Here is a 60,948-nt window from a genome sequence, read left to right as displayed (position 1 = left end):
TATCTGTATTCAGAATTCTAATACAAAACATTTATAGTTCTTACAATAAATGGAATATTTTGTTATAAGTCTCCCTGCAGAAGAAATCTGAAGCGACATTTTCCACTGCAAAAGTGTTTTCAGAATTTCCATGCTTAATTAGGTTCAGAAAGATACAGAATTCTGCAATAGGTAGTGTCTCTTTTCGAAGACATGTTGAAATTTACAAACTTTTGGAACAATATAAATAGCCTAGTATGTAAAACAACCATGTTCCACTTTCTAGCGAAAACAAAAAGTAGAAGGTCGAAGACTTCACTCCCATCTTTACTGCTCACATATTAGAAATCATTATTGTAGCCTATACGTATGATATCCATCATACATGTTAAAATCATTATCAAATAAGGATAGTAAAGGGATTATGTACTAAACAAAAATACTGAATGCACTGTTTTGCCTGAAAAGGTCACTCACATGCAATGAAACAAATTTATAAATGTTTTAAGCTACTGAGTACATATCATAAAGTCTGTTAATAAGATGCAACGTTTATTTAAGAGATTCTTTTGTTTTAAGGAACAGATGAAACTTTTACTTAGAAATATCCAATTAATTTATCGAAATAGGAGGAGAGAAATTTTCAGAAACTGTCTGAGAAGCCTTTCTGTTTATCCCCTACCGCCGCCACCACCACCACCACGTCCTCCAGCAAATCCACCTCCAAATCCTCCACCTCTTCCTCCACCGAAACCTCCAATTCCTCCGCCTCTGCCGCCCCCAAAGCCTCCTCTTCCACCACCGAACCCACCCCTCCCACCACCAAAACCACCTCTTCCACCGCCAAAGCCGCCCCTCCCACCACCAAAGCCTCCTCTGCCACCACCAAAACCACCTCTCCCCCGACCAAATCCACCCCTGCCCCTACCCAAACCTAAGCCACTCCAAAATCCACCACCGCCACCAAAGACTGGCACAGGACGGAAGCAGCCCCAAGGCGAGGAGCGGCAGTCCCACCACTGTGCATCGACGACTGCGGCGACGGAAACCAGCAACACGAGCGCCACCTGGAACATCCAGTTTAACAACAGGTACCATAAGACGGTTTATTTCTCTATGGTGTGCTTGCCGTGCATGATTTATGAACTGCAGAAGGATCGATGTAGCGTACAATTCATTACTAACGGCATCAAGACATCTAAAAGCTTCCTTTCTTTGGTATAACAATATTCCATCTGTGGAGAAAACTGGATGGGAAGTATGACTCACTTCCTTCGTTTGCTGTAGACACAATCACAGGATATACACTTATGCACGTCGGGGTTTGTGCATATACACTACTGGCCATTAAAATTGCTACACCACGAACATGAAGTGCTACAGACGCGAGTTTTAACCGATAGGAAGAGATATGCAAATGATTAGCTTTTGAGAGCATTCACACAAGGTTGGCGCCGGTGGTGACACCTACAACATGCTGACGTGAGGAAAGTTTCCAACCGATTTCTCTTACGCAAACAGCAGTTGACCGGCGTTGCCTGGTGAAACGTTGTTGTGATGCCTCGTCTAAGGAGGACAAATGCGTACCATCACTATTCCGACTTTGATAAAGGTCGGATTGTAGCCTATCGTGATTGCGATTTATCGTATCGCGACATTGCTGCTCGCCTTGGTCGAGATCCAATGACTGTTAGCAGAATATGGAATCGGTGGGTTCACGAGGGTAATACGGAACGCCGTGCTGGATCCGAAGGGCCTCGTATCACTAACAGTCGAGATGTCAGGCATGTTATCCACATGGCTGTAACGGATCGTGCAGCCACGTCTCGATCCGTACGTCAACAGATGGGGACGTTTGCAAAACAACAACAACCTGCACGAACAGTTCGATGACGTTTGCAGAAGCATGGACTTTCAGCTCAGAGACCATGACTGCGGCTACCCTCGACGCTGCATCACAGACAGGAGCGCCTGCGATGGTGTACTCAACGACGAACCTGGGTGCACGAATGGCAAAACGTAATTTTTTCGGATGACTCCAGGTTCTGTTTACAGTATTATGATGGTCGTATCCGTGTTTGGCGACATCGCAGTGAACGCACATTGGAAGCGTGTATTCGTCATCGCTAACTGGCGTATCACACGGCGTGATGGTATGGGGTGCCATTGGCTACACGTCTCGGTCACCTCTTGTTCGCATTGACAGCACTCTGAACAGCGGACGTTACATTTCAGATGTGTTACGACCCGCGTCTCCACCCTTCATTCGATTCCTGTGAAACCCTACATTTCAGCAGGATAATGCACGACCGCATGTTGCAGGTCCTGTACGGGCCTTTCTAGATATAGAAAATGTTCGACTGCTTCCCTGGCCAGCACATTCTCCAGATCTTTCACCAATTGAAAACGTCTGGTCAATGGTGGCCGAGCAACTGGCTCGTCACAATACGCCAGTCACTACTCTTGATGAGCTGTGGTATCGTGTTGAAACTGCATGGGCAGCTGTACCTGTACACACTATCCAAGCTTTGTTTGACTCAATCCCCAGGCGTATCAAGGCGTTATTACGGCCAGAGATGGTTGTTCTGGGTACTGATTTCTCAGGATCTATGCAACCAAATTGCGTGAAAATATAATCACATGTCAGTTCTAGTATAATATATTCGTCCAATGAATACCCGTTTATCATCTGCATTTCTTCTTGGTGTAGCAATTTTAATGGCCAGTAGTGTATTAACACTCTCCAGAATCCATATTACAGCAAATGCTTATATTTAATGTATCCGCAGTTGTGAATATCGACAACAGTTAGCTGTAGAATGGAAAGACGACAGTGAAAATTTGTGCCGGACTGAGGTTCCCACTAATCGTGTGTGGCAACCTTACCTTTTGCCTATCCGCTCATGATTCACAGCTACCCCCAAAGTTCCATATATTGTCAACCATGCAACCACAACCTGTACTCGTACATCCATTACGTCTATTACCGTACAGGTGAGACATTTTACTTTAAAGTCGCTTGCCCGGTGTCGCCGGATAAATAAGATACTGTTGTGCCTGCGTCATTCTGAATTACCAACCAAAGGAAGTTTGCATCGAAATTCAAAATAATACAGGCACTGCAGTATCGTACAAATACTTAACGTTCACTAAATACGACCAGTACAATGCTGATACCAGTAACGACAAATGTGTGTTCTATGATTGTGTCTGGAAGAAATGTGAAACTGCCCCACTTCGTTTTCTCTACTATAAAACGGTACTGGTGGTAAAGGACTCATTATTATAGTGTGACACTTTTTCGCATACATACACTGAAGCGTCAAAGAAACAGGTATAGACATGCGTATTCGAATACAGAGATATATAAACAGACAGGATACGGTGCTGCGGTGGGCAACGCCTACATAAGACCAGTGTCTGGCGTAGTTGTTAGATCGGTTACTGCTTCCGCAATGGCAGATTATCAAGATTTAAGTGAGGTTGAACGTGGTGCTACAGTCGGTGCACGAGCGATAGGACACAGCGTCTCCGAGATAGCGATGAAGTGGTAATTTTCCTGTGCGACCATTTCACGTGCGTACTGTGAATAGGCAGGAATCCTGTAAAACATGAAATCCCAGACATCGCTGCGGCCGGAAAAAGGTCCTGCAAGAACGGGGCCAGCGACGACTCAAGAGAATCGTTCAACGTTACGGCAATGCAACTCTTTCGCACATTGCAGCATATTTCAATACTGGGCCATCAACAAGTGTCACAGTCCGAACCATTCAAAGAAACATCATCGATATTGGCTCTCCTTTGTGTACCCTTGATCACTGTACGACGCAAAGCTTTACGGCTCACCTCGGCCCGTCAGCATCGACATGGGACTGTTGACGACTGGAAACATATTGCCCGGTCGGACGAGTCTCGTTCCAAATTGTGTCGAACGGATGGACGTGTACAGGTATGGAGACAACGTCGTAAATCAATGGACCCCGAATGTCAACGGAGGACCGTTCAAGTTGGTGGAGGCTTTGTAATGGTCTGAGGCGTGTGCAGTTGGAGTGACATGGGACCCTGATACGATTAGATACGATTCTGGCAGGTGACACGTACGTAAGCGTACTGTCTGATCACGTGCTTCCATTTATGTCCGTTGTGTATTCCGACGGACTTGGGCAATTGCAGCAGGACAATGCGACACCCCACACGCTCAGAATTGCTATAGAGTGTCTCCAGGAACACTCTTCTGAGTTTAAGCACTTCCGCTGACCACCAAACTCTCCCGACACGAACATCATTGAGCGTATCTGGGCTGCCTTGCAACGTGCTGTACTCTTATGGATTTATGTATAGCCTTGCAGAATTCCTGGTGTCAACTGCTTCAGATATTAGTCGAGTCGGTGCCACGGCGTGTTGCGGCACTTCTGGGTGTTCGCGGTGGCCCTATACGATATGAGGCAGCTGTACCAGTTTCTTTGGCTCTTCAGTGTACTTTCACGCGAGTTTCATTCACAAGCAGTGTATTTTTACACCCCTTAAATAATTTATCGCAGCACAAAAACGGAATGTAATTTAAGTAAAATGTTTTAAACTAGACAGCTAAAGAGAAAGTAGTAGTTAAAACGGATTTTATTTCAGTTTTCATACTGCAAACGATGGAGATAGCAAGAGAGACAATCTGAGACAGAAGATAGTATAGCCATGTGTTGGCAGTGTAAAGAGGGCGGGAAATGTCGACTACAGTGATGTCTGTGCTAGAATGAAAAACTAAACAGCGGCAGCGAGGTTTTTTAGAATGAGCCATAAAGATGGAACTGTTAAAAAAAATAAAAAAAACAATGGTTATTTTTTGATGTGGGGATGTTTGTAAAGTTATAAGAAAGAAGGAGCATTAAGCATCGAAGAGAGAATGTAAGCCGGCCGAAGTGGCCGTGCGGTTAAAGGCACTGCAGTCTGGAACTGCAAGACCGCTACGGTCGCAGGTTCGAATCCTGCCTCGGGCATGGATGTTTGAGATGTCCTTAGGTTAGTTAGGTTTAACTAGTTCTAAGTTCTAGGGGACTAATGACCTCAGAAGTTGAGTCCCATAGTGCTCAGAGCCATTTTTTTTAAGAGAATCTAAATAACGATTCTATGCTAACCAATCGTATGTTAAAATACAGTGTCAGTAAGTATTGCTTTCCTTTCATTAATCAGATTGCAGGCGCTTTATTTTCTTATAAAAACTTACTTACAGCATCTTACCTTAAAGAATAAAAATCGGTACAGGAGTGTTTTGCTGGTGACATACGTAAGCTGTTGTGAACCGGATCCCATTGCAGTCACAAAACTCTGCCTAAACTCCGCCCAAACAGGCGACCGGCCGCCGTGCCATCCTCAACCCACAGGCATCACTGGATACGGATATGAAGGGGTATGTGGTCAGCACACCGCACCCCTAGCTGTTGTCTGTCCTCAGCACAGTAGCTCCTCAGTTCGCCGCTTACAGGGTGCATCCATCCCTCGTGCCTATAGCGCTCGGCAGAGCGGACGGGTCCGCAGCTCGTGGTCGTGCGGTAGCGCTCTCGCTTCCCACGCCCGGGTTCCCGGGTTCGATTCCCAGCGGGGTCAGGGATTTTCCCTGCCTCGTGATGACTGGGTGTTGTGTGACGTCCTTAGGTTAGTTAGGTTTAAGTAGTTCTAAGTTCTAGGGGACTGATGACAGTAGATGTTAAGTCGCATAGTGCTCAGAGCCATTTGAACCATTTGAGAGCGGACGGTCACTCATCCTAGTCCTAGCCGTGCGTGGGAACGCTTAACTTCGGTGATCGGCAGGAACCGGTGTTACCACTACAGCACGGCCGTTGGCTTTGCACTCCTGAGGGGCCGATTACACGCTCATTTTCAGAAAGAAGGTCAGCACGACATCTGTTCACCGAGTAGGTTCAAATGGTTCAAATGGCTCTGAGCACTATGCGACTTAACTTCTGAGGTCATCAGTCGCCTAGAACTTAGAACTATTTAAACCTAACTAACCTAAGGACATCACACACACCCATGCCCGAGGCAGGATTCGAACCTGCGACCGTAGCGGTCGCTCGGTTCCAGACTGCAGCGCCTAGAACCGCACGGCCACTCTAGCCGGCACCGAGTAGGTGAACTGAAAAGCCGTTACCCAAGAGTAGTTCACATTGTAGCAATTGGCGTAATATTTCCTATATGGTTACAACAGCGAGAGGGTGTACTGGTTGGATAAGTTTGATTAGAAACAGTCACTCACTTTTTCGTATATAGCTAGTAACTTTAGTCTTCCAGCCGATAACTCGGTAAGTGCAACGACATATATTCAAAGAACTGGGATACATATTTTGATTTGCAATACAAAACCAACGCAAATGTGAAACTGAAATACCATATCCGAGTCTCATCTATCTTATATTATATTACTGCAGCAAACCCTCTTTATTTGCTTTGGATGCAGGTTTTGGCACAGTGTCTTGGCGATGGAATTTAAATACCGGGTGATCAAAAAGTCAGTATAAATTGGAAAACTGAATAAATCACGGAATAATGTAGATAGAGAGATAAAAATTGACACACATGTTTGGAATGACATGGGGTTTTATTAGAACCAAAAAAATACAAAAGTTCAAAAAATGTCCGACAGATGGCGCTTCATCTGATCAGAATAGCAATAATTAGCATAACATACTAGACAAAGCAAAGATGCTCAAGATATCCACCGTCATTCCTCAACAATAGCTGTAGTCGAGGAATAATGTTGTGAACAGCACTGTAAAGCATGTCCGGAGTTATGGTGAGGCATTGGCGTCGGATGTTGTCTTTCAGTATCCCTAGAGATGTCGGTCGATCAGGATACACTTGCGACTTCAAGTAACCCCAAAGCCAATAATCGCATGGACTGAGTTCTGGGGACCTGGGAGGCCAAGCATGACGAAAGTGGTGGCTTAGCACACGATTATCACCAAACGACGCGCGCAAGAGATCTTTCACTCGTCTAGCAATATGGTTGGTTCTAATAAAACCTCATGTCATTCGAAGCAGGCGTGTCAATTTCTACCTCTCTATCTACATTATTCCGTGGTTTATTAAGTTTTCAAATGTATACAGACTTTTTGATCACCCGGTATATTGCACTCTAAATACTGTGTTCGCATTACGAATGAAGACCGATGCTCGCGGACATTCTGTGCATTGGCATTATTTGGTGCAAGTTTTCCTCCTTAATGGCATTAGGGTCTGGCATGTTCGTGTCAGTAATATGTCAGACAAGTAGCCAATAAAGACAGGGTCCTCCACCACAAGTTGCTGGGTTTTACGTTAGCAACGAAAGTGGATAAGGAAAAACCACTTGGCAGGCTGTCCTTCTCAGAATTAATATTGGCTGAGTGGGTTAAGTCCGAAGGCCATACTAAAAGCAAAAAAAAAAAAATGTAATACAGAGACGAATTGCAATTAACACCCCTCACGATTCTGCTATCACATTTGCAACTTGACAGCATGGTCCAAATTATTTGATTAACAGCGTCACTCAGGCAGCAGTTCTGTTGCTGCTACCAACATGCTCTAACCGATCATGCATGCCAAAAGCCGCCGTGTCATCGTCTACTATTGGCGTTATTAGGATGTGGAACATGTAGTGGGCACATCGTTCTCCCGGCCGTTGGCACCTCCCGGAACCTGGAGCCGAAATTTCTCCTTCAAGTGTCTCCCCATTTGGCACCCCAATCCTCCCACCAAGGAAAAAATGCCAGGCAGTACCGGGAATAGAATCGGGACCGTGATAGGTACAGAAGCAGACAGTAAAAACATATACACTTAGGTTCATTTAATTCCGGCGATACGAAGCTGAGTGTGTGCAGGACACGCATTTTGCTCACGTGCACTTAGAAGCGGTTTATCGTTTCGCAATAATCACTAAAAGTCATTTAGTGGCTATAGGGTACTCATCCGTCCTATTTCAGTGTGTATATGGTCAGCTGAGATACGTTCAACAAAACACAGAGCACAATAGCTGTAAAGCGATGTTTCTAACGTAATTGGATACGAATGTTTCTAAATTTGCTGAGGGAGAACAAGTAATGGTAGTGCGTGTGGCCCTATGCAGGTCTTTTTAGTTGACACCACTTCGGCGACTTGCTTGTGAATGAAGGTGATACGATAAAGGAGACAACACAACACGCAGTCCCCAAGCGGAGAAAAATCTCCGACGCGGCCGGGAATCGAACTCAGGATCTTCGCACGGCATTCTGTCATGATGACCATTTTATTTATTTATATAGTAAGCGAGTGGGTGATGGGTGCTCTGAGAGTAGAGAGGGCGGGTTCCAACCCAGCTCTTAACTATGGAAGCGTATAAGCAGAACACGGAAACTGTGTATTAGAGCTAACATGCTCCAATCGACAGGGACACATGTAAATCGTGTCGATACTTGCTCGATTCATGCTGGCAAAGAACAGACACAACGAAATGAAACAACTCATTACGTATCAGTCATGAGGATAATCACTTACTCTCTTCCATTTATACGAGGGCAGTTCAATAAGTAATGTAACACATTTTTTTCTGAAACAGGGGCTGTTTTATTCAGCATTGAAATACACCAGGTTATTCCCCAATCTTTTAGCTACGCAACACTATTTTTCAACGTAATCTCCATTCAATGCTACGGCCTTACGCCACCTTGAAATGAGGGCCTGTATGCCTGCACGGTACCATTCCACTGGTCGATGTCGGAGCCAACGTCGTACTACATCAATAACTTCTTCAGCATCCGCGTAGTGCCTCCCACGGATTGCGTCCTTCATTGGGCCAAACATATGGAAATCCGACGGTGCGAGATCGGGGCTGTAGGGTGCATGAGGAAGAACAGTCCACTGAAGTTTTGTGAGCTCCTCTCGGGTGCGAAGACTTGTGTGAGGTCTTGCGTTGTCATGAAGAAGGAGAAGTTCGTTCAGATTTTTGTGCCTACGAACACGCTGAAGTCGTTTCTTCAATTTCTGAAGAGTAGCACAATACACTTCAGAGTTGATCGTTTGACCATGGGGAAGGACATCGAACAGAATAACCCCTTCAGCGTCCCAGAAGACTGTAACCATGACTTTACCAGCTGAGGGTATGGCTTTAAACTTTTTCTTGGTAGGGGAGTGGGTGTGGCGCCAATCCATTGATTGCCGTTTTGTTTCAGGTTCGAAGTGATGAACCCATGTTTCATCGCCTGTAACAATCTTTGACAAGAAATTGTCACCCTCAGCCACATGACGAGCAAGCAATTCCGCACAGATGGTTCTCCTTTGCTCTTTATGGTGTTCGGTTAGACAACGAGGGACCCAGCGGGAACAAACCTTTGAATATCCCAACTGGTGAACAATTGTGACAGCACTACCAACAGAGATGTCAAGTTGAGCACTGAGTTGTTTGATGGTGATCCGTCGATCATCTTAAACGAGTGTGTTCGCACGCTCCGCCATTGCAGGAGTCACAGCTGTGCACGGCCGGCCCGCACGCGGGAGATTAGACAGTCTTGCTTGACCTTGAGGCGATGATGACACACGCTTTGCCCAACGACTCACCGTGCTTTTGTCCACTGCCAGATCACCGTAGACATTCTGCAAGCGCCTATGAATATCTGAGATGCCCTGGTTTTGCGCCAAAAGAAACTCGATCACTGCCCGTTGTTTGCAACGCACATCCGTTACAGACGCCATTTTAACAGCTCCGTACAGCGCTGCCACCTGTCGGAAGTCAATGAAACTATACGAGACGAAGCGGGAATGTTTGAAAATATTCCACAAGAAATTTCCGGTTTTTTGAACCAAAATTGGCCCTGAAAAAAAAGTGTTGCATTACTTATTGAACTGCCCTCGTACTTCTGAAAACGTCTGCGCCTGCATCTCATGAAAAAAGCGTACAATACTGCTGATTAATCTGTTAACGGCTACAATATACAGTGAGGTGAGAAAAGTCATGCAATACCTCCTAATTTCGTGTCGGACCTCCTTTTGACCGGCCTAGAGCAACAATTCGACGAGCGATCTACTCAGCATGTCGTTGTAAATCCCCTGCAGAAGTACAGAGTCATGCTGCCTCCACAGCTGTGAGTAATTGCGAAAGAGTTACCAGTGTAGGATTTCTTGCACGAACTGACATCTCAATTATATCCCACATAAGTTCGTTCAGATCGACGTCAGGAGATCTGGTCGACAATATCATTCGGTTGAATTGTCCAGAATGTTGTTCCAACCATTCGAGAACAACTATGGCCCGTTGAAATGGCGGTTTGTGATCTTTAAAATTCCATGTTGTTTCGGTACGCGAAGTCCATGAATGGCCAAACATAAACATTTCCAATCGATGGTCGATTTAATTAGAGCAGAGGACTCAGACAATTTCATGTAAACAGATCACACCATTATAGAGCCACTACCAGTTTGCACAGTGCCTTATTGACAACTTGGGTCCATGGCTTCGTGGGATCTTCACCACGCTCGAACGCTATCACCAATTCTTATCAACTGAAATCGTTCCCCATCTGACCAAGAAACGGCTTTCCGGTAGACTAGCGTCCGACTAGTATGGTCACGAGACCAGGAGAGGCGCTGCAGGCTGTGTCATGCTGTTAGCAAAGTCACTTGCGTCAGTCGCCTACTGACGTAGGCCATTAACGCCAAATTTCGCTGCACTGTCCTACGTTCATCGAACGTCCCACATGGATTTCTGCTGTTATTTCACGCAGTGTTGCTTGTCTGTTAGCACTGATAACTCTTACTCAAACGCCGCCGATCTCGGTCGTTAAGTGCTTGTCGTCTGCCACTGCGTTGGCCTTGGTGAGAGGTGATGCCTGAAATTTTGTGTTCTCGACACTGTTGACACTGTGGGTCTCGGGATAGTGAGTTCTCTAACGATTTCATAAACGGAATGTACCATGCGTCTAGCTCCAACTACCTTTCCACGTTCAAAGTCTGTTAATTGCCGTCGTGCGGCATTAAACACGTCGGAAACATTTTCACATGAATTACCTAAGTTCAAATGGCAGCTCCACAAATGCAATGCTCTTTTGTACTTTGTGTGTATGATAGTACCGCCATCTGAATACGCTCATATCGCTATCCCATGGATTTTGCCACTTCAGTGTATTGAAACAATTATACGCAAACTTAATCCATTTTTGCGCCCGTGACTGGTAATAGATAGCTCACGATACTGTAAATCTAGTTAATATTACAAAACAGGCAAAAAATCTGGTTCACCACAGACTGACACTCAGTTTACGTAATGCTATAAATCTACATGAGATTAGAAAGCAGGCACAGAATCAGGTTTGTTACAGTTTTACTTTCAGCTCAGGAGAGTTTGCATTATTGGATAACGTCGTACAGTTGCTAATATTTGGTGTCAGTGATAGTTTTATACTGAAATAATAACATAATGACAGTGGTTTCTAGCTACAGCATGTATGCGGAAAAAATATTTCAGAAATTTCTAACAGTTTAAAAACATTTGGAAGAATAGAGTGAGATCTTGCTGGTTAATAGACAGGAGGGAATTTCACACTTAATCCTAAGAACTGAGATAAAACGATATTAATTGTTCCTTAATACTGCTACTCTCCTGGCAGTTATATGAGTGACAAAAGTGATGGCTGATTCTGTACAATATTGATCAGTGGCGCTCACCAGGTATCTGACCATGACGATCTTGTAGACGTTATAAGCAGGACCGACGTCGAATGACATTGCTCGCTTTATATACGACGTCCTCGTCCTTGTCAGCGTTTAGCAGCTGTTACCTGCGCTAAATGTGTACTCATTGATCTGCTCCAGCACAAACATGTATGACGAACAAGTTTCGATGTGGATGATTTGAAAATGCCTGAAATCATTCACAACATCCGCAACTACGTATTTTTTTACAACATGCTTACTTCCAGATAGATTCTCTTCAACGAATGTAAGACTAAGACATACATCACTGCTAAATGCGCGAATAGCTTTTGCAAAATTGTCAATCCCAGAAAATTTCAGTGGGGATGTAGCTGCTGTCTTTCACAATCAACGTCACTGATTATCACAAAATTCCGTACAGGTAGAAACTTTTAGCAACTACGCTCTAGAATAAAGGACACAAATGAACAAAGTCAGTACCATGCTGAACGTGTAGGATGTGGTCCTCTTTCATGTTGGATTAGAATATTCCATCGACAGAGCAATGCTGTATCAATTGTAGATATACTGTCAATGGTGACTGAGCATCAATGTCGGCGCAAATGCAGAAAGTGAAGGTTTCGGCGTACCCGTCTGTAACATATTGCTTTGCTCGTGAGCCAAAGGCGAATAGCAGCGAAGTAATAGTTGACCACTACATAAGAAATAACGGTACAGAGTAATAATATTCACTCTAAGAAAAAGAAGGATACCTCTACCGTGTAGATGTAATGTATACGTACAGAAAAATAAACACTACAATTTCAGAAAAATTGGATGATTTATTCAAGAGAAAAAACTTCGAATGTGGGGCAAGTCAGTAACGCGTTGGTCCACCTCTGCACTTTACATAAGCCGTTATTCGGCTTGGCGTTTACTGGCAGAGTTTCGGATGTCCAATTGGCTCGTTGGGTCGCCAAAATTCCCAGGTGGTTGATGAGCCCTTATGCACCAAACCTCAAACGGGATTTGTTGGCCAAGATAGTGTTTGGCAGGTACAAAGACTAGCAGTAGAAAGTCTAACACTGTTCGGGTGGGCGTTATCTTGCTGAAATCTAACCCCAGGATGGCATGTCATGAATGGCACAAAACGGGGCGTAGAATATCGTCGACGTATCGCTGTGCTGTAAGGGTGCTGAGTTGACTACAAAAGAGGTCCTGTTATGAAGAGCAGTCACTCTCCAGACCATCACTGCTGTTTGTCGGGTCGTATGGCGCGTGACAGTCAGGTTGCTGTTCCACCGAAGATATTCTATGCCCCGTCTTTCTGCCCTTCACGACAAGCCATCCTGGGGTCACATTTCAACAAGATAATGTCCCCCTGCACACGCGAAAGTTTTTACTGCTTGTCGTCGTGTTTGACAAACACTATCGTGGCCAGCTAGGTTGTCGTATCTCTCCCTAACTGCGGAAGCTTGGACCATTATGAACAGATGCCTCCAACCGTCCCGAGATTTTACTTTCCGACACGCTAGTTGGGGATAACCCTCAGGAGGACATCCAACAACTGTTTCAATCAATGTCAAGCCAAATAACAGCTTATAGAATGGCCAGAGGTGGATCAATGCTTTCGTGCTGTACCTTCTTTTTGTTATTTCTTAGAGTGTATTAGTGTGAGGAAAATATAATCTGTAACTTTTTAAACAGTCAGGCGCACTTATTGCTTGAAAAACAGTTGTTAAATAGAATTCACTAAACGTTTTATGTACGAGACAAAATTTGTTAAAATCCAACAGGAAGCATCTCTTAAGTGCAAGACAAAACTTGTAGTTAAGAGATGCTTCCTATTTGATTTTAAGACGTTGCCCACGTCATGTCTGCCTTCACTAATAAGTTCAGTTAACAATCGTTCACAGACAATCGTTCCATCAATAATGTAGGTAATATTTTTCCATCCACACACTTATCATAAAGGCTAATATCTTGTCGGTGCCACCACACTCTTCTGTCATTGACTGTTCGTTTCATTTCTCGTGTAATTGTCATACCCACTCCTTTTCTCAATGTCTTCCAAATACATCTTTCTAGACCATCCTCTCTCTTTCTTCCGCGGCACTTTCCCTTCAAGAATATTTAAGTGTTGTGTATAATGTGAAACGTCCCCTTTTGAACAATTATACATGACTGTGCTTAAACTGACACACAATATTTTTTTTAGCGCAACGCAATCTGACTTTCAAAAATCCCTACAAAAAAAAAATGGCCCTGACTAACATTAACCTATGCGTTTCACAAATCGTTTACCTCACAAAAATCTTGGTTACTCCCACTACTGCAATACAGCAAGCGCCACTACTGCCAGCTAAATAAAAGATTCAAACTATGGAAGGCACTAACTACTGATAGGGATAGTTAGCAAATGAAAGATATTAATAGAGAACAAACAATGTATTTACCTTGATATCATCATATATAAATATAGCAGTTCATGACAAATTTCAAAACTCCGCCATCTCTCTCCCCACATCCACCACTGCTGGCGGCTCACCTCCAACTGCCCAACGCTACGCGCTGTTCACATCCAGCTGCCGCTGCCCAACACTACAATGGCGAATATTACAACAATGCAAAGCAGCCACAGACTGCACACAGCACAGCCAGTGATTTTCATACAGAGGTGGCGTTACAAATAAAAAACCTAAACAGCCTACTTACAAATGACATGGCCCACAAACTTTTCATTTCTTTTAATTTTTTCCATTTTCTTTCACAATTTTCTCTCTTCTTTATTTCCCTTAAGACTTTCAGGTCGGCTTTTCTTTCTGTCCAGCTTGTTTTACTCATTTTCCGTGATGTCTATATTTCAGCAGTTTCAGGTCATTTCCAATTTCCAACATTCACGTCCATGGAGCAGTGTACTCCACACAATTGATTTTGCAAAGGAATTTCTTGTACCTGAGCTCGTATGTTTGTTGGTTACAATGTCTTTCTTAGTCTTAAGTGTGTGAAAACAACTGTATGTTTGAAACTAAGATGTTATTAGTATAGTATGTAAAGAGACATATGATTTACATGAACTCGCATTTTCACTTGTTAGTTATTAACTGACTGCAGATACAATAACTGTCAGTCACTGAAGCTTTCCTGTTACCTTTTGACTTACACAATTGTTCCTGTAAGTACTAACAGTTTTACACCTGTCTGATAATATTATATACAATTCCCCAATTACTCAATTTTGATGCGTTAGCTTAGCAACCGAAGATTTGGCTGAAAATATATGTTTCTAGCGCACAATGTATACTTCACCTCTAGCACTACTTTACTTTCAGGTCTGAAGAAAACGGCGACCTATCACTTCTGAAAGGACTCTGAGTAGCAAAGAATTATGGTATTCAAACTATTTGAATTTGGAGTGATAAGATTCATAGCAGTGCTAATTACATTAAAAGCAAATACCTTTTACTGCGAGCCTTTACGAGAAAACTCGTGAATGCTGTAGAAGCAGTTGTACCACAGGGTGTTCAGGTTACTGCTGAATTCTACTCTGTTTCCCACAAGACATTTAATGTGATGTGATTTGTTGATGAATACATGTTTATCCATATATCTGATTCCTTCATTTACTAATGTTTGATCCTTTTTGGTCTTTTTTCTAGGTGTTGATTTCAGTCCTAGAATTACATTTATGTTTGCACGATATTGGAGACATGAGAAATATTTGTAGCATCGAAGCACAGTAACGTATAAATTGCGACGCCGAAACCGCAATCAAAGCCAAAACAGAAGCCAGGGTTGTCAGTGAAACACAATAGTCAGCACTAGTAGCACGTTTATTACTGACGCAAACGAACAGCCGGGAACAGAACTGACCTGGACGTGAGATGCATCTATAAATCCAGACATCGAAGCGGTAACAAAAGCATACAAGCGGAGCAGACACGGACGGGGGATCACCCAAGCGAAGAAATGGACTGCAAACAAGGAAATCCGTTGAGATAAACGGCTTTGACAAAGGGCAGATTATTATTACGCAAAGCTTGTGAACGCATATCTCGTAAATGGCGAAGCTGGTCGAATGTTCACGAACTACTGTCTTGAGCATCTAAGGAAAGAGGTAGAATAATAGTGAAACTACCACTAGACGCTAAATGGTTGGACGTCCACGGCACGCAGAACGTGGGTTTCGGGGGGTTTTCTGCTCTGCCGAAAGAGCACAATGCTGATAATCGCAAAAGTGTTTCAAAGAACACTGTTCGTCGTACATTGTTGAACATAGACCTCCGCGGCCGACTACCACAACGTGTTCACATTTTACCCAACAGCATCGTCTTACGATTGCAGTGGGCACGGGATCATCGAGATTCGACCGTAGATCTACGGAAATGTGTTGGCTCTTCGAATGAATCACCTCTTTGCTACAACAGGTCGATGGTCGTCTCCACTAACGGCATCATCAAGGTGAACGACGGATCGAAACGGGCAACTCACCATGAACGAAGGCTGGTGCGAGCAGAACTATGCTACGGGAGACATTCGCTTGCGATTGCGTGAGACCTGTGGTAGTAATCGAAGACGGGCTGACAGCTGGAAACCACCAGCATCCCTTCATGCTTGGCGTCTTCCCCGACGGCGATGTCATCTTTCAGCAGTATAACTGTCCGTGTCTCAGAACCAGAACTGTGCCACAGTGGTTTGAGGACCATTATAGTGAACTCAGTTTTATGTCTCGGGGACCAAATTCGCCTGATGAAAATCCTATGGAACCAATCTGGGTCGCTATCGGGTGCCATCACAGCGTACGCAAATCAGCGGCCAATTATTTACGCGAATTTCATGCCCTTTTAGTAGGCATCCAACGCCGCATGCCTCCACAAATCTAAAAACAAACTATCAGATCCGTGATATGCAGAATCAGTGATGCGATTCGTTCCAGAGTCGGACAAACAAGCTATTAAGCAGGTAATAATAATGTTTTGGCTCATCAGTGTATATTTTTAATACCTATTTTAGGCACATGATGTTTCTCTAAGCAAAGGTGAAACATTTCGACTTGGAGTAAACATTTTTCACCCTCTCTTTTTTCTGAGACCGTTTCTGGAGACTCTCGGTGACCAATGTAAACACAGTCCACATCATCATGGAACCACCACCAGGTAGCACCAGGTCAAAGGAAACGTGTCGGCGCTTCGAGTGAACCACGTTTTTGCTACAATAGGCCGATGATCGTCTCCATAAACGCCGTTCCGACGTGGTCACGAGCATCTAGCTTCCAACTACCATTCCGCGTTCAAAGTCTGTTGTACTTGCCGTCTTGCGGCCATAATCACATCGGAAACCTTTTCACATGAATCAAATGAGGGCAAATGACAGCTCTGCCCTTTTATACTGTGTGTACGCTATACTGCCGCCATGTATATACGTGCACGTAGCTATGACTTTTGTCCACTCATTGAATGTAATGAAATGTAACAAGGAAGGAGACATCGTTAAAAATGATACTGACAGCGCTACAAAATCACACAGTATCATTGTACAACTCAACAGATCATTAACACGAAGTGTGCAGCTCGTTCGTGCAACAACAAAAAATCTTTCTTTCAAGGATATACACCGCGCCGGCGCTATCTATCTATCATACATTATCTCTCTGTCTTGCTAGCCCCTACGTTTCATCAGTTGTTAAACCAAACACTACGTGGACTGTAGCAAAGCATTAAATATAACTTAACATTGGTTTTTCTCCCCCAGTTCTGAGTACAGTGTTAATGTTTTTTCCCCGTTTGCTCCTTTTATATTTGTACATCGGTAATTTTTTTACTTTTTAAGATACAGTATCACCACACTATCAATGATGGTATTTACTGTATGTTCCCTCACACTTCTCCATTTCCCTACATTTATTCCTTTCTGTTTACGTTACTGATATTGCTTAACTTCCTCATAGATTCTGTAGTTACATGATAATTCTTTCTTTTAATCGGTTTGTGTATCACTCTCCGTGTTCTTATACCTCCTGAAGTAGCCCTTTCAAGTACTGATTTTATTTTGTTTTGTTGGTTTTATTTATTAATATAAACTGTTATGTAGGTTTGCTTTTCCAGTTTTGTGTTGAAGTATTTTCCTCGTTAATCGCTTTATATTTACTTATTGTTCAACATTTTACTTTTTACATTGTATTACCACCACACTATCGAAGATGTTGTTTGCTGTGCATTTGTGCTTCAATCTAGATTATAACTTCTTTTCCAGTTTAGTTTACAAACATTGTAACTCCTTTGGCGACAATGGCCAGTAAGCGTCTGAAGATGACTTTGTAAGCCAGAAAGTGGCTAGCACAATAAAAGTAATCCTGTAGAATAAAGGAAAACTAGAGCTTTCCATTTATTGTAATGTTGTTCTGCCAAGAACCGACACAAAATTCGTTATCAAAACTTATAATATTTAGCAATCTTGGCTTCAGAAGAAATTTCGTTCAAGTAAACCGACAGAGTACTCTCATGACACAAACATATGTAAGCCATCTGTCCATAGTCTTCGCGAGTCCTGGGTTACTACTTGCTAGAGTGTCGTGGAATTATGATAGCCAACTTGAATGGCGAGCAACCATTTCCTCCCCACTTTATCACAGTTGCTCTTACACATATGTAGATGCCGATGGTGTGACCTCTACTGTGGCAGAGGAAACAGCTATACACAGATCAGGAAGTAACACCGTCTCCTTCAAAAATGTGGGACGAGATTGGTAACGGTAGTGACTGGAAGCGAGTGGTCAATCGCTAGTATGGCAGCTCTGACAGAATTAAACGTTTATTCATGTTAGTCACAGAAGAGTGTTCGCCACTGGAGCAGAGGCTGTCGATACCGCGATGACATAGTGAGCTGCAGAGAGGTGTCGTCATCAGTTGCTCCTGGGAAGGAGTCAAAAGGACAGCCATAGCTGGCACAGCCCACGAGCCATTCAGACTGCTGGTCCATCTCAGGCCATGAAATACAGCTCTGGGTAAGATGGTGCTCAAATCATCGACATCGAAGGTATATGGCCACACTGGTCAGTGATCAACGTCAATAAAAGCCTTCAGAATTCCGTGCACAGTGACAGAAGGACTGGACTGCCCCCAGTCCGCGCTTGAACCGATGTCTCACTACAAAAGATGCCACCAGTACGAAGCAGTCACTCAGAGAGAGACCCAGCAGGGCTAAGGTGTTAAGTCGTCTGCATGTGTTCCCCAGCGTAGGTGGTTGCCTGCTGCTACAAGACGACAAAGGTTTTGATAGACGACTTAGTACTTCATCTGGCTCTGCAGTAGTCACTGTCTTGAAGTCAGCAGCTGTTTGTGATAGTCCTTGGCATCACAATTATGGTCACGTGCAGAGAATGTCAGTGATCATTTGAGAACACATTGAGAGTCTGATTTGCAGTACATGGGAGTCTGTGGACCAGTAGTTCTCCAACTGCAGCATCCCCACCCCAGAAGAGACAATAAGCCATATAGATGAATTAATTTGTTCTGCTCTTGTCGCTACCCAGGTCTTGGAGGAGTTTAGCTGGAGCTGTAGTATTAGTATTTCCCAGCTTCACTTTTCTGAGGTGATGGCTAGCTTTTGTTGTTTCAACAGCTTCCCGGTCTTGCACTCTGAATACTTCTTATGTCATAGTGCATGGTCACCACAGTGACATCACCCCTCTCCCTATGAGGCCGTTTTGCTGAATTGGTGCAACACAGTTCAATGCTCTACTAGGACATTCCGTTTTGCCAGCTGCATTCTTCTTCGACGCTACTATAATTTTCAGTAGTGCTGGATATTTTCTCTTTTCAGCAGCAATGTCATTAACGCAGTGCTGACCGAAATTTCATACGTGCTGCTGTATTCCACCAAAGAATTTCTTGTAAGGCAGTCAGCTTTATTTTGTTTGCAAAGCACTCTTTCTCTGTTGCAGAGCAGTTCATCTCGGACTTCGGGAGACTTTTCAATACCTTTCTGCACCTATCCCATAGCTGCTAGTGTCAGAGTGGAGCTCTGTCTCTCCGTTCCCACCATACTGTCCTAGGGCTGGACAGGATGTTGGCGAATTCTTAAGGACAAGGAAAGATCTTTTGCTCTCCTCGACCCAGGAAAAACTGTCGTCACACTGTAGTGAGCAACGTGCTTCGGTACAGAAGTCCTTTATGAATCTCCAGTAATATACACTCCTGGAAATTGAAATAAGAACACCGTGAATTCATTGTCCCAGGAAGGGGAAACTTTATTGACACATTCCTGGGGTCAGATACATCACATGATCACACTGACAGACCCACAGGCACATAGACACAGGCAACAGAGCATGCACAATGTCGGCACTAGTACAGTGTATATCCACCTTTCGCAGCAATGCAGGCTGCTATTCTCCCATGGAGACGATCGTATAGATGCTGGATGTAGTCCTGTGGAACGGCTTGCCATGCCATTTCCACCTGGCGCCTCAGTTGGACCAGCGTTCGTGCTGGGCGTGCAGACCGCGTGACACGACGCTTCATCCAGTCCCAAACATGCTCAATGGGGGACAGATCCGGAGATCTTGCTGGCCAGGGTAGTTAACTTACACCTTCTAGAGCACGTTGGGTGGCACGGGATACATGCGGACGTGCATTGTCCTGTTGGAACAGCAAGTTCCCTTGCCGGTCTAGGAATGGTAGAACGATGGGTTCGATGACGGTTTGGATGTACCGTGCACTATTCAGTGTCCCCTCGACGATCACCAGTGGTGTACGGCCAGTGTAGGAGATCGCTCCCCACACCATGATGCCGGGTGTTGGCCCTGTGTGCCTCGGTCGTATGCAGTCCTGATTGTGGCGCTCACCTGCACGGCGCCAAACACGCATACGACCATCATTGGCACCAAGGCAGAAGCGACTCTCATCGCTGAAGACGACACGTCTCCATTCGTCCCTCCATTCACGCCTGTCGCGACACCACTGGAGGCGGGCTGCACGATGTTGGGGTGTGAGCGGAAGACGGCCTAACGGTGTGCGGGACCGTAGCCCAGTTTCATGGAGACGGTTGCGAATGGTCCTCGCCGATACCCCAGGAGCAACAGTGTCCCTAATTTGCTGGGAAGTGGCGGTGCGGTCCCCTACGGCACTGCGTAGGATCCTACGGTCTTGGCGTGCATCCGTGCGTCGCTGCGGTCCGGTCCCAGGTCGACGGGCACGTGCACCTTCCCCCGACCACTGGCGACAACATCGATGTACTGTGGAGACCTCACGCCCCACGTGTTGAGCAATTCGGCGGTACGTCCACCCGGCCTCCCGCATGCCCACTATACGCCCTCGCTCAAAGTCCGTCAACTGCACATACGGTTCACGTCCACGCTGTCGCGGCATGCTACCAGTGTTAAAGACTGCGATGGAGCTCCGTATGCCACGGCAAACTGGCTGACACTGACGGCGGCGGTGCACAAATGCTGCGCAGCTAGCGCCATTCGACGGCCAACACCGCGGTTCCTGGTGTGTCCGCTGTGCCGTGCGTGTGATCATTGCTTGTACAGCCCTCTCGCAGTGTCCGGAGCAAGTATGGTAGGTCTGACACACCGGTGTCAATGTGTTCTTTTTTCCATTTCCAGGAGTGTAGTACATTATGAGAAAGCTTATCACATCAAGAGTGCGCCAGGAAGTCAGAAAATCTGTGATTGTTCTTATTTTATCTGGAACCTCTGCACTTGGATGGCCCCTGTTATAGCCGCGAGCGACCGACGAGCGGTGCACGGCGGAGAGTGGAATCTCGAAGCCGCCAGGCGGGGAAGCCACTGGAGGTATCGCTAACAACGAACAGACAAGACAGACGAACAAATAGCGGATGGTAGGCACTACGACCGACCAGGACACCACACGAGGCAAGAAAGCAAGAGCCGGCCGAAGTGGCCGTGCGGTTAAAGGCGCTGCAGTCTGGAACCGCAAGGCCGCTACGGTCGCAGGTTCGAATCCTGCCTCGGGCATAGATGTTTGTGATGTCCTTAGGTTAGTTAGGTTTAACTAGTTCTAAGTTCTAGGGGACTAATGACCTCAGCAGTTGAGTCCCATAGTACTCAGAGCCATTTTTTGAAGAAAGCAAGAACTGGGGACAAACACGGCGAGACAATAACAACGCAGCAACACTCCAAACAACGACAGTATGTACGCGGACCTGGAACGCAGTACGGCCGAGATGCGCAAGCGAACTACGGCGAGTACCAGACTGTCCCGGTGGCGCCGCGCGTCCGCCCAAGTACATGACCGCAGGAAACGCGATTGTCCGCGGACTTCACGAGGTACGGAGAGTGGCGAACTCGCATGGCGAGGCTCGCGGCACAGTCGCACCGGCTGACAGAAACCCCTAGTGTGTATCCAGGTCCATACCGTCTGGCGCGCATGCAACTTCCGAGCCTTGCGACACCAGAGACTTCACTGCCATTTACTAGATTCGCCAAAATTTTTAGTTCTTGGATGGCAAAGAGGCACTTTTTCGAATTCAGGCAGAGGCTTTCTTCCTGAACACACTACAGCACGATTGTCAGGCCACAAATGTCCTGCAAAAAACGACATTTGTCATCCAGATAACCAGGACCCACTGGTCATTTACGATCTCGAAGCAGGTTGTCCACTGTACATTCCAAGGTGGCTGAAGCATTATACTATCCAAACAACGTAATCTTAAACCAATAGAGGCCATCAGGAGTTATGAAGGCAGTCGTTTCCTGGTCAGCCTCATTAACCTGCATGTCTATAGCTGAAAAATACTCACCTTTCGCCGGCCGCGGTGGCCGTGCGGTTCTAGGCGCTCCAGTCCGGAACCGCGCTGCTGCTACGGTCGCAGGTTCGAATCCTGCCTCGGGCATGGGTGTGATGTCCTTAGGTTAGTTAGGTTTAAGTAGTTCTAAGTTCTAGGGGACTAATGACCACAGCAGTTGAGTCCCATAGTGCTCAGACCCATTTTTACTCACCTTTCAAGCATCAGTGCTCATAAATGGATTGATATTTTTCTTCATGATTTTGTACAGTTATCGGTAGTCGATGCAGACATGAGCTGTCTTTCTTCTTCTCAAGGACCACAGCAGAGGACAAAGGACTCTCTGAAGGTTCTTACAGCATCTTCTGCACTTCTTCCTGGTTTATCCGTCATTCAGTCAGCAGCACTGTTTATGAGCAATGGAGAATTGGTGGGTGATCCAGTGCTGATACAGTGTTTTATCATGAACCACTTGACCTGCCTTTCCCCGATTACAGATTTCAAACCATCCAAAAATTGGCTTAAAATGGATACTTCTCTCTGAAATTGTTCCTCCGTCTGACCAGATTCTATTGGGATTCTGATAGTAGTTTCTTCCCCTGCAATGGCTTCTGTGTCAGTGGAGGTCGGCTCTTCATTGATAACGCTAACATGCCCTTCGCAGCCTAGTTCGGTCGTCCCTAACACTTACCTTTTGGGATGAGTTGTGGCTGCTCTGACAATTCGTGATCCAAAGTGGTCTTTGACCACCTAAGTTTCCTATGATCTTCGCTGGCATCTAGATTTATTTTGTGAGTCTGAGTTGGTTTTTGCAGTCGACAGTACCTTCCCAGTTTAACTGAGCATGTCAAATGGGACCTGGAAATCGTTTCACTGATAATGGCGTGATAACATTCAATGGCAAAGAGCCACCCAGACCATCTTTGTTACGTGTGCTTGTTGGAATAGCTTCGTCAGTCTGGAGCTCTGATCTTCAACATTTATGAATGCTTGTGGTGTGCAGGAAGTCCAATCCAAGAATAGCATGAAGACAACACTCCGTTAAAACAAGATACTTGTATGGCTGCATTTCGCCGTTAATAGTTATTTTTGGAGTGCATGTTCCTCTTAGCAGGACATATTTTCCATTTGCGATCTTCTGCACAGCGCTTTCGTATCATGAATCATCCTCTTTCAATGACTATGATAAGCATTCTACATCCCAGGAAAGGAAGTCCCTGAGTCAAATTGCATCCAGACAGGTTTGCTATTGATAATGACGTCAATGAGATTTCCTGACATTTTGGTGAATGTCGTGCATGTAGGACTTTCGTCTGTGCTGGCCTCATCTCGATAAATCGTCGCCTATCTTAGTTTTCCTGTATTCAGCAGCTAGGAGACAGCTGATACCTCTGTACAGCGAAGGGGAATGGCAACGGCATGTTGGGGGGGGGGGGGGATATTATCCAGGGTATGGCGGCTATAATAGTTTGCAGTAGATTGGTGTGATGGTTGACATCTGTCATGAACAATACTGCTGTGCTGGTAGACAAGCTGGAGCATAATGGGCACCGAACAATCGCCTTCTCATTATGCAGTAGCATGCAAGGTGTGCAGGGCACTCACATGGAAAACGTACCAGCGTGCTATTCTCTGTCCTCCGAATGTCTATTTTTATGTAGGGCATTGTACTTGACAGAGTAGTTGGTTGTACTTGCATTGGTCGGATGCTGAACGTCGTTCGACGGTTGCAGTATACCTCCGCAGTGGCTGAGCTAATCCTTCACGGCACGTTCGACTAGCGGCGGAGATTGGTGTCAAAAATCGGTACACGTTCTATTCATAGAAACATCTAATATTCCAGAATGCCGTTATTTATACAAAAATCGAATGTTCCAGATTATGCGAGCATAAAATGTTTCAAGAACCTTGCAGAACTGATAATTGGTAGGCAACAAATGTTTTGCTGATGATGAGGTGTGAAATGGCGGCCGGCAGCACGTGAATCAGGGACGCTAACCGCTATACCACACTGGATGCAACCCAGCCCATGGCAATGTGTTTTGTGAAACAGATCAACAAACTTCTGCACAAACATGCTTCTCATCATATTTTGTTGTTTGGTCGTCCTTACGTCAGTCAGTATTAGAACTGGAAGTTTCTACTGTTATGTAGCGGATTGTATTGTATTGTATGTTAACCGTTTCTAAAACGACGGAGAGGCTCCGTCACCGCTGCAGCCGCAGTGATCCACAACCCCACGACGACTACAGCAGTCCACTTCACTCCTCCGCCACCCCACATCGACCCACTCTTTCAGTGTTATTGTGCGGTTCTGCCCCCGGTGGACCCCACCATGGAAAGTCTCACACCAGACGAGTATAACCTCTATGTTTGCGTGGTAGAGCAATGGTGATATACGCGTATGTGGAGAACTTGTTTGCGCACCAATCTCCGACGTAGTGTAACTGAGGCGGAATAAGGGGAACCAGCCCGCATTTGCCGAGGCAGATGGAAAACCCCCTAAAAACCATCCACAGACTGGCCGGCTCACCGGACCTCGATGCAAATCCGCCAGGCGGATTCGTGCCGGGGACCAGGTGCTCCTTCCCGCCCGGAAAGCCGTGCGTTAGAACGCACGGCCAACCGGGCGGCCCTATGTATGGTATACTTATACGTAATATTCTGTATTTAGGGCTACAGAGCGAGATGCCACAATGATAATACACTGGGCTCGGCACACATTCAGGTGGATGGCGCTTGAAATCCCGGTCTGGTGTTTCTATTTTAGGATTTTTAAATCGCTTAAAGAAAATATCCGTACTGCTCTTCGAAAACAAAACAGCCAATTTCCTCTCCCATGCTTCCCCAGTACAAGCTCCTGTTACATCTGTAATAACCTTGAGGTCGATGGGACGTTACATCTTAATCTCCCGTCCTTCCTCGTTCTCAGTGTATAGTGAGATGATTTGTTCTTCGTCGGTCCAGTTTTTCTGAACCACTTGGTGGTATATAATCTCAGCTATTATTAAAATCACGTACCAGTTGCTTACTTCTTGCTGTTCAGCGACTATTATTTGTTAAGATGTGTGATATTTGGAGTACAGAAGCTTTAAAGTATTGTATGTATTTACGACCGGTAAAAACGATATACTGCTGTTGGTTATTAGACGTAATATCATCAAATCATCACTTACCACGGTTGTTACCTGGTGAATGTCTCTTATTGCGAATCGGAATGTTTTACACATAAATCAGATATTCTGACAATATTAAGTTAACAAAACTTCGTATTCATTCGTCACTCTCTGTTTCACAGAGGAGAGGTAACGAACAAGATGAAGATGACATACTTTACATTTACACTCGATAGTGCGTGATAATTTCTTAATAATTATATGAGTTGGTCGTTTAAAATAAGCAGAACACTGAAAGATAACAATAGCTTTTTGTACAAAAAGATTTATTTGATAAATGAAGGTGATGCAAGTGTTTATTTGAAGCAAGTGTAAAAATCTTCCCAAATTGGTGCTGTTGTATTTGTGACACACAGAAATGATTCATGAAATACCAGTTGCACAGTAATGATTTTAATATAGTTTACACTACAGATGCTTATGACATTTTGCCTCTGTCGTCTTCCAACAAGCATAACACCCAGTACAATGCCAGACACAGCGCTGTCGCTATGGCGACGAGATGAGATATAAGTTTCTCACTTTAGGCCTGCCTTGTTCGTTGAAAGAAGCAATACAGGTCTTAGACAGACTACTCAGTTCTATTAATATTGCTGTTCTCTGCTCTTGGATCTTATTTAAGCTGCTCTGTATAATGTTCATTAACGTAGCTAGAGACATGTAACACGTTAATAACTGTGCAGACATATACGGCATTAGAGAGGATATCTTAGAGTAATGGTGCTTTCAAAGAGTTTCATTGTTTCGTATTTTTTGAAATGAGAGAAACTTACTGAGGCACTGGCAAATAGACATTGTGTGCAAGTCTTGAATCGCGCCGAGTTTCTATTTTAACTTGGCGCACAGTTGTAGTCTCTCATGAAATGTCTTTGCAGAAATTGTTCGCCACATACATGGCAGCTGCTTATGTTCATAAGGCAACCCTCCAGAAGACATCAGTCATGTGACGCAGTACACGATGAGGGTATTCTGGCCTATGTTACTTTTACTGTAATCTGATTGCAAATACTTTTCGAGAAGATCTGAGGCAATTAGTCCTTTTGGGTACGTGTTCTGCTCTGCTTGCGTGGGACATCTCGAGAGCTGCTACCATTATTTAGCGTCTGTACTGACATGTTCTCGGGGATGCATTTCCACGCAGGAGTAGTGTGTCACTGTGCTGAGTGCTGTCGGCTGTGGTGAGAGGCTGTGATGAAGGCGGCAGCGGCGCTGTGCAGAGTGAGCGGGGATGCGCCCGGCTACTGCTTGCCGTGCGTCTCGTGGCCGAAGGCGTCGCCGTAGCCGGCTTCCCGGCCGTGGCCGCCCTCGGAGGACACGCTGCCCGCGCCTGCGCCGTAGCGGACGCCGCCAGAGGCGCCACCGCCGCTCTCCGTGTGGCCCGGCTCGTGGGTCGCCAGCACGCACGCTGCCAGCGCCACCAGAACCAGCAGAACCTGCCGGGCAGAAACGTCCTCTGTAATAGTGCCCTTCTCAGTACTTGTGATACCCATAAGATTTGGTTAGAAAGGCATGTCCAACTCAGCTTCACATCAGAGTCAGATAATCAATTGTAAATAGTATTAATCATTTTGTGGTACAACTTCCTTCCTTAAAAGCGTTTCCCTCTCAGTACCCCCCCCCCCCCTCCCGTCCGAGGTTCGAGTCCTCCCTTGGGCATGGGTGTCTGTGTTGTCCTTAGTGTAAGTTAGTTTCAGGTCGATTAAGTAGAGTGTAAACCTAGGGACCGAGGACCTCAGCAGTTCGGTCCCATAGAACTTACCACAAAAACCTCCCAATACTTCGTAGCTAAATGTGGCTCTGCCTTGAGCAAACACAAAAGAGCAATAATTGTAGCTGTGTTGCGAATACGAAACAGGTTTGTGACTGTTGTTGTGGTCTTCAGCCCTGAGACTGGTTTGATGCAGCTCTCCATGCTATTCTATCCTGTGCAAGCTCCTTCAACTCCCAGTACCTACTGCAGCAGATCCTTCTGAATCTGCTTAGTGTATTAATCTCTTGGTCTCCCTCTACGATTTTTATCATCCACGCTGCCCTCCAATACTAAATTGGTGATCCTTCGATGTCTCAGAACATGTCCTACAAACCGATCCCTTCTTCTAGTCAAGTTGTGCCACAAGCTCCTCTTCTCCCCAATTCTATTCAGTACTTCCTCATTAGTTATGTGATCTACCCATCTAATCTTCAGCATTCTTCTGTAGCACCACATTTCGAAAGCTTCTATTCTCTTCTTGTCTAAGCTATTTATCGTCCACGTTTCACTTCCATACATGACTACACTCCATACAAATACTTTCAGAAATGACTTCCTGACATTTAAATCTATACTCGATGTTAACAAATTTCGCTTCATCAGAAACGATTTCCTTGCCATTGCTAGTCTACATTTTATATCCTCTCTACTTCGACCATCATCTGTTATTTTGCTCCTTTACTACTTTAAGTGTCTCATTTCCTAATCTAATTCCCTCAGCATCACGCGACTTAATTCGACTACATTCCATTATCCTCGTTTTGCTTTTGTTGATGTTCATCTTATACCCTCCTTTCAAGACACTGTCCATTCCGTTCAACTGCTCTTCCAAGTCCTTTGCTGTCTCTGACTGAATTACAATGTCATCGGCGAACCTCAAAGTTTTTATTTCGTCTCCATGGATTTTAATACCTACTCCGAACTTTTCTTTTGTTTCTTTTATTGCTTGCTCAATATACAGATTGAGTAACATCGGGGATAGGCTACAACCCTGTCTCACTCCCTTCCCAACTACTGCTTCCCTTTCATACCACATCTGCTTTCTGTACAAGTTGTAAATAGCCTTTCGCTCTCAGTATTTTACCCCTGCCACATTCAGAATTTGAAAGAGAGTATTCCAATAAACATTGGCAAAAGCTTTCTCTAAGTCTACAAATGCTAGAAACGTAGGTTTGCCTTTCCTTAATCTTTCTTCTAAGATAAGTCGTAGGGTCAGTATTGCCTCACGTGTTTCAACATTTCTACGGAATCCAAACTGATCTTCCCCGAGGTCGGTTTCTATCAGTTTTTCCATTCGTCTGTAAAGAATTCGCGTTACTACCAATATCAAATACACTGAAGAGCCAAAACAACTGGTACACCTACCTAATATCGAGCAGGGCAAATTTATTTGGAAATTTGTGGTAACGTCTTATGAGACTCAACTGGTCTTATGGACCAAACTGCTATGGTCATCGGTCCCTAAGCTTAGGCACTACTTACTCTAACATAGACTAACTTACACTAAAGAGAACACACCCACCCATGCCCGAGGGAGGACTCGGACCTCCGATGGGGGGAGCCGCCCGGACCGTGACACAAGACCCCTTAGACCGCGCGTCTACCCCGCGCAGCTCTAATTAATATAGCTAAGAAAAGACACACCATGTTGTTTAGTGAGGCTTAGTGAGGATTATCTCGCAATTGATTTAGTGAAAACAGTTTTGCAACATCTGAAGCGCGTCTCGAAGTCTTTGAGGTGAACAATGTAGCTGCAGAATGCAGGGAAGAAACTGATTTTGATAGACCATGGGCAAAATAAGCCTAAAAATAGTGGCGGAGAGGTGAACTCTGAAGAGGACTACCACCTCTAACATGAATATCACTGCTGTGAAAGTGCTGAGTGCAGTGCTAACATAATACATCTACATCCATACCCTGCAAAACCACTGTGAAGCGCATGGCTGAGGGTACGTATGGATCGCTGGAAGAATGACTGCTGTAATGCCTCTGTGCACGCTATAATTAGTTTAATCAGGTCTTAGCGCTCGCTAAAGGATCGATACGTAAGGAGACTAAGAATTTCTCTAGATTCTTATCTCCATCTTAAAATTTTGTTGTTAGGTTTTGGCGGATAAAATTTGCGCCTGTCTTCAGTTGTCTGTCAATTTAGTTTTTTCAGCATTTACGTGACCTTCCGTTAGTCGAAATAAACCAGTTATCGTTTGTGCTGCCCTTCTTTGTGTACGTTCAATATTCCCTTTTGGTCCTACGCGGTATGGATCCCATACACTTGACGATTATACTAATGTGCAGCGCACAATTTGTTTTTAAGGAATCTGCTTTGTACACTGATTCCATTTCTGACTCACAAAAGCTGTAGTCATAGAATACTCCTTTCCTGAGTTTTGTGATCTGCACTGTTCTACATTTCTGAACATTTAAAACAAGTTCCTAATATTTACTCTGTACTGAAATTTTACTGAATGTAACTGATTATAAATAACTGCAGCACCTAAAAATATTATATTATTTGAGATATGTGCATGAACAACGTACAGATGTAAATAGCAAACTCCCCAGTTTTACATGGTTCCGGCTAGGTAGCAGTAGTGTGCGCCCACTTCAGTTCTAGTACAAATGGTGTTTTGTGTTCTACGTTTTCCGCAGTGCATGTCAATATCAACTGTTCAGTTTGACTTATGTACTAGGGAAGGTGCGGATCCTCCTGATGCACAAAGCATTAGACAATGGCAAGCATTGTTCCGAGAAACAGGCTGTTTGGGTGAAGGCAAATCGCCGGACCATCCCGATTGTCTGACACAGACGTCAAACGCATCCGTCATAGTTTCACAAGGAGTCACAGAAATCCGTTCGCGGTGCAGCTCGAAAGCTCAACGTGCCCCCAGTCCGTCTGGCGTGTGTTGCGTCGACGTTTACACGTGCAACCACACAAATTCCAGCTACTTCATGCTCTTCGTGAAGGCGACAAACAACAACGTGTGTAGTTCCGTAATTTCGTTCTTGGCAAGACGGAAGATGACAGTTTTCTTCCACGCTTAGTGTTTAGTGATGCGGCAACATTCCATTGAAATAGAAAGATGAACTTTCATAATGCGAGAATATGGGGTACGGAACAACAACATAAAGTTGTCTCTTCAACATTTAATGTGTTTTGTGCAGTTTCACGGGAAAAAGTGTATAGTCTATTTCTCTTTGCCGAGAACACTGTTACAGGAAGTTCATATCTCGATATGCTTGAGAACTTTCGTTTTCCACAGTTGAAGACTGATTCGAATGACTTCATTTACCAACAGGATGGGGCACCAACACACTGGCATGTGAAAGTGCGGGAATTTTTAAATCAAAGGATCGGTCATATTGGACCAAATGATTCAGCCTTACGTTACTGGCCTCCAATGTCAACGAACCTGCCTGTTTGTGATTATATCTATTGGGGTTTTTTATAAAAGAGTCTGTTTGTGTGCCTCCATTACCAACAACAATGAATGAATTGAAATTTCGCATAAGCTGTAACTCATGACATGCTCGCAGCAGTGTGGGAACAATTTGAATACCCCATTGACACATGCCGTGCATCTCAAGGGGTCATATTGAAGACTTGTGAAGAGGTATGAAAAAAACTTTTTGAGTTTCCCATTCACCAAAAAATAAAATTCACTGTATATGTTTATCAATTTCAGAAATACAGACATGCCAAACTGGATGATTCTTTTTGATACGCCATGTAATTAGGTGTTAACCACTACCTTTCTCAGAAATCCTTTTTTACTGCTGTAGCCAGCCTGCATTCTCTCTACATCGCCTGTCATTAATTATTTTGCTGCTCAAATAACAAAACTCATCTACGACTTTTAGTGCTTCATTTTCAAATCCAATTCCCTCAACAGTGCCTGATTCGTCTACATCACATTATCGCTGTTTTGCCTGTGATGATGTTCAGCCCACTACCTATTTCTAAGATGCTATTCATTCAGTTCTGCTCTTCCAAGTGCTTTGCCATCCTCTTTGCCATCTTGACATAATTACAACACCATCGACAAACCTCACAGTTCTTATTTCTTCTCCTTGAGCTTTAATTGACCTTCGAAATTTCTCCCTGGTGAATATACAAATTTAATAATATCAGGAATAGACTTCAATCCTCTCTCACTCTCAACTAGTGCATCTCTCGACTCCTTTAACTGCAGATACCTTTCTGTACAAGTTGCAGACAACCTGATTTTATACCCGCTACCGTTTAATTTCAAAGAGTGTCTTTCAGTCAACATCGACAGAAGATTTGTCTAAAACTATAAACGTTATACGGTAGATTTGCCTTTCTTAACCTGCCCTGAAAGTCATAGGATCATTGTTGTCTGGCGTGTAACAGAAACGATCCTCATCGATGTCGGCTTCTAACAATTTTTCCCTTCGTCTGTAAATAATGCGTGTCAGTATTTTGAAACCTTTATCGCTTTACTCATTTTGCATTGTCCTACATTTTACGAAAATGGATAAGTACCTTGAGTTGCTTGCGGTAATTAGTGCGGAATAAACAGTCATCCAGACGGAGATAAGGCCGATATTACACTATCAAATTTCTTTGTCAAAGATTTGATCAAAGATGTGATCAAATATTCCGTCAAATATATTTGACAAAGATCTTTGACGTAGTGCTAGAAGGGGTATTACACTGTCATCATATTTTTCGTCAAAGTTCAAGATGGCTGAGAACAATAACTTGTTATTAACCGCAGCAGTTGCATGTACCACAATTGCACTGTGTGCACACGCGGAAGGGAAGTGGGGAAAAAAAAAGGAAACATACCTGGGTGAAGCCGTGGGTTTTTCGACGACACGATAAAAACATTCAACAAAACTTGTTACGTGAGCTTATAGTGGAGGACGTCAAGTCGTACACCAATTGCTTAAGAATGGATGAGCATACATTTCTGTATGTGCTCAGTGAAGTGTATCCTCATATCACAAAGCACAATATTCACTTAAGAACTGCTACATCTGCAAGAGACTGGCTGACTGTACTCCGATTCCTTGCTACAGGAGAGGGTTAGATTAGGTTAGGTTAGGTCAGGTAAGGTCAGGTCAGGTGTCCAATCTTCATAATCTATTTTTGTATTCAGAGTGCCCCACATTGTAAGCTTCAGCTTCATACATCTCTATTAATTTTGTAGTTGTCGGCACGCACCAATTGTATTTACTGGCAATGTTTATAAAAACACTACAGACGACAGGACGCTGCAGCGATGCTGGCGCTCCATGTGGTAACATGTCACATTGCAGTGAATAGAAGACAAGCGACTTCTTTGATCAAATCTACAGCGAGGCCCTAGATTTGATCAAATATTGGACGACATTTGACAAAGTTCTCTATTACACCATCAAATATCTTTGACAAAGATTTTTGACAAAGATATTTGACAAAGAAATTTGATAGTGTAATACCGGCCTGACATTCAGTGAACCCATCGCTGGCAAGCGCCTTGACTTCGGCGAGGCGAGCCGTGCTGCGCGCACGTGAGCCGGAGTCACGTGCGGCTGTCCTCCCCCACCCTGCTGCGCCGGCAGTCACGGCCCGGGCCGCCGCTTTCTCCCGGCTGCGCTGCGCCCGGGCCCAGCAGTTCTCTCGCCCCGCCCACTGACTCTACAGGCCGCCCGGCGGGTCCGCTGACGCAACCTTCCTTAAAGGGCACACGATCCCTATCGCCGCAAAAGGCAAATGCCTCCCCTTGTAACAGCTGCGATGCCTGCCGGTACTCCTGTGGCATTCCGTGCCCTGCGTTTCGACTTCCACCAACTTGAGCAAAGAACTCCACAGACAAACTTTAAGAGACTATTCAGGAAAATCTTCTAACTGTTCTGCTCCAGGGGAACAGTTATCTCCTGTGAAATATAGGGTAATGATGTAGTATGATTAATTCGTTTTGTCATCTCAATTGCTATTTTTCCTGTGAAAATAACTTTATCAACAAATAAAATGGCTGTTATATTCAATCAATCTATCACGGAAGGATCCGAAAACGTGCCAGGACCGCGTGACCGCTACGGTCGCAGGTTCGAATCCTGCCTCTGGCATGGATGTGTGTGATGTCCTTAGGTTAGTTAGGTTTAAGTAGTTCTAAGTTCTCGGGGACTGATGACCACAGATGTTAAGTCCCATAGTGCTCAGAGCCATTTGAACCATTTTTTGAACCTGACAGGAAGTTTCATATCAGCACACACTCCGCTACAGAGTGAAAATCTCATTCACGAAAGGATCCGGCTTCTCGTAGGCGCATATGTAGAGAGGCAAAACTGCTATGATGTGGTTGTGGGAACAAAAAAATTGTTTAAATGGCTCTGAGCACTATGGGACTTAACATCTATGGTCATCAGTCTCCTAGAACTTATAACTACTTAAACCTAACTAACCTAAGGACATCACAAACATCCATGTCCGAGGCAGGATTCGAACCTGCTACTGTAGTAGCAGCGCGGTTCCAGACTAAAGCGCCTAGAACCGCTCGATCACGACGGCCGGCTTCTTGAGGAGTCCTGCGATTTTCTTTACAGAGTAGCACACTGCGTGTTCATTTTTTTGTTGTAACTATTTCAGTCTTTGTCTTCGTCTATAATTATTTTAAGCCCCATCGAAATTCTTTCTTGATGTCTTAACACATGTCTCATCATCCTTGTTTTATGTATATGTCTTTTCCTGCCAATTTTACTTAGAACGTCCCCACTTCTTATCTTATCAGCCCGTTTAATTTTGAGTAGCTTTCTGCAACGTGACATCTGAAATGCTTCTAATGTCTTCGTATCAGATTTTCCTACAGTCCATGATGCATTTTCATACGGTGCTGCAATCCAGACGTATTTTCTCAGATATTTCTTTCTTTCTCTAAGGCGCGTGTTTCATATCAGTAGATAGAGACATAGTGTATTAGCGTTAATTGCCTTCTACTTGCTTCTTTCGCGGATTTTGCTAGGAAAGAAAAAGTATACAGGCGTACGTTCTCAGACATCTCTTTACCGAGTGAGGTGGCTCAGTGGTTAGCATGCTTCACTCGCATTCGGGAGTGTGACGATTCAAACCCGCCTGCGGCCGCCCTGATTTAATTTTCCATGATTTCCCTATTTCAGGCAAATCCCGGGATGATTCTTTTTAAAGGGCGTGACCGACTTCCTTCCCCGTCCTTCCCGGTGGGGCTGATGACCTCGATGTTTGGTCCCCTCCCCCCGAATCACCTCCCCCCCCTCCCACCCCACAGATGTGTCTTTCTCTAAGCCGCATATTTGATGTCTGTGGACTGAGACGTAGTGTGCCAGCGTTATTTGCCTCCTTCTGGCTTCCTTCGCTGAGTATACAGGAAAAGAATAACTGTAATCTCTCTAACTCTATCGTCATAGCCATCCCATGAGACGCTTATGGACCGGAGTAACATGAGTCTCACCTTAGAATCTCACTCTACAATTATCTATGTAAGGCTGTCGTCGTAAGGTCTCTAATCGCATGCTCCTTTCGTAAATATTTTTATGTCTGCGGGACATACACTGTACTCTAACATTGTGTTTTGTGCGGATGACTAACAACAGTATCTTAAGCCCGACGCCTTGAGCTTATTGCAGAGTGTGATGCATCGCAGGAGATTGAGACCATTTGTGGGACAGACTGTTGTTAACAGAATAAAATTGACAGATGTGAATTTAATTTCGGGAAATCCAAGAGAGTGTGATCGGAGCCTAACTATTTATAAATTCCATTAATGGTTTGGTGGATAACGTTGGACGCTCTGTGAGGCCATTCCGCAGACGAAGCTGTTGTGTGTGAGAAGACTGCTGCACAAGAAGGCTGGAGTGAAATGTAGGAAGACCTGCAGGGAATCTACGGTTGATACAGGGGCTGGGAATTGAACCTGAACGTAAGCAAATGTAACGTGTTTCTCACAAATATGGGAAGTGGTCCATTACCACAAGCGATAAAATACTGTAAACGATAACTACCGTAAGTTACATTTGGGTATCCAACCGAAGCAGCATAAAGTGGAACGGCCACATCAAACGAATTGTAGGGAAAGAGATAGCAAGCTGAGATTCATTGGGAGAATCTTAAGTAAAAGTCACACACCCACGAAAGAAGTGCCTTACAAAAGGAATCCTTAATATGCTGGATTAATAGAAGTTTTAACGAAGAGCGGTGCGTTTCTTCCCAGGATCATCCAGTCGGCACGAAATCGTTGGGCAAGTGCTCCACAAAATCCAGCGGCAGACAGTACAAGAAAGCCGTTGTACATCACGGGGACGTTTACGATTGAAACTCCGAGAACGCACGTTGCAACCATTGTCGGGCAGCGTATCACTGCTTTCCACATACGTCTCTTGAAGTGACCACGACGAGACAGTAAGACATTAACGCTCACAAGGCGAGCTGTACACAGCAGTTGCTTCCCCTCTAGTTCTATCGCCTCTCGTATCGTGAACGGAACACCGAGTGGAGGGCGGGGGGGGAGGAGGGAGAACGAAATAGTGGAATGAGAAGAGTACCCTCCGCCACACACCGAAGATTGGTTGCGTGGCATAAATGTAGCTGTAGATATGGATGAGATATCTGGAAACTTGTTTTAAAACTGAATTATCCAAAACAATTTTTTATCTGACTGGATATTTTCCTCGGGATGTCATTATTTTCGTTTTAATCTACAAATTTTGAAGTAGTATTTCTTGATTATTTCATTCAACTGGTATACTGATCTGTGCTCTAAGCTATAATTTTGGCTCTGATACTGAAAATAATGCTGAAGATTAGATGGGTAGATCACATAACTAATGAGGAAGTATTGAATAGGATTGGGGAGAAGAGAAGTTTGTGGCACAACTTGACCAGAAGAAGGGATCGGTTGATAGGACATGTTCTGAGGCATCAAGGGATCACCAATTTAGTATTGGAGGGCAGCGTGGAGGGTAAAAATCGTAGAGGGAGACCAAGAGATGAATACACTAAGCAGATTCAGAAGGATGTAGGTTGCAGTAGGTACTGGGAGATGAAGAAGCTTGCACAGGATAGAGTAGCATGGAGAGCTGCATCAAGCCAGTCTCAGGACTGAAGACCACAACAACAACAACTGAAAATAAAATACACAAATTCCAAGCTGTCTGCGGTACCACTGACAGAACATTCGGCCATGAAGTACAAAAAGAGACCATCCTTAAATTCTATAAAGTGGTGGCGGTTCCTGTGTTATCCTATGGAATTGAGAGCTGCGTTACAAAAATAAATAAATATGTACCGGGTGATCAAAAAGTCAGTATAAATTTGAAAACTTAATAAACCACGGAATAATGTAGATAGAGAGGTAAAAATTGACACACATACTTGGAATAACATGGGGTTTTATTAGAACAAAAAAAAAACAAAGTATTGCTAGACGCGTGAAAGATCTCTTGCGCGCGTCGTTTGGTGATGATCGTGTGCTCAGCCGCCACTTTCGTCATGCTTGGCCTCCAGACCTTAGTCCGTGCGATTATTGGCTTTGGGGTTACCTGAAGTCGCAAGTGTATCGTGATTGACCGACATCTCTAGGGATGCTGAAAGACAACATCCGACGCCAATGCCTCACCATAACAGTGCTGTTCACAACGTTATTCCTCGACTACAGCTATTGTTGAGGAATGATGGTGGACATATTGAGCATTTCCTGTAAAGAACATCATCTTTGCTTTGTCTTACTTTGTTATGCTAATTATTGCTATCCTGATCAGATTCAGTTTTTTGGAAAGTTTGTATTTTTTTGGTTCTAATAGAACCCCATGTCATTCCAAGCATGTGTGTCAATTTGTTCCTCTCTATCTACAGTATTCCGTGATTTATTCAGTTTTCAAATTTATACGGACTTTTTGATCACCCCGTATGTAAATTAAAATTAAAACAGCAGGGACCAGGTTCCTAAGGAAGATGAAGGGATGCACAAGAAGTCGTATGATTAGAAATAAAGATATTAGAACTGAATTAAATATTTTCAACATGAGTGAAAAAATTCTAAAATCTAGAGATTGGAGACAACACCTCATGAGAATGTCAGGTCACAGATTTCTCCAGAAGATCCTGAGCTACAAGCCGAATGGAAGACCTCGAAAGCGATGGGCTATAAAATGATGATAATACTAGGAAAGTAGAACCGAGCGAGGTTGCGCAGTAATTAGCACACTGGACTCGAATTCGGGAGGAAGGCGGTTCAAACCCACGTCCGGCCATCCAGATTTATGTTTTCTATGGTTTTCCTAAATCGCTAAAGGCAAATCCTGGGACGGTTCCTTTGAAAGGACACGGCCGATTTCCTTCTCCGTCCTTCCCTAATCCGAGCTTGTGTTCCGTCTCTAATGACTTCGTTGTCGACGCAACGTTAAACCCTAATCTCCTCCTCCCCTCCTACTGGAAACTATAAGTAGCTAGATGTCGTTTCCATCTGCGAAAATAAAGAGCTTTGATGGTTTTAAAGAGAAGCAGTAAGTGGGGACTCGCGCAAAGAATGTTTATTGCGGAGAATGTGATACCGCAGGGTCAGGTTCTTGGGGATCGTTAGTGGAGTGGCTGTAGTGTAGTTGTTGGCAAACATTGATATACGAGGAGTGCAGACTGCCTGGGACGTGGACGGCCGTGAACTTGGCGGTTGCCCGGCGGTCCACGAAGCTGGTAGCCTTGGCGAGATCCGCGACGCCTGGCTGCTCCGACAAGGACACAGCGCGCCGCACACACCGTGGGATCGCCGGCGAGGGCGGCCACCAATCACTCACACCTGCTGGCTCTGCGTGTTCTTGCATAACCAAGGCTTACGTTCTATTGCTAGACCAGCCACGCGGCTCAGTGCCTATCGCAGATTCATTGTGCTACGTCACTCGGTAGCTGGAGACTTCAATGTCAGTTAAGAAGCCGTGTAGTTCATCTTACGAGGCTGAATGAACATCATTTCGTCCCGCCAAAGTCGCCAGTAGGTGCTCCGCCACAACCAGGCACTCCTCCATCCGCTGATGCACGGCTCTCTGCCTTAACAGTGAGTCGAGAGCCTGCAGGGAAATGGGACACTGCGTCATGCACTGTTACCTGTTTAGCTGCTGCACCATCTTACTTTCTGCATCTGAATTGTGAGGGATACCCGGAAAGTAAGTTCCGATGGATCGCGGAAAGGAAACCACTTTGAAAATTCGTCTGCAACAGTTAGCTACAGCTTCCAGCCACTGCTCCACATAGTCACCACTCCGACTTAGACATTTACCGTAACGTTGTACCAACTCTACAGTACCCTTGTCATAGAAGTCAGCCGCCTTTGTTTCCCGCCAATTCTCTACGCTCATCTACAGCTCGTTGTCTGTGCGAAAATGTTGTCTTCATACCCAGTAGTTAATGTGAGCAGAGATGAAACACAGAGAGAGCCAATTACGGGCTGTAGTGCAGGTGATCAAACACTTCCCATCGAAAACGCTGCAACAGCATTTTCATTGCCCCTGCAGATTGCGACCGAGAATTGTCACAAAGTAGGAAATGTATGACAGTTCTGTAATGTGGGCTGCATAACATCAGGCGAAATCTCTCAACAGGGCCTCATACTTGGAGGGAGACATTATTTTATACGCATCTTTTGTGCTCACCATGCGCTCAAAACTGAAAAGAGTGAAGTGATGTAACCGACAGGCACACTAGAGACACTGTCGTACACATATGTGGAAAGCTTTATAAGATTTTCTCAGTGGTTTCTTGACCGATCGAAACTTACTTTCCGGATATCCCTCGTACCTGCCCCGCTATCCAGCAGAATAATTCAAGCTTCCTCTCCTATTGCAATAGAACTAGATTGTTTTGGATACATTTCTTTGCCAAATATATACAACGCTCGACCAAAAAGTTCTGAGAGTGATTTTATTCCTGGCGTATAAATGACGTCAGCGCAGTAACTACGGCGGCAGCTCCAACAAACAACAGATGTGCTTTCGACCAGTCAGTCGTGAGCAGCGGTTGTTAAGTAGGGACATACTGCCGTAGTATTTCAACGTCGTTGTTTAACAAATCGCAACAGAGCAACATCTGCAAATCAAGTGCTCAACACATTCTCAAGAATGTTTTAAAGAAGAGAAAAGTTTCTGCAAAATTCATCCCGCACTCTTTGACCCCCGAAAAAATAAATTACGAAATCGAAATTCCGACCTTAGTCGCAATCAGGCACCGAAAATTTGTGTCAGACCGGAACACGTACCCGGATTTATCGCTTTACGAGAGCGGTTGCCTTAAGCGCTTCGCCTATCCTAGCATGCTTCACGTCCGTCCACCCCGAATTCCAGACTAGTCGCACACTACTGACATAGCGTCCCCTGTCCACTAACCTCACTGCTGGTTTCCACCGCAAGGTGTCGAACGAAGAGTGAATCTGCACTGAATGATCATTGATTGCCGTCAGTACGTATATATTTGCAGTGTGGTGGCTGTTTTTTCGGACATGTTCGAAAGAACAGATACCACACTCATAAAAAAACATGAATAGTCAACGCTTTGAAGTCATAATCCACATTCAAGACAATGGAATGCGCTATCTGAAAATCATCACACTTTTTGTGAGTTGCGGGGGAGGGGGAGGGCGGGAGGGTGGGAGGGGGCAACAGATGGACTACGTGGAACACCTTAAGATTAAAACCACCATCTTAATTTATTCGTATTTTTTGTTAATCCAGTCAAGACCCTTTTTGAACTGCAGGGTGGCACGCCGAACAAACCATTATTTACCCCCAGGAGATGGTTCAAATGGCTCTGAGCACTAAGCGACTTAACTTCTGAGGTCATCAGTCGCCTAGAACTTAGAACTAATTAAACCTAACTAACCTAAGGACATCACACACATCCATGTCCAAGGCAGGATTCGAACCTGCGACCGTAGCGGTCGCTCGGTTTCAGACTGCAGCCCCTAGAACCGCACGGCCACTCCGGCCGGCACCCCCAGGAGACATCACCTGATAACGTGTAACACCGTCTCTACTCTTGATAATCAGTTCGGCGAGAAGGAAAATCCATAACACTTCTCAGGTACGTCATATGCAAGTCAAGTCACTCACTGATGATTAGGTCGCGTAGAGCTTCCAAACTGCGGGTGCGTTGGTACCTAACTTTTACTCGCTACCCCAAACAGTCCCAGACATTTTCTTTGAGAAAAGACGACGTGCTTGAGTGTGTATTAAACCAGAGACGAACATTTGCAGCTGTGAACCCGGCTGTACTCATGTAGGAAGACGATCGTACTTTTCGTGAAGATGTAGAAGACAGGACAGCTCTCGGTCACTGAGAGTATTAAAATAAACGTCTGGTTCATGTTCATGGTAACCTGAATGAGAGGACCCTAGTCATTCTACGTAAAACACCCCAAAAAATCACTGAACCAGCTCCGGCGTGAGCTACACTCACGACACACTGCACTTACTTTCTGAATTGAGCCGTCGGTGCAACCGACTCCTTGACATCGTTTGAAAAGAGCCTAAATCGCGACACGTCGAACCACATTACGTTTCTCCAGTCACCTGCCGTCCAGTTTCTCTATTGTTTGGCCCATTCCAGATCTACAGCTTTGTACCAGACTTAACATTTCCATTGGATGCAGTTTCCATCCCGGGGTTTGCTCTTCGTCTGGATGAAACGGACGTGCACTCGCTGAAAGCAGCAAATTCCAATCAGGTTGGCTCTGAGCACTATGGGACTCAACTGCTGAGGTCATTAGTCCCCTTCCAATCAGGTCTGAAACTTATTTCCATTTACACGACGGAAAAATTCGTTTCCGTTCCCTGCACTTTTGTGTCGCGTTACATAGCTGCGAGTCATAAGAGCACTTCTCGTAGACACAATGAACAGTACACGCTGGAGTGTCATCTTTATTCAGGGTGTAGTGATGGATACTTTGGAACACTTTCTGCCATTCTGTCATTTCCTCTCACCAGTCCATCATAATGCACTGAATCCAAACAACCTACAGTAACATAAACATCACTTCACTACCATGACTTATGTCAGGAGTGAAAAGTCACATGACCGCCTAGTACACCAATCGTCCACCATAGAGAGCGCTCCAAAGAGACCAGTGTTCTCTTTTATGGCGATGACTGATGTTTCGTCTGGTGGAACGAAGAGGAGTTCTTGGTAGGTTGGAGAGCAGCTGCTAGTAAGTTCAACCTTTGAGCCGGTCTCTGGAAGGCACTTGAATGGTTCAGTCAGCAGAGTATTGTTTTCGAAAGCATACGTCAGTTTTTGAAAAGATTTGGATTGTGAAATTTTAGCTGCAGTCGAAAGATCAACTAAACGTACACTCCGCCAAGGGTAAAACAGCTCCTGTCACAATGAAACAATGGACCGAAACATTTTCGCGAATTAAGTGCCGACGTGACATATTTCTAGAAATAGTACCAAAAGGTGGAAGAACCGAGTTGAAAGTGTGCTAATTGTTAAGGATGTGATCGACAGAGTTCTCGGATATAACTTTTCGTTAAGTGGCTTCGTCGAAGATTAACATAATTCAATAAAATCATTAACACCGTAAATAGTAGTTTTGTGTCGTTCAGCAGCCTGGTGCAACTCTTTCAATTGGAAGCCATTTCGGCGACTTGCGTATCCCTAACCTAACCCATTTAACCAACCGGCGAACTGCGACCTACAGTTTACTGTGAAATGCGAAACACCTGTCATTTCTGGCGAATCTTCATATACCTGAGAGATGAATGCTAGTTTAATGGCACAGTGAAGAAATCCGTGGACCGATCGATTTCGATGACGCGACCTTTCGGTTCCCAGACATGAGCTTCACAGTTGCACCACCAGGTATGAAATAAATAAATCTAATCGCCAAAAGTGGAAATTGTACTAACCACCCAGAACAACCGAAAGTGGAATGATTATATAAAACAAATTTTAGAAAAAGTAAATGCCAGACAGAGAATCATTGGCAAAATCTTATGGGAACGTAAAAAACTGACCCACAAAATGCTGGTTCAATTATTTCTTGACTATTGTGAATCAACAGACGTCACAGAACAAACGGAGAAAATCCAACGAAGAGCGGCAGGTTTCCTCACGGGATCGTTGGTTCGGTGCGAGAGCCTCCCGGGAATGCACAGTTCAAATGGCAGACGCTCCGAGAGAGGTGTTGTACATCACGGAAAGGGTTTACTCTTGAAATTTGAAGAGCGTACATTCCCAGATGAGCCGGGTAACATATTACTTCCTACCACACAAGTCCCGCGAAATGATCGAGACGAGAAAGAGGAATTAGATGTGATACGGGGCTTTACCTGAGTACAATTCAGCAGATGTAAAACATGTGCGTAAGGTCTCTTTTTTACCACAACTACAGATACCCTTTCTACCATGAAAGATTAGCAGTGGGGCATCTATAGACCAAAAACTGCATCCGATTGCGCACGTCTGTAGGCAACAAATGCAAATTATTATGCTCTTTACAACTAGTAAATTTGTTTGTTAACCGCCCTAGGAACGTAGATCTGCTACCAACTGAGTTTGCTTATGTTAAGCAGCGTGTTCGTTAAAACAAGTCATCTCATTTTTTTTCTTCATATTTATATCGCGTTTCTTTTATTGCCGCACCACATCTATACAGACCAAATGAGTAGATATTCCTTTATAACCATGGGATCGTACATGTATCTGAATTTATATGTACACCATAATTAAGATTCAAGCCGTTGTAAGGTTTGGATCACATTCTTCTGTCATGAGAATGAAATGATGCAGATGTCCTTACTTCGTGCGTGCACTTTACAGGTAGATCTTTTTAACAGGATCGCAATATAGAATCTGAGAACATTTGAAGGAATGAAGTGCCTTCTGTGTTCATGAGCCCAATATAACAAACATCATAAGATCAGTAGAAGACCCTCATTGTGTATGTTTTGAGTGTTGCTGTTTTTTAGAAAAAAATGATGAATGGTCTTCAAGACATCCATGAATTTGAAAACAGCTTACGAAAGTAATGTGACGGTGACGTTCGCATTTCTTACCGCTGCGTCGGTAAGTTATATGCTATGTGAAAAGGTATGATCCGTTGCCATGAAGTACATCAGTTTTGTAGTAGTATCAATTGTAAATGGTCCCAGCGTGCCAGAAAGTCATACGGACATTTTTCCCATAGAATGGTCCCAAAATGCTTGTTCTCGGCAGTTGTATTTGACGCACACATTGCGAAAACCTTCCAAACGCACCTCGAGAAACAATAAGAAGCATGCGACTGAAGTACTTTATCAGTCAAGGAACTTGTTAGCAACTGAAAGACACGAGAAACGACTCACAAGCGCATTTCCAGAGTAGTTCGTGAAACTCATGTCACCGTATTAAAGTTACTCAAGCGAAACATTTGCACACTTAACATGGTTTTATCACAGCAGATGTAACTGCCAATATCAGAAAGAGAATTGTAGCTTCAGTAATAAACGTCGAGTAATGATGTATCAGACTTATTAGAGAGACACAGATACTCAGGTTTCAAGAGCCACTTGTTTATTCCTTCTAGCCAACGCTCTCGCCGCCGTTGTACTAACGGTTCCCGTCAGATGACTGAAGTTGGGCGCTTTCGGACTTAGGTGGCTGTTGAATGGGTGCCCGTGCGGTCTGTCGAGCGCTGTTCGTAAGCGGGGTACACTTATCCCTTGTGAGGCCAATTGAAGAGATATTTGACCGAGAAGTAGCGGCTCCCGTCATGAAACTGACAACTGCCGGGAGAGCAGTGTGCTCACCACATACCGCTCCTCATCCGTAGCCAGTGACGCCAATCGAATTAGGGTGAGATGGTGGTCGGTTGGTACTGTTGCGCCTGCCGAAGCCTGTTCGGATAGAGTTTGGTTTATTCCCGTTATCCACAAGCAGCACACCAGTTAATAATGTCGAAACTGGTATGACTGCCTTACAGTCCGCTATGTGAGCCTTGTAGAAGCCCTGAATAGCTGTACTCCATACAAGCCACAGCCTCAAACCTCTGCTAGATGGAGCTGAATATCACTTCAAGGCGCAACCATAAGAATAGCTACTAACTATTTGAAAAGTATCAGTCGGTATCAACAGTTGTAAACAAGTTTGCTATTATTATTTAAATTCAGTAGGTGTGGAAAAGATTAGAAATGCTTTTGGATAATTTAAATTATGTAATACGTTACTGAAAAATATACTTTCATGTATCTTTTGAAGGAGGGCTGCCTCACAGCATTTAACTACGAGCTGCATTTGCCCTAAAGAACTTTTCGACTCTGTAAGCGCAGAACAGGGAATCAGTGATCATAAGGCCGTTGTAGCATTCCTGAATATGGAAGTAAATAGGAATATAAAAAAAGGGAGGAAGGTTTATCTGTTTAGCAAGAGCAATAGAAGGCAGATTTCAGACTACCTAACAGATCGAAAGGCCCGCATCTCGTGGTCGTGCGGTAGCGTTCTCGCTTCCGACGGCCGGGTTCCCGGGTTCGATTCCCGGCGGGGTCAGGGATTTTCTCTGCCTCGTGATGGCTGGGTGTTGTGTGCTGTCCTTAGGTTAGTTAGGTTTAAGTAGGTCTAAGTTCTAGGGCACTGATGACCATAGATGTTAAGTCCCGTAGTGCTCAGAGCCATTTGAACCATTTTTTTTTTGAACAGATGAACACTAACAATGTTGAGTGTTTATGGAAAAAGTTGAAGGCAATCGTAAAATGCGTTTTAGACAGGTACGTGCCGCGTAAAACTGTGAGGGACGGGAAAAACCCACCGTGGTTCAAAAACAAAGTTAGGAAACTACTGCGAAAGCAAAGAGAGCTTCATTGCAAGTTTAAACGCAGCCAAAACCTCTCAGACAAACAGAAACTAAACGATGTCAAAGTTAGCGTAAGGAGGGCTATGCGTGAAGCGTTCAGTGAATCCGAAAGTAAAATTCTATGTATCGACTTGACAGAAAATCCCAGGCAGTTCTGGTCTTACTTTAAATCAGTAAGTGGCTCTAAACATCATATTCAGACACTCTGGGATGACAATGGCATTGAAACAGAGGATGACACGCGTAAAGCCGAAATACTAAACACCTTTTTCCAAAGCTGTTTCACAGAGGAAGACCGCAATGCAGTTCCTTCTCTAAATCCTCGCACAAACGAAAAAATGGCTGACATCGAAATAAGTGTCCAAGGAATAGAAAAACTACTGAAATCACTCAACACAGGAAAGTCCACTGGACCTGACGGGATACCAGTTCGACTCTACACAGAGTACGCGAAAGAACTTGCCCCCCTTCGAACAGCCGTGTCCCGCAAGTCTCTAGAGGAACGGAAGGTTCCAAATGATTGGAAAAGAGCACAGGTAGTCCCAGTCTTCAAGAAGGGTCGTCGAGCAGATGCGCAGAACTATAGACCTATATCTCTGACATCGATCTGTTGTAGAATTATAGAACATGTTTTTTGCTCGCGAATCGTGTCATCTCTGGAAACCCAGAATCTACTCTGTAGGAATCAACATGGATTCCGGAAACAGCGATCGTGCGAGACCCAACTCGCTTTATTTGTTCATGAGACCCAGAAAATATTAGATACAGGCTCCCAGGTAGATGCTATTTTCCTTGACTTCCGGAAGGCGTTCGATACACTGTCGGCTGATAAACAAAGTAAGAGCCTACGGAATATCAGACCAGCTGTGTGGCTGGATTGAATAGTTTTCAGCAAACAGAACACAGCATGTTGTTCTCAATGGAGAGACGTCTACAGACGTTAAAGTAACCTCTGGCGTGCCACAGGAGAGTGTTATGGAACCATTGCTTTTCACAATATATATAAATGACCCAGTAGATAGTGTCGGAAGTTCGATGCGGCTTTTCGCGGATGATGCTGTAGTATACAGAGAAGTTGCAGCATTAGAAACTTGCAGCGAAATGCAGGAAGATCTGCAGCGGATAGGCACTTGGTGCAGGGAGTGGCAACCGACCCTTAACATAGACAAATGTAATGTATTGCGAATACATAGAAAGAAGGATCCTTTATTCTATGATTATATGATATCGGAACAAACACCGGTAGCAGTTACTTCTGTAAAATATCTGGGAGTATGCGTGCGGAACGAATTGAAGTGGAATGATCATATAAAATTAATTGTTGGTAAGGCGGGTGCCAGGTTGAGATTTATTGGGAGAGTCCTTAGAAAATGTAGTCCATCAACAAAAGAGGTGGCTTACAAAACACTCGTTCGACCTATACTTGAGTATTGCTCATCAGTGTGGGATCCGTACCAGGTCGGGTTGACAGTGGAGATGATCCAACGAAGAGCGGCGCGTTTCGTCACAGGGTTTTTTGGTAAGCGTGATAGCGTTAAGGAGATGTTTGGCAAACTCAAGTAGCAGACTCTGCAAGAGAGGCGCTCTGCATCGCGGTGTTGCTTGCTGTCCAGGTTTCGAGAGGGTGCTTTTCTGGATGAGGTATCGAATATATTGCTTCCCCCTACTTATACCTCCCGAGGAGATCACGAATGTAAAGTTGGAGAGATTCGAGCGCGCACGGAGGCTTTCCGGCAGTCGTTCTTCCCGCGAACCATACGCGGCTGGAACAGGAAAGTGAGGTAATGACAGTGGCAAGTAAAGTGCCCTCCGCCACACACCGTTGAGTGGCTTGCGGAGTATAAATGTAGATGTAGAATGTAGATGTAGAAAGACATATACAGTTTTAATGTAAACAATTCCAGTCGTGGGTGCTGTATTTTAAGGCACTACATCTGATCATTTGTACACCTTATTCCCAATTTCACAACTAAAAGGCTGTTTTTTGATTTATAAACGAAGTCTGAGCGCGGTTTAGGCGACTTCTTTTAAAAAATATATTAATTACTGATTTGCCTGAGGGCGCCTTTCTACCATCTCCTGACCGCGGTGCATACTTACCAGAAACCTGAACATGGTGCAGAGCTGTGATCCAGGAAACAACTGGAGGTACGGGAGAATGCAGTGCGGCAGTTTATATAGCGGTGAAAGTGCGGCTGCGTCGGCGTAGTGGGGCAGCAGGGTGGGGCGGCAGAGCTCAACCTAAATAAGCGGCGAGGCGGCGAGGCGGGGTTCAAGGATGGGGACCAGACAAGTCGTGCGGCGCTCCGGTCCAGCCGCCAGCCGCCAGCCGCCAGGGACCAGCTGGCCCGCTCCAGGCCGGCCGCACACAGACACACGATACCGGCCGACGTGTGGCCACACGGGTCCAGTGCCCGCCCGGCTGCCGATCGGAGTCACCGCACCAATCGGACAGCTTTCTCTCTTTCCACAGTCCTCCCACCGTCCCGTCGTCTTCAGAACCAAGGAAACGTTTGCAACCCGTCGGTCAACTCCCATGGTTGCAGTTCGCTGTAAATGTGACAACCACCAATTCAGACCAATTCAGTTCCATCCATTGTTCTGCCCTCAACTGTAAGATTTTTTTCATTTTTTTTCAGCAGCTTTCTCAATGGTTTGATACAGCTCACTACGAATTCGTCTCCTGTGCCAACTTTTCTACATCTACATCTATATACATACTTCGCAATCCACCATACGGTGCGTGGCCGAGGGTACCTCGTACCACAAATGGCATCTTCTCTCCCTGTTCCACTCCCAAACAGAACGAGGGAAAAATTGACTGCCTATATGCTTCTGTACGAGCGCCAATCTCTCTTAACTTATCTTTGTGGTCATTCCGCGAAATATAAGTTGGCGGCAGTAAAATTGTACTGCAGTCAGCCTCAAATGCTGGTTCTCTAAATTTCCTCAGTAGCGATTCACGAAAAGAACGCCTCCTTTCCTCTAGAGACTCCCACCCGAGTTCCTGAAGCATTTCCGTAACACTCTCGTGATGATCAAACCTACCAGTAACAAATCTAGCAGCCCGCCTCTGAATTGCTTCTATGTCTTCCCTCAATCCGACCTGTTAGGGATCCCAAAAGCTCGAGCAGTACTCAAGAATAGGTCGTATTAGTGCTTTATAAGTGGCCTCCTTTACAGATGAACCACATCTTCCCAAAATTCTACCAATGAACCGAAGACGACTATCCGCCTTCCCCACAACTGCCATTACATGCTTGTCCCACTTCATATCGCTCTGCAATGTTACACCCAAATATTTAATCTACGTGACTGTGTCAAGCGCTACAAGCGTTACACCACTAATGGAATATTCAAAGATTACGGATTTCTTTTTCCTATTCATCTGCATTAAATTACATTTATCTATATTTAGAGTTAGCTGCCATTCTTTACGCCAATCACAAATCCTGTCCAAGTCATCTTGTATCCTCCTACAGTCACTCAACGACGACACCTTCCAGTACACCACTGCATCATCAGCAAACTGCCGCACATTGCTATCCAACCTATCCAAAAGATCATTTATGTACACAGAAAACAACAGCGAACCTACCACACTTCCCTAGGGCACTCCAGATGATACCCTCACCTCCGATGAACACTCACCATCGAGGACACCGTACTGGGCTCTATTACTTAAGAAGTCTTCGAGCCACTCACATACTTGGGAACCAATCCCAAATGCTCGTACGTTAGTTAGGAGTCTGCAGTGGGGCACCGAGTCAAACGCTTTCCGGAAGTCAATGAATATGGCATCCGTCTGATACCCTTCATCCATGGTTCGCAAGATATTACGTGAAATGTCTTGCGTTTCGCAGGAGCGATGCTTTCTAAAGCCGTGCTGATGCATGGACAGCATTTCAGAGAGTAGCATCTCAGAGAGTAGCAATTGCAACAAAAAGCGCTTCAATAATTTGCTGGGTGTATTCTAATCTCTGTCTCTACAGTTTTTACCGTCTACAGCTCCCTCTAGTACAATGGAACTACTCCGTGATGTCTTCGCACATGTCCTACCATGCTGTCCCTTCATCTCGTCAATGTTTTCCATATATTCCTTTCCTCGCCGATTCTCCGGCGTCAGTCCACCTAATTTTCAACATTCTTCTATATCATCAAATCTGACATGCTTCGATTCTCGTTTGTTTCGATTTTCCCACAGTCCACGTCTCATTGCCACACAATCCTGTGCTTCAAACGTACTTCCAGATTTTCCAGCTTCTCTGAAAAAATTGAAATTTGTGGTAGGGTCTTATGGGACCAAACTGCTGAGGTTATCGGTCCCTAAGCTTACACGCTACTTCATCCAACTTCAACTAACTTACGCTATGGACAACACACACACCCATGCCCGAGGGAGGACTCGAACCTCCGACGGCGGGAGCCGCGCGGACCGTGACAAGACGCATTAGACCGCGCGGCTACCCCGCGCTGCCCAGCTTCTCTATCATGTTCAAATCTCTGACATTATAGAAAGTTCTCCTCCCGTCGGTTAGTCAAGCCTGATAGCCAGTCCCGGAGACCCTAAGAGGTTCTATTCCGGAATCTTTTGCCCGTGGTAAGATCGTCATGACATTTTTGCAATTACAGGCCATATGTCCTATGGATACACGCTATGTCTCTTTAATGCAGTGTTTTCCATTGCCTTCTGCGTCGTCATGCCGTTGATCATTACTTATTCTTCAGCGTTATAAGGACAGTGTCCCAGCCCAAGGGCAAGAGAGTGCCCTGAACCTCAGTCTGCTCCTCCGCCCTCTTCGACAAGCCCGTTAGCAGTATGAGGGTGACTTCGACCTCTTATGCCGGAAATTTTTGGTCGCCATTGCTGATGATGTTTATTCAAAATCTGAAGAGCGATGGGATTCGAACTCGATATTATTGCCAATTAAGGAAGCTGTTTCTTTTTTATTAATTTTGTTCGTCATTTTTCTCAGTATTTTGTCTGGGCGAATGTCACGTGACATCCCTCCAAGTGCATCGCTGAATACCACATACTCGTTTTTCTTTCGAAGGGCAGCTAGCCCTCTGACCGTATACGCTGAGCTACCGTGCCGGCGCCTCTGGAACACGGGTGCGTGCGTTCTAAGCTGTTAAGCCATAGAAACGACTGCCTGCATCATTCTTTTCACGGTTCAGATTATTTTAATTTTTCCACACGATTCTTGAACGGGAGTTATCTTTCCGCAATATTCGTTGAATACAGAACCATTAGGCTTTCGGGGTAAATGTCACCGAAACAAGAAAGATTCGTTTCTTTCTTACCTAACAGCTCCTGTAAAGATGTTGACGAGTCTCCGTATTGCGATCACCGTGCAGAATCAAGACGATATGTCATTTGGAGTAGGCACAAGAGCTAGAAGAGCTGCCAGTGAGTCAGACGGATGCTGCAGGTCTCCATGACTATCTGTAACAACGCAGTTTATGACGAATTCTGTGAGGACTTGCAAGTCGCCGATGTGGCGCCACCTAAAAAGGACTTGAAATACGGCGGCCGAACTCACCCGCAAGGGGGTTCCGTGAGAGAGAACTGGACGTATATCTACCAACAGTAAAGTTTGTATGAGTAGCTATTTATCACTTTTTACAATCTACTGTATACCAGCAACTAAGGCTAACGTATGATCAGCACATCTATGACTTATATACAATGAATGGATAGCAACACAACGTCTGCGGTAACACCAACATCAAAATTGGTATATGCGACTGAAATTAATTTTTTACTACAGTTTAGGTACACTGATAAAACGCAAATAATTACTTTTGCACAAGTGTACGATATCTCTTTTAGCGATGATTTAATTTAGTGTGAATTCCACCATGTGATTTAATCAGAACCTCCAAAAGAAGTCGTAACATGAAATTATAGACGGCTTGAATACATTTTTGGCGAAGTTTTCTCCAGGAAGCTGTTATTTGAAGCCACTAATCAGTTGTGGCTGCTGGAGAACCGTGACGATCAAGTTGTAAACTAGCCACCGGTACAGTATGTTCAGTGGGTGACAAGTGCGACGAACGTGGAGGCTAGGTCGTGAAAGCAATGGAAACTGATATTTTTCGAAGAAGACGTCCACATTCCTTATCCTGCTGAAGTGTGAAGAGGCACCGCTTAGGAATCGAAGACCGTCACCGATGTAGCAGTTGCTAGAGAGGTGTCCCTCAACGTTCGGGGTAAAGTTGTGTCCTGTAACGGCCTCAGACATCGTACACGGCATCTGTCCAATATGCTGCTCGAAAACAAAGGCTGCCAGTTCGCAGTCCTTAGCGTAAAGACTAAAACGTAAGCGTACAGCCGGCCGGTGTGACCGTGCGGTTCTAGGCGCTTCAGTCTGGTACCGCGTGACCGCTACGGTCGCAGTTTCGAATCCTGCCTCGGCATGGGTGTGTGTGATGTCCTTATGTTAGTTAGGTTTAACTAGTTCTAAGTTCTAGGGGATTGATGACCACAGATGTTAAGTCCCATAGTGCTCAGAGCCATTTGAACCATTTCTTTTTTTTTTTTTTTCTAAGCGTACATAACTGGAAAACAGGTTGAAGTAGTGCTCATCCAGGAACATTGCAATTTGTCACTCAGCTCGCCAACATCCACGATATTTTATCACAACTGGGGGTTTATCGAATTAACGGTATAGCTAACAGACGGGTCCTGTCATGCTTAGCAAAAAGAAAGCTAAAAGTAGAACATCGTGATTCATCAACAGCAGAAGGAGGTATTTCTCTGATTTGGACGGATATCATTAATGGAGTTGCACACACTTAGGCCTACTGTTGCTTCTAATGTATGTTATTTAACTTTAATTTGCGAGTCGCGTTCCGTAAGTAATGCGACACATTATTTTTCTCGGCTACTTTTGGTGAGTCGTTGGGCGAGGCGTCTCTAATCATGGCAACAAAGTTGAGCAAAGCTGTCAGACCTCCAATGTGCCGGCCAGCCGCCAATACGTCAGTATATGGAATAGCGAAACACGTCGACCAGTAGAGTGGCACTCAGTGGGCATATTGGCTCTCCCAGTACAGTGGCGTAAGGCCTTCACAGTGAGCAGAGATTATGTTGAAAAATAGGATCCTGTTGCCGAAAGAATGAGGAATAATACGGTATATTGGAATCCTGAATAAACCTCCTTTCAGAAACAAATGTGTTGCATTACTTACTGAGCGCCCCTAGTAACACAAGCCATTTAGAGTTAGTAATTTTTGGAGATGAAACATGTATTGTAATCAGTCTCAACATACATACAGAATCTGAGGAAACTGCAGTTATCATGTATGGTAGTATTATTGACTAGTTTTCTGCACTGGTCTCTTAATTTAAAAACGACACAGCGTATCCAAAATGTTCAAATGTGTGAATTCCTAAGGGACCAAACTGCTTAGGGCATCGGTCCCTAGACTTACACACTACTTAAACTAACTTATGCTAAGAACTACACACACACCCATGCCCGAGGGAGGAATCGAACCTCCGGCGGGAGGGGCCGCGCACATCAATGATAAATTTGAAGTATGAGCAGAAGTTAGAAACCAATGCAGAATCTTCACCATTATTAAATGTATAATTAACCATAATTTAGATTTTTAAAAAACACATTTTATTCTTAAACAACTCAGTGCAGCCACTTCTGTAGTTCTTATTGTAGACCTTGGAAAGAGCAGTTCGTAATGAAACATACTTCGATTATTTTCATTGAGTAATGTCGTACGGAATTATAAAATGGAGTAAATCCGTGTTAAGGGAGAAATTCTTCATTGAGAAAAAGTGTGTCATAGGAATAATACGTGGTGCTCAGTCTCCATCACCTTGTAGACAAATGTTTGAGGAGCTAATCATTTCACCTGCCCCAACTCAGCATAGATTTCCTTTTATGAAATTTCTTGAAAATAATCTTGGTTCAGAAGAAATTACATCCATAATTACAATACTAGAAGAAGGAATTACCTACATTATTCTTCCTTAATTGACTTCAGCTCAAAAAAGAAGGAGTAACCCCTCTACTAAAATTTTTGATGACTTATCCAATACAGTAAACGCTTGACAGACAATAAGTTTCGAAGCAAGCAGGAAACGTTCCCTCGGGACAACTCTTATTCTACAGAAGAATTTTTATTTACAAACTTGCAGCTGATTTGGTGCATAGGTGATACACACTTCCTTTTGTTACTTAATATTGTTTTCTGTTATGCAAACGTTTCTTCAAATGCTTAATATGCAGCCATATTTAACTACAATTTGAGTTATTGATTCGCAAAGTGTCTTGTTTTCACGTCATTACAACTTGCAGTGCAAAGTGACTCAAGGTACATCTAACAAACTATTTAATCAGAGATGACATTCACGTGCTCACTGCCATCTGATGTATTTGTAGGTCCCGGACAATGCAAGCTTATGCAATCAAATGCTTGCCATCAAACCAGTCATAGGCAACACAGACAGGTTTAGACTCGGTAAAACATTCAGCACTCCAACTCAAGAAGGCTGTCACCCTGTGCTACGGTAATATTTCATCGTTCACTATTTGCTCGCTGCTGCTTACAGTCCTCTTCTACCCCCAATTTCATCCATCACAGACGAAGTTTTTAGAAAGGTTGCAACTGTGTAATTCGTGATTTAATTAATGGCACACAGCATCAGTTACCTATACACACAAAAGACAATATCCTGACTGACAAACTCATCACAGCCCAGCCCAAAGCACTAAGAATAAAAGTTTGAAATTTGGAGAGAGTGTTGATCTTACGCTGCCGGCGTCGTCTAAGAAGGAATTTTTCAAAATTTCTCTCCCAAGAGGGTGGGAAAGGCAATGGAAGTTTTTTTTGAAAATATGTCGGTATTAGGGCAATTTTAAAGCTAGACCTACGAAAATTGGAATTTGGTTTCTCGGCCAGAAATAAAAAATATGTGTTTCCGCATTTTAGGAAATTTAACCTCAATGGGGAGAAATAGTGGGTGAAAGTTTGTTTTCGAAAATAAATCATTCTTAAAGAACTAATAAAGTATGTTTGAGCCTCTTCTATGAAAATTGGTCTTTGACATCTCGGTTTTTGTAAATCTAAGCACTAAGAGGGTGAAACAGGAAATGAAATATTTTATGAAAGTATTTAATTATGAAAGCAAAGCTAAATGTATGAAAATTTGTAAGAAAAACATATTTCACTGTTTTTAGAAATTCACACTAAGGGGGTAAAATAGGGCCAAACTGATTTATGTCAGATTTCCCCGCTGTGTGATGAGAAGAATCGTGTCCACATCTAGGATTGACTCAAGGGAGGCAGCAACCTGAAAGCTGAGACAACTCCTGCGCTTTTGCTACATGTAAAAGAAACAAATTTATTGAAAGAGCTTTTCGAAAAACCTTTTCCTTGTATCATAAAAAAATAAACTATCACGTATTGTGGATTCTCATGTTATTTCGCTGTGTCATTCATTCCAAACAACTTCAGGGAAATTGTTGGTTAAAAATACTTGATTATTTCAAAATGTCTCACATCACAGCCTGTGGTTGTCTTTGCGTTATTGGTCAAACACTATGTCATAAAGGTATCCGGACACCCCCAAAAACATACGTTTTTCATTTTAGGTGCATTGTGCTGCCACCTACTGCCAGTTACTCCAATCAGCGACGTCAACAGTCATTAGACATCGTAACAGAGCAGAATGAGTCGCTCCGCGGAACTGACGGACTTCGAACGTGGTCAGGTGAGTGGGTGTTCCTTGTGTCATACGTCTGTACGTAAGATTTCCACACTCCTAAACATCCCTAAGTTCACTGTTTCCGATGTGATAGTGAAGTGGAAACGTAAAGAGACAGGTACAGCACAAAGGCGTACAGCCTGACCTTGTCTGTTGACTGACAGAGAATGCCGACAGTTGAAGAGGGTCGTAATGTGTGATAGGCAGACATCTATCCAGACCATCACGTAGGAATTCCAAATTGCATTATGATACACTACAAGTACTGTGACACATAGGCAGGAGGTGAGGAAACTTCGATTTCATGGTCGAGCGGCTGGTCATAAGCCACAGGTCACGCCGGTAAATGCCAAAAGACGCCTCGCTTGGAGTAAGGAGCGAAAAAATTGGGCGGTTGAACAATGGAAAAACGTTGTGTGGAGTGACGAATCACGGTACTCATTGTGGCGATCCGATGGCAGGATGTGGGTATGGCGAATGCCCGGTGAACGTCATCTGCCAGTGTGTGTTGTGCCAACAGTATAATTCGGAGGTGTTGATGTTATGGTGTGGTCGTATTTTTCTTGGAGGAGGCTTGCACCCCTTGTTGTTTTGCATGAGACTATCACAGCACAGTCCTACATTAATGTTTTAAGCATATTGTGGCTTCCCACTGTTGAAGAGCTATTCGGTGATAGTGATTGCATCTTACAACACGACCGAGCACCTGTTTATAATGCACAGCCTGTGGCGGAGTGGTTACACGACAGTAACCTCCCTGTAATGGACTGCCCTGCACAGAGTCCTAACCTGAACCCTTTACAACACCTTTGGGATGTTTTAGAACGCCGACTTCGTGCCAGGCCTCACCGACCGACATCGATACCTCTCCTCAGTGCAGCGCTCCGTGAAGAATGGGCTGCCATTCGCCAAGAAACCTTCCAGCACCTGACTGAATGTATGCCTGCGAGAGTGGAAGCTGTCATCAAGGTTAAGAGTGGGCCAACACCATATTGAATTTCAGCATTACCGATACTTTTGATTACATAGAGTATTTGTTACGATATTACTAAATTGAGTAACTCACAGACAGTTGTTCGAAGAATTTGCAGTGAATTAAGATGGCGTGTTGAGACTGATAATCTCAAGGAAGTAGAAACTGGCAGTCAAAGTGGTGTCATATTTCGAATGCGTATCTCCATATCACCGAGAGTTGAAAGCTTTGTTAAAAGGCAGAGTGAAGAAAGTGACCCACCAGGATTCAGTAACACAACCTTTTGGTTTCCAGTTACACACTTTGCAGCTAGACCACCACACCAGTGGCAATTTAGATCCCCCTTGCTGCATTCTCAAGACACTTTTGATAGCTGTTTGCTACGTGTCAATGACATCATTTTCGCAACTTAACTTTAATTTTTCACAATTCAAATAGTTTGTACGAAATAAATTATATACAGAAACCTTCTTTGTGAGTTAGTGCATTTATTTGCAAAACAGGATCAAAATTCAAAATACCTACAAATTCAAAATACGTACAGCTGCACAAGAGACTGTCCTGCGTATACAAACAGACATGCGCAAACGACTTCAATAGAGAGAGAGAGACAAGAAAATGAAGAAGAAGAAGAAGAGATACTAAGTTCACTTGTTATCAGACATCAGTTAAAATAAAAATTACAAAAAAGTAGTCAATGAAACACCTATAAGCTTGAAACGAGTCACTGTTATCAAGAGATCTTAAGTGATCTACATTTCCGACTCCCATTGTTAGTCTTGTTGCGTTCCTAGTCTGATTTATTTTGTCCCGTGTCCAGCTTCGTGTAGCCTAATTTCATGTGCTTTAACGAAGGTTTGATTTTGATACACTATATCACGCTAGTGTTGCTATTCTATTTTTATTGTCATTCCTTCCAGTTTGTATAGTCATTAGTGGTATGGTTGTCTATTGCTTTGTGCCCTCCTTCTTACTGCCGGACGGTGTGGCCTTGCGGTTCCAGGCGCTCTAAGTTCTAGGGGACTGATGACCACAGATGTTGAGTCCCATAGTGCTCAGAGCCATTTGAACCTCCTTCTTACTTTAAAGCTAAAGTTATTTTGAAGTGCGGAAATTATACCATTTGCATATTACACCAGATTTTAAGTTAATGAATATTTATAGTTTCGTCATATTCATAGTGTTTTACTTTTATGTTTTACTTTTACTCGTGTGCTGTGATCTATTGAATTATGTTGTTAATAAATGTGTTTAAAATCAGGTACATATATCATTTACATAAGCCCACAGCCACATTCCACTCCCACTGTTTCCTGTGCCACACACAAAACACGAATGTGACGAATACACTTGTGGCCATTATCAAGAACGTAAGTAGAACTCAGAGGTTAGGATAGTAAGCTTTAATGAAGCGACACGACATCCGCAAATAGGTGGTGTGCATAGAAAACAAAACAATTGAGCAGGTAATATTATCGCTTTGTGTAGCATTATGTGTGTAAAACATAACAGCTCTGAAACGCAATAGCAGCTCTTGTATTTCCACTTTTTGATCCCTTCCTTAGTTTCACCATAGAGCGAATCACATCACTCTACATCCACCATTCCTGCCACAAAACGACTAACCGGTAAGCAACGGAAATCCGCCTGTACCTAGAGAATGCTTAAATCTTTAAACTGTGCAATGTAGATTGTTCACAAAAATATGATTTGACATACGTCACTCTTCAAAAGTGACGGTTCCCAAACAGTTTCCGAGACAGCATGCTTTCGGATGAATTTCTCCACATATATCGCCCCTTTTCCATCAAAATATAATACTTGCCCATTAAAAGAAAAATAGATTTCCGTAAAACCGTGGAGATGCGATATATCTATCCACGTCAAGATATAGGATCCCAAGAAGATTTCGAAGCCATGGATCAGTTATTATCAAATCTGAGACTTTCAGGAGTATCTTTATGTAGCTTCGCCTATCATCGGACGCTGTAGTTTTATTTCTATCGCCTGGAGGGTGGCTATTCACCTTATTTTATCGTCATATGTTTGCTTTGGCGGTGATATTGCTTCGAAGTGTTAGGTTGCAATCGGGCGGCAGGAGAAAGCTCGTGTTCGTCATGTTTCGAGGTTAATGTTCGACAGCTCAAATCCTGAAGCGAAACCCGTCACTGCTCACAAATCATATCGGCTTCAAAGTTTCCACTGTGCTTGTTATTAATCATTGACATCACGTGACTTAACGTAAGCTATTGCCTGTATTTAATCTATTGGCACGTACACTGGCTGTTAATCTGTTCACTGTAGTACTTGCTTATCCTACATCTCGACGTCTCTGTATGAAACTTATTGGGACAGTAAAAAAGGGGAGCATGTAATTCAAAAAGGAATTTGCCGAATTTGTATCTACAGGATATATGTTTTTCAAAGTCGGACCAAGTGTCGTGCCTTGCAGAAACAATTCAGGCATATCAACATTTGATTAAAATATCTGGAGCTTCTGCAAAAGTACGTACGAGTATGTTCACGTATACTATGCACGTTTGCTACCACTGTGCATGATAGGTTTATACCTTTCGTTCTTATACTGTTTATAGCTGTCATTTTCTTAGGAACTGTAGTATACTCGTATATTTTTACAAAATAAAATCAGTCATCAGCTGCACTGCTGAAATAGTTTATCGCGCTTAACTGTTTTCGGTAGATTAGTCTGTCATCTTCTGAAGTTCAATACTGACTTATAACATGGTTAAACAGACTTCATATTCTGATCCGACAACTAAGAAACCCTTCTTTAATGAGCCACAATAACATGACATATCGGAAAATGAACGTAGTGCATTCGATAATTGCCACCACAAACTATCAGCCTCATACTCCGATATATCATGTTTATTATGATTTATGAACGAAAGATCTGTTACTTGCCAGTCCAGATATTGAAGTTCTGAAGATGCAGATTAATCTGTGGAAACCTGTTAGGTGCAATAAAATATAGTTCACATTTTTCATTGTTAACTGAGACCCATTTTTTTCTCGTAATGGTGCAAGGAGAAGTTCTAAATTTTCACATAAGCTGAAACATGTTTAGGAATGAGATTTCGTAAAAGATGCTGCTCGTTAAAGGAAATATGGTGACTAGCTTTTAGAAATTTGAACTTAATGTTCCTGTAGGTAGTGACATCTTTTCTTGCCTGTCTAGGCATCAGACTGCAGATTCATTAATCTGCAATAAGATATTTTGAAAAATATATTTTACTTTTTTATTTACACCAAAAAAACTTTTACAAGGCGTTCAAAGAAGTTTTTGTGACGAAGTTTTAAAACGGACGAAGGAACGAAACCACCACAGTAAAAGAAATTCTTAAAAATACGATCTCTGTATGGACATAAGACAGATCACAATACACCACCAAAAGGTAGACTACGTAAATATTACAGCAATCCCAAAATCCCTAATTTCTAGCCACGATGTAAGATGATAATGCAGAAGTATGCAGACAGATGTTGAGAGAATGAGTTCTCAACAACACTATAACAGTAATAATAATAAAGGAATTCTTCTTACGGAAAAGAAGTCATAAATTATGCACATCAAATAACACGGTGAGCGCATTTCATGTCTCCTTTTTCCATTTATCTAAAACACAAACTAGAGAAACTATTTGGCTGTAGGACAAAATATAATTCACAACGCTCCATTGATTTTAATTGCCTTTTGACATGATTAGAACCGAAAGAATCTCGCTACTGATAGTGCCGTTCCTTATCCCGGCAATCCTGGAAGACGGAAAGCTAATATTGATGATATGCTGAAAAACCTGTGCACAGGTTTGAAAGAGCCAATCAGCTATTGCGCGAAGCTATCACGTAAATAATAATAAAGCATATTAATAATGCGAAATCAAATTAAGCAAAAGGTACGTTTCATTTTTGTTCCCCATCGACATTGAAATCATTATAAACGAACTGTAATTTACTTGTACCAAGTTGGAGAAGGAATAGGACACCACTTTTTCGAAAAAATAAATAAATAAATAAAATAAAAATTCAAGGTATCGCCCGAAGCGATTTATCAAAACCGAAGAAGTGAAGTCAAGAGAGCCAGATTATCGTAACCAGATCGTGAATAAATTCTTGCGCTCTGGCTGTTAAAATACTTTTGTTAGAAATTCGCTAACAGTTTCGAATTTTCAGGTGATACGTTTTATAAGCTAAGCAGTCTGACTGTTTAAAACAACTTTCACCTAAAAATGCATCTCTACTAATGCGAAACCGTTAGTGACTTTTTAATAAAAGTATTTTAACAGCCAGTGCCGAAGATTTTATTCACAATATACAATTTTAGCTGCGGTTCCCCGCCTTTTAAAATAATATGGTCCCAACAGTAGCTAAACTTTTCTCGATTAGATACTTCGATTTCTAATACACATCGAGCGTTTTACGTTAAAGTGATGGCTATGTACCGTATCAACTACCTACTGGTACGGTCTGTGGGAATCATTCATATCGAACCTAAGTGCAAATAGTTTCAGAAACATACTTGACCTCTTAGTAATAATACTCCTGACCACAAACACGGGGATTAGTGACCACAAGATGGTTGTAGCTAGACTGAGTACCATAACATCCAAACCCACCAAAAATAAACACAAAATACATCTATTTAGAAATGCAAATAAAAATTAGCTTGAACCTTTCCTACGAGACAATCTCCCCTCCATCCAATATGACTATGTAAGTATAGACCAGATTAGGTTTAACTTCGAAAAAACAACAGCGACGGCAGTTGAGAGACATAGACCAAATAAATTAATAAGAGATGGTACTGGTTCCCCATGGCACACAACAAAGGTCAAAACGCTCTTGCAGAAGTAGAGATACAAGCATGCCAAATTAAAAAAATAAAATAAAAACACAAAATCCCCAAGATTCGTGAAGTTATTCAGAAGCTCACAATTTAGCGAGGAATTCAACGCGAGATGCTGCCACTAAAGCAGAGTTACTAAACTCGGTTTTCCGAAATTCTCTCATAAAAGAAGGTGAAGTAAATATTCCAGAGATCGAATCAAGAGCAATTGCCGACATGAGTAACTTAGAAGTAGACACCCTCGGCCTAGCGAAGCAGCTGAAAACATTTATGAAATACAAAGCCTCCGGGCCACATTCTATGC

The 60,948-nt window shown here is 43.8% G+C and overlaps 1 protein-coding gene and 1 long non-coding RNA gene across 2 annotated transcripts; both read right to left on the bottom strand.

The window, feature by feature from the left end:
* Positions 1 to 650: 650 nt before the first annotated feature.
* On the bottom strand, positions 651 to 11,703 carry LOC126482129 (ctenidin-3-like). Its single transcript, XM_050106106.1, has 2 exons — positions 11,644 to 11,703; positions 651 to 1,046 (listed from the first exon to the last, which is right to left on the bottom strand). The coding sequence occupies exons 1-2, from the start codon at positions 11,701 to 11,703 to the stop codon at positions 651 to 653; spliced, it is 456 nt and encodes a 151-aa protein (XP_049962063.1).
* Positions 11,704 to 25,784: 14,081 nt separating this feature from the next.
* On the bottom strand, positions 25,785 to 47,442 carry LOC126481017 (uncharacterized). Its single transcript, XR_007587498.1, has 2 exons — positions 47,175 to 47,442; positions 25,785 to 26,968 (listed from the first exon to the last, which is right to left on the bottom strand). It is a non-coding gene; the product is annotated as an uncharacterized LOC126481017 (long non-coding RNA).
* Between the last annotated feature and the right edge of the window lie 13,506 nt (positions 47,443 to 60,948).

Source organism: Schistocerca serialis, chromosome 5, assembly GCF_023864345.2.
Source record: "Schistocerca serialis cubense isolate TAMUIC-IGC-003099 chromosome 5, iqSchSeri2.2, whole genome shotgun sequence".
NCBI classification, from domain to species: domain Eukaryota; kingdom Metazoa; phylum Arthropoda; class Insecta; order Orthoptera; family Acrididae; genus Schistocerca; species Schistocerca serialis.
Note: the sequence above shows the minus strand (reverse complement) of the source record. Positions and strands in the feature narration are given on the sequence as shown.

What these genes read in the sequence shown, in the direction of transcription:
- LOC126482129 (XM_050106106.1), bottom strand. Translation starts at nt 11,703, where the DNA reads ATGTCATTCGACGTCGGTCCTGCTTATAACGTCTACAAGATCGTCATG. An exon ending in TCGTCATGGTCAGATACCTG is followed by an intron (nt 1,047 to 11,643) that starts GTGAGCGCCACT and finishes TGGATGTTCCAG; the next exon opens with GTGGCGCTCGTGTTGCTGGT.